Source organism: Urocitellus parryii, assembly GCF_045843805.1.
Source record: "Urocitellus parryii isolate mUroPar1 chromosome 10 unlocalized genomic scaffold, mUroPar1.hap1 SUPER_10_unloc_3, whole genome shotgun sequence".
Lineage (NCBI taxonomy): Eukaryota > Metazoa > Chordata > Mammalia > Rodentia > Sciuridae > Urocitellus > Urocitellus parryii.
In genome coordinates this window covers 392,742-464,830 of record NW_027551756.1, presented here as the reverse complement: position 1 = coordinate 464,830, position 72,089 = coordinate 392,742, and the positions used below count along the sequence as shown (strand labels likewise).

General features: G+C 36.4%; 1 protein-coding gene across 1 annotated transcript; it reads right to left on the bottom strand.

Moving 5' to 3' along the window:
- Window positions 1–19,978: 19,978 nt before the first annotated feature.
- Window positions 19,979–58,142, bottom strand: LOC144251244 (broad substrate specificity ATP-binding cassette transporter ABCG2-like). The gene is made up of 10 exons (XM_077794270.1): window positions 57,952–58,142; window positions 53,510–53,569; window positions 52,706–52,820; window positions 52,000–52,152; window positions 39,302–39,438; window positions 34,994–35,145; window positions 33,478–33,567; window positions 32,929–33,176; window positions 25,823–25,905; window positions 19,979–20,072 (listed from the first exon to the last, which is right to left on the bottom strand). The coding sequence occupies exons 1-10, from the start codon at window positions 58,140–58,142 to the stop codon at window positions 19,979–19,981; spliced, it is 1,323 nt and encodes a 440-aa protein (XP_077650396.1).
- Between the last annotated feature and the right edge of the window lie 13,947 nt (window positions 58,143–72,089).

Sequence of the window (72,089 nt, the reverse complement as noted above, 5' to 3'; positions counted from 1 at the left end):
TAATTGTGGAGCATTATGAGCAATAAAATCTAGATTCTGACTCACTTGGGGCAATACTTCTGCTGGGTAAAAATTGGGTAGAGAGGGTTAAATACACTTATGCAAAATATTAGGAACCAGGAGTGTTTGGGTTTGGGAATTTTTTCATGTGTTGAGATTATATATATAACATATAATATATATTATATCACAATATATAATACATATTTAGATACAATAAATATAATATATATTATAATACATTTATAATATATAATATATTATAACATATATTATATATTATACATAATATATAATAATATCTGATATATAATATATAAAATATAATATCTCATATCTGATAACACCAATAATTTCTAAACAAGCATCCTGAGAAGAGCCATGGCATTGAGTTGAACACGTGTAAACTACTTGTTACTTCTCTTCCAGTCACCTTTCTCAGGCCTTAAATCACCCTGCACCTTTATATATATATATATATATATATATATATATATATATATATATATATAATATCATATATTATATTATTTATAATATATAATTATTATAATATATATAACATAATATATAATATATATAGCATATAATATATAATATTATACCATATTATACATTATATAATCTCAACACCTGAAAGTATATATATGCATTTCTTTGGGATGGATCCAAGATATCTGAAAATTGTACAAATCACCTGAATATAAGTTTATACAATATTTTTTAGCAATTTTGGGCATTAAACAATGTTTCATGGTGTTGAATTTTCCACTTGTGGTGTCAAATTGACCTATTACTTTCAGATTTTCATATAATTTCAGATTTCAGATCTGGGGGGATGGTTAGGGAGGCTCAACCTGCATGAAGTTTGATGTACATATAGCAAGTCACATATTCAATTCAAACCCTTATTTCTAGGCAATTTTTGTCTACTTTCTCCATCAAAGATTGAGAGAGGTAGGTTTAAATTTCCAGGGAAATATTATTTTGCTAATTTTCCTCATATTACTAGTAGGAATTATTTTCTGTGTTGAAGCTCTACTATTGAATCCATAAGATTCATGATACTTAAATCATTTATTATCATACATATATTAACATTAAATAATGTTCATAAGGACCCATGTTCATTTTATACTCTCATTTATCAAATGAATATAGTATCACCTAACACATTTAAAAAATGTTTTTGTCCCTCATACATCTTTGCAAAGATTTGTTTTTTAAACATTATTTTGAGGGTTTTAAAAATGTTGTACAGAAGTCATTGTCATTTTCTACTATTTATTGGAATTTGTTCATCAATAAGAGTTTTTTCATTTACATTTTATGCTTTTGTTAAATTTCTCTTGTTTTTCCTCTCTTTTGCACACTCTCCTGTTATTTTCAATATTTTTTCTCTTTTTAGATTAGATATTATTTTGTTTAATCTTTCTAGTGACTAATTTATGTAATAGATATGATTCTAAATATCTTTATTTGTATTTAATATTTGTATTGCATTTTCTCAAGAATATTAAGAACAGAAGAATAACCATCAACTACTTTGAAATGATTAACCATGTTTAAAGGCAGCTTTTGGTAGTTTACCTACTATTTGGTTACTTGTGTTTTAATGTTTTGCTCTGGTTTCATTTATGGAAAATTGGAAATGAAGGGTTAGGACTTGAGCCAAATAGCAGAATGACTATGCTCACATGGATATATAAGTGTTTCCTGCACTCATTTCGGGTTGTCTGTTTCTTCTGAGCTGAGGCCTTCACAATTACATTCATGTGGGAGAGTGGGTGCCATCCAAGTGGCATATACCATCAAAGACTGACCAGAGAAGTGATGGAAATATGAAGTTTCAATTGCATATTAAGAGTGTGCAAATGTCTTTACATTTCTTTATTTGAGTTTTTCCAAGTCCTAGATTCTACTGTATTCATTTCCTACAAAAAATAATTTAAGCACAGGAGAGTTATTAGCTAGCCAATATATCAACATCCCCAATCATGAATCCTAGAGGCAGATATTCAGGCTGGAGAAAAGTTGAAAACCTTGTTCCTATCATCTGACTTCAAATCCAAGGGTCATTTAACTGCTACCAACACAGACTCATTGTGTTGCTGATTCATGACCAAATGTAGAACTGTCACTCAAGGATATTTGGGCTGCCCCAGGAAAAGGACCAGGTTCGTGTTTGATGAACTGTGTTAAAATAATCATTCTTCAGGGCTAGAAGACATTGTTTCCCAGTATGTCCAGTACATGGCATGTCATAATCAAAGCAATCCATTCCTACTCCTTTACTGAAGTAATGAAAGCTAAACAGATCCTCAGACCTTCAGGATCAAAATTCAGTACTGGATCTTAAGCACAATAGGAAAAATAAATAAAATATATATTTAATTGATGACTGTAATACTTATATTTAATTGTTAAATGAACAATATAATATTTAGAAATTAAAATTTTAAAATAAATCATCAATACTTGGGGGTGGTGTTAGTAATCAGGGATTGATCCAAGGGACATTCAACCACTGAGCCACATCCCTAGCTCTGTTTTGTATTATAGTTAGAGGCAGGGTCTCACTGAGTAGTTTCCTCCTCGCTTTTGCTGAGAGTGGCTTTGTACTCATGATCCTCCTGCCTCAGCCTCCTGAGCTTCTGGGATTATAGGTGTGTGCCATGGTGCCTGGCCAATATTTCTTTCTGAGAATAACAAGGTCAATGGTAAAATACCTCCAGGGTGCTCTCTATTAATCCATTCAGATTACAGTTTTATTTTATGTTAGTTGAAAGTAATCAACTTAATCACTTAGTTGGTATTTTGAGCCTTCACTTTGTTCTTATTCTTTCATGTCAGCTTTTTCCCCCTCCATAGGCTCTGGATCCATGAAAAGTCTCTACAGAGTGTTTCACACTGTCAGTGCCTCTCTCAGAGCTGGGCAGGAAGCATGCTCCCTATCATGTCAAGCATGATAGAAAGAACAGGAGATTTGACAAGAATAGGAATCCTCACTTGTTACAGTTTCTCCTTCCCTGGTCATCTCTGGAGCTTGTGTGGGTGCTTATGGCCCATGGCCCATGTGGGAGATGGAATCGGCATCATTCTGCATGGTTTGGGCTGGCAATGAAAAGACTGCAAGGACACAGAAATACTTTTTTTTCACAAAGTCTGGGGTTCTCGGGGGGCTCTACTGACCTCAAGGGTCCTCTTCCACGCGGAAGGCAAGAGAATGAGAGCACCTGGAAGCCCTCTATTTATCAGGGAAAAGACCTTGGATAGAATATTCCACCCATATTTGGTAGGGGATAATGTTTCAAAAGGGGGGGTGCTCAATCTCATTGGGCATTCCAGAGCTGAAGCATTTCCTTGCAGAGTGAAGGTAAGGCCACTTGCTTTGCACAATGCGTGGTCGTGGCCTTGTGATACCCGCCCAATACCCCCTTTACTCAAGGCTGGGGGTGGTGGCAGCTTAGCTCCTGCGTGGGATGGCCACCCACAGGTGCTACAACTTAGACTCCAGGTGTGGCCTCCCCTCCAGTACTAGAGGAGATAGTGTTGCCTAATAGCTGACCAGGGGCTTGTAAATATCTGAAATTATGGAGCTAGACATTCTATTTCTAGATTGGTAGGAAGATGCTACCATTAAGTAATTCACCTAACTTGACACCTATGAAATTGGAATTTGGCAAGAAAAATCCTCACCTCAGTTTCAGGAAAGCACTAAAGATTAGTGGCATCAGCATGAGTGTGAAATCTACATGTTACTGTTTCAGCCAATACACATTTACTGAGAACCTATGAACCATCAGGCTGTGTGCTGGAGCACCCCAGCGGCAAACTTCAGATTTGATCAGGAGTTGTCTACTGATTTAATGAAAGAGACACTTGGTTTATGGATATATATAAATATATCCATCCCTCTTCTCCACTAGATGATATTTATTTTCAGTGCATTGTTTGTGTCTCCTTTATCTTCTTTCTACCTCGTAAAATGTCTTTACATCCAAAAGAAACCTTAGAGTTTTTTTTTTTGTGTGTGTGTGTGTGAATTCTTCATTTAAGAAAATTGTACAATATTTTGGGCAGTATAAGTACCAGAAAGCTAAATGGAGGCCTGAAAAGGATGAAATCCTTTAGGAAAGAGGCCTTGAGAAGTCTGGTTTTGTGCTTACTGCAAGATTCCAAAAGTCTGAAGGTATTGGCTCTCATAAAATGACTTGCAGCTAACTTGGAATAAGCTGCAGGTGTAGATTTTTACCTTATAAAGGCAGGGGAAAAAAGAGATAGAGACTCTTTTGGACATATCTATGTATTTTTGTTGTTTTAGTTCTTCCTATCGAAGTTCAGGTTATTGGTTGAATTACCAGCAAGACTGATGTGGTTCATTCTTGGAAATTATATTGGTCAAGTTCATCTGATATATCACCAATTTTGGCTCCTTCCTGGAAAACGGTGATTTTTTTGCCTCTTTCTCTTTTACTGTAGTTGGAAGAGATATTGGACATCTACACTCCCAGAATATAACTTTTCAGGGTTTCTGAAATTGTCTGGATATGGTGATATTTGTGGTAGTTTGAAGAACAACAAATTTCCTACCCTATTATAAAATGTTAATTATAATCTTTTATTTCCTTAGCATTTTGTTTCCCAATATCCCCAGAAGAGAATCTGATGTTTTCTTTAAATTATGTTTGTGAGATAACACATATTTGCCAATTCCTGAGGTGAAACCTCTCATAATCGACAGGCATTTACAGTGATCTCTCAACTAACCTCAATCATCACAGAAAAAAAACTTGCTGATTCATAGTTGGCTTTGGCCTGCCATATGAGATATGAGAGAAATTATTTATTTGGGGATTTTGCTAGTGACATTTTTCTCCACCTTCTGAAAAAAAATTGTGTATCTCTGCACACTTGTCAGATTTGAAAAGAAAAAATATTTTGAAAATATGTGGAGTATCAGGATAAATTTCCTGCAGTTTAATATTTCCTTCAAATAGTCCACAAAAACAAAATTTTAGATATTTCCATGTTTAGATATTTCAATGTTCTCTGTATAAGGTACAAGAAATCAAGGCAGAGACTGCAATCAAGATCAGGCCCTCTTTCATGCTGTGCCTGCCATTGACTGCATTGTAGCTCTAGAACTTGTCCAGTTGGTTTTCTATTCCTCTGTACTACTTAATTAATTATGTTCCATCTCAATTACTTCCTTCCACAGGTCTCAGTGTAAAACTGAAACTTAGCAATAGCTCTGGAAATAATTTCCCCAAATAATTTTAATGGCAGAGTGCAGTGCACATAGATTATCAGTTATCTCAGAGCACAGTTATTTTTGTGACTCTTAAGGATATATACCCTGATTCTTGATCTATGTGGATTTAGTTTTATTTAAGTTATTGAGAATCTGATAAAAGTGCAAGTATTATATTTTCTAAGGGAATAGCATAATTATTTTCTTTTTATCAAATGATTTCAATATTGACCAAAGACTAGGCAGTATAATTCCACATTTTAAACTTGCATGTGTATTAGTGAAAAGTTTGATTGCATGTCCCAATGTGTGTATAAATTCTCATATGTATTGGAATAGTGGGCATATCTGTAAAAACATACACATTTAGAAGAGCAGAATATAGATAATTATAAATAGAATTCTAACTCTTTCTCACCACATCCCTACATGTTTTCATATTCTCTTCCCTTACTCCAGTGAGTTGCCTTGAACCCATTATGCACACACATGGGAAGATAGCTAATCTCACAGGAGTCATGACCAGATTCTTTAGCTTAGTAGTCGCAGCAGTATGAATTTTTTTTAAAGTTGCTGCATTTTGTTTTCTTTTTTTATTAACTCTTTACTCTGCAAAGGTAAGAAATCAGAGTGCTTTTGTGAAGAACAGGGAAGGGTGACTGCCAATCCACTTCTCCTTTAGAAGGCTTTCAGATCAAGTAGAATAAGAATTGTATTTTGCTCCCCCAAATGCATCCTACACTTCATAACACCATCAAACCTGTGAATACGGACAAGGCATTGAGTTTATCTGGCTCAAATTTTTAAGTTCACCTGAAACCTAAGCAAAGTAATTGCATTCTATACATTGCACCTTGACATCACTTTGAGATTCTGTCCTCTATTTTCCTGTTTTATTTCTCCAGTGCATGCTCTGAAGTCTACAGGATTGTGTCAATCATATGTTTGTCTTAAGCAGTAGTCTTTAAAACCTAGAAGAATTTCTTGGTTTAGTAAAATAAAATAGTCATTTTAAGACTCTTTTTTATTTGTATACTACAGGAGTAAAATATAAAACTTTTTTTTCCCAATTCTTAGAGAGATTTTCATTTATATCTGGTCAAACTAGTGGGTCTCATGTGACCATTCTTCTGGGCATGGGTAATTCTATTTCTGGTGCCAAAACTCTTCTACCATCTGACAATATAGGTTTCATTTACCACATGCAAAAGAGGCCTTTCCATTATGTAGCTAGGCTGGGAAACCACACACTCTAACTCAGGGGCAGATTTGAGTATCCCATGATAGTGGGTACTCAGGGAAGAAGAGGAAGCCAGAGTCAGAGAAGTTCTTGTGCAGGTGAGGGAGAGATGTTGCACTTGAAGATGTTAGAGGATCCTTTCTTCCAGAAGGAGGCCAGAGAAAAAAACTAGTCAGAACCTATGCTGGCACAGAAACTTCTTCTCAAGAGTTCCTCACTCACATGTTTCCCTCTGTTCTCAAGATATAATGTGCTTTTCCAAGTGGGTGATAGATTGGGGCATTTAATGTACAGTGATCATCATTTCTGGAATTGGTGGAAATTTTAATACTTCTGAGGAAGCTCCTAATCTGTTACCACCTCAGGTTCTTATTCTGCTGTGTAGACAGTGGCCACTGGCTACAGGTGGCTATTTACATTTAATTTTCAGTGAATTAAGTTTATATGCAATTAAATATTCAGTTCCTCAGTCCCATTAGGCACATTTTAAGTGTTCAATGTCTAATGTTGCTAGTGGCTACTATAATGGGAAATTGAAATATTAGAACAATTCCTTGATCACTGAAGTTTCTCTTGAACAGCTGTTCCAGAAGGTTCTTACCAAGCACTATGTGTTTTCCTGAATTGATGTTTATACCTAGAAAGCCTGAGGTTCATCATAAGGCATAGACTTCACCTTTTGTTGTTCATTCTGCTTACTCAGCAATATTTCTGTTCAGGAGAAACCATAACTAACATTTCAAACCTTTATCATGAAATAGTAAAAAAAATAACCAGGATATTGAATGAATAGCATCTAAGGGACATCAAGAGTAATGTTGAATTACATGAGCATTTACATTTTTCTTTTACTGTGAAAAAAAAAAACTTTTATAAGAGACCTTAAGCAAAATACTTGAGTTTTTTTTTTTTTTCCATCATAGGCCTAAGGTGGTTGTGCTTAATTTGGGTTGTTAATTCTTTCAATTCCCAAAACTTGACCCTCAGGTTCTTTGAGGCAGGGATCCTGACTGCACTTCTGATATCCCCCAGGTGCTCTTCCATAAGGCCTCTCCCCAGAGTTGTGCAGATGTCCTGCCCCCAGGGCTGTGAACTGTACAACCTGGGCAGAGGTTCTTGAGCCTTGTCTAGAGCAGTGCTCCAGGTGGCTTTCCATAAGGCACAGCAAGTCCCTCTTGGCTCTCAGCCCAGCCTAAATCTGGGGATAGAAGGCCAGCATTTGAGTCATGGTACAGATTCAAAACAGTGACATAACTACTGTTACATCCACACCATTGATGCAAACATGAATGACAGTTACTAATACACAAATAGCATTTCCTAAAAATTTGTTGTGGTTTTTGGCATAGCTTTTTTCTCTTTTATTTTGTCTTTTGAGACTATCACTAGTGGATGTAACTAAAAGGAAGACCATTTTCATGATATTTTAATCATTTTGGAAAATTGTTGCCACTTGAGCTTGCAGCTGTGTTCTGCCTCCTGCTTCCTCCCAGCAACAAGAACAGTGCCTGTCATGGGGTAGGGACTCAGCAAACCCTTCAGGAAAAAGAGAATAGAAGTTCTGGGTTCAGAAAACAACAACAAAATCAGTCCTTTCTCTCCTCTCTCCTAATCTTCCTGTGATTAACTTATAAAACACAAAATTGCCATTGTCACATTTTAACGTGTGGAGTGAAGTGGCATAAAGTATATGCACAGTGTTGGACCACCATCGCCAGTGTGCACTACCAGAGCTTTGTCATCATCCTAAGGTGGAACTCTGCCCATCAGCACTGACTTCCCATCTCCCCCTCACCTCAGGCCCTGGTAACATACTTTCTGCTTTCTATTTATGAATTTTACCACTCTGAGTGCTTCATATGAGTGCAGTGGTACAGTTTTGACCTTTTATGACCCACTATTTCCCATTGCATAATATTTTCAAGGTCTGCATGGTACGAGGTGCCCAAATCCCATTTCTTTTAGTGGCAGAATCATATTCCATTGTATTTATGCACCACATTGTGTTTATTCATTTATCTGTGGCTATCTTCTCTCTTTTATAGCTCTTCAAGTTTATCAATCCTAATGGGACTATGAGCCTACTGCCCACACTGTTTCTTGGTTTGACAAAAACTTCTTTGGCTTTGCCATTATGTTCTTTATCATTTTCTTAGCATAGGCTCAGTTGGCATACCTCTTCTTTGGTGATCTGGTTGATGATCTCAGTACTTTCCAAGAATGTATGAAAGTACACATAAAATTAAGAAGAAAATTATAATCAGATAAAATAAAGCAGTCATCCCAAGGACCAAAAAATCTTCACTGTTGCTCTGTGCACCATGACAGTGTTAAGAATATTCAAGATAATAGTCACCTTTCCCCAACATCTACTCAGTAATACAAAGTTGTTGATCCATTCTGAAATGTTGATGCCCTCAAGTAATGAGATATAGGGGAACAATCACAGAAAACCAACATGATTCCAAGGCCAAGCACGAGGTAGTGCCCATTGCATAGGAAAGGCTCTAAAAGGCCATTTGTGTATATTTTTGTTCTTGTTGAATATGTTGCCTTACATTTTGAACTTCAAGATATAAATAAAGTAATAAGTATTCATAATATTCTAGAAGAAATTTAGAAATGCACAGAAATTTTCAGTCTTCTCCCCAAAGTTTCCAAATATGTGGCAAAACAAAACTACAAAAAGAGCCAGTATCAGATTTCTGTTCCATTTACAAAAGGCTTAGTATTGGGAATATGAGAGATATACATAATGATTAAGTTGACAGGACTTGGTGCTTGGGGAGACCTAAATCATTGCTGTTTGGTAAAAGTCAATATGGAAATGATTCTTATTAAAACCCAGCACTTATAACATCTAGCTACATTTCCTTCACTTTGAGTGAGTGTGAGAATATTGGACTTTTGAACAGATACAATTCTGGCCATCCTTTAGAAAATATTTTCCTTTTATTTCTTTTAAGAGATATTGTCTTCAGGCCCAGGGTTACCATTGTAGAGATATAGAATTGCAAGAGGGATCTAGACACAATGTGATACCCAAAATTTGATCCCAGAACAATAAATGAACATTAGTTAAAAAAAAAGCGGGGGTTAATTTGTAACCATTATGCAATTTGAACACAAAAATGTCCCAGTGTTAATTTGTGACCTTTGACTGGTGGAGCTGGAAATATAAAAAGTTAAAATTAAATGAATCTTGGCCAAGAGCACATGGGAGATTTCCACACTCTCTTTGCAGCTTTTCTGTAAATATAAACTATTTAAATATTTAAAAGCTTTTTAAAAATGGAAGAGGGAATTAAGCATGTAGCTTTCCACAAAAAAATACAAACCCGAGATGCAGTGATGTTCTGATAATAGCAAAGGAGAGGAATATACTTAAATCATTTCAAAAGCAACCCATAGAGAGAGGGGGAGAAATCAGTGATTAGGAAGGTGCATGCAGGACTCTCCTGTCAGATCACATTCTACTTCTTGGCCTGGACTGGTGGCTGCACATGTGTCATCATTTTATGGTAACTCACTGAATTGTATTTTTTTTTGTTGTTGTTACATTGCCCTTCAATAAAAGAGAAGTTCTTAAACACAGTCATAGTACTGGTAAATAGTTCAGGTAAAGAATAAAATGAGTATACAGAAATAAATTAAATGTACAAGCATTGAATGGGATCTGGTGTAGGCAAAGATATACAAGTTATTAAACCACAAGCATAACATTTTCAGAGCTGAGAGATCATTATAAATGGCCAAATTCAGCCCTGACAAGTTCTTCATGGAGGCGGCTCTCCAGGTGCTCCTTCAGTGGGAAAGGCAGGACCTGACATCTGTGTCTTAGCAAAGCCCTCAGAGGTTCTAATGTAGCCAGATTATATACCACTGAGACATGCAAGGAGGCAAAGAGAAATTTCAGAGGCAGAATGTCCCAGAAAGGGCACAAGAGCCATAACCCCCGACCTTGGCCCTCAACTCCACCTGCAGCCCAAGACCCCAGCTAAGACTCCTGAACTCTTACAATTCCATTAGAGAATATCTGTAAGTTCCACCAATCTAAATTATCTTATTTAAGACATGATTTTTTATCATCATGGATATGTTTCACCCTAGAAATAGCATTATGTTTCCAAAGTAATTTAGTTTCATACTTCTAATACAACATTTACACAAGTTATTTATTTAATGGGATCATATTTAATGGTAGAGTCATAGAATATCAAAACTGGAGGGATACTAGCCTGCCTACTCATTTTGTACATGAGGAACTTAATGCCAGAGATAAGAGAAACTTGTCATGAGTTTCTAGAGATAAATTCTCCTTTTTCAGGTCAATAAATTAGCCTGGATTTCTTCCCAACACTTAATGTCTGAGGGAGATAAAGTAATATACACAAAGAAATACCATCAGATTTTGGCTTTGGTTTTTGGATATATAATTCAGTTTGTTGTTGTTTTGTGATCTTTCCTATTGAAGATGATTGTTGCTGATCAGCAGTGTGATGGAACTGAATAGAAGACAATAAAAAAAAATCATTAACTACTGAAGCCAATCCAGGTACTTTTTAAATGTGAAATTAATTCATAGTAAATGGAAGTAAAATTTAAGAATTTCTTTTAAGGTATAACATTCTTAGGTAGGCAATTATGAGAAAGATAATCATCAGAATGGACAGAGCTACATGATTCATCCACAAGCCCCAAGGTGAGATATCCATGTCCTGCATTAACAAGAATTCTTCACCAGAACATCTGAAATAAAACAGAAAATATAACTTTATTCCTGGCATCTGTGAAATTTTGGTCAATTTATTTGCTTTTCCTTAAAGAAACCTATGGATTAACAATATCTTCAAAATTATCCCTTTACATACAATAGCTATCAGTCATTGTTACTTGATGCTATGCTAAGTAACTTGCATATAATTTCTTACTTATCCCTAAAATGTTCCAAAGGGGTATAGATATCATATTCATTTAAGAGGAGGGGAAGAAGGCTTAATTAACTTAGCCAATATTACAATCATATTATAAACCAAATTTCTAGTGTAAGTAGAAACCAGATTCATTTGTTTCCAAGTATATAATGCTATCCTCTTCAAAAACCAGAAATAGGCCAGGTGCGATGGCACAAATCTGTAATCCCAGCAGATCCGAAGCTGAGTAAGGAGAATGGGGAGTTCAAAGCCAGCCTCAGCAACTTAGTAAGGCCCTAAGCAACTAAGTGATTCCCTGTCTCTAAATAAAGTATAAAAAGGGCTGGGCCTGTGGCTCAGTGGTTAGTTGCCTCTGGGTTCAATCCATGGTGCCAAAAAAAAAAAAAAAGCACAAATAATTATCAACAGATCTTTCACTGACTGCTGATGGGGACAACTTGCTCACCCACGAGATAGCCATCCTGAAAAAAAAAATTGGCTAAAAATTCTGAAACCAAAAGGGAGCAAGGGCTTGTAGGCAGAGTCAAGTCTGTCAGTTGTCAGTCAAACACTGTGATGAGCATCACAGATACTCTGCTACAGGATGTTACCTGCAGGCACAGAAAAAAGACTCAGACCTTAAGAACCAGCTGAAGCAGGCCAGGATGGAGCATTCCTGCCACATAGAAAAGTACCTGATACTAAAATACATGATGCAGCCACAGTTGTTGCCTGCTGCCATTTTTGTGCATGTTGGCATTTAGCAGTTCCTAAAATAGCCATGCCCTCTTTCTGCCTAGAGGAGAGATTCCTCCTTCCTCTTGTGAGGATAGCTCTTTGTGAATAGTTAGGCTGTGGTGGCTCCTGCTTATCTGTTCCCCTGTTTCCAACCACTGCATCCTGCCTAGCAGCCTGATGGTGACTCTGTGTTACAAAGACACCACACCCAAATGAAACCCCCAGGTGAAGGGGGCCCAGGAGAGAAAACTCTATTCATAGAGGTTTTACCTGTCAGTAATTCAAAATAGGAACTTGTCTGATTATTACAAATTATTCTATGTTATTTGAACATTCAAAAGGGATTAAGGACATCAGCATTCTCTCTTCTCTCATTAATAGGCACCTGGCCTATTAGCAGCAATAATAGAAAAGTAAAATATTAAAATATAAAACAAGGTCTTTTAATTTTTTAAACCCCTGCATTTCTGTTTTAAGGACATGATGCAGAAATAATATTTACTTCTCAATTGGCTGAAATATGTGTTTCTTTCACTGAAAAACATAGCCACTGTGAGAGAATATTCCATTTCAGAACACATACACACACAAATACACACACACACACACACACACACGCACACACACTCACACATGCACTATGTGGCCTTGATTTTATGTGTCTTCCAATGGCCTGAGCAAAAGGAAGGGCCAAAATCTTGGGGACAATGTTCACTCCATGTATACTATGGCTGCCCTGAAACTTCTTACTAACATGAGCTCAGCTGACATGTAGCACAGAACCCATACACTGAGAGATTAAAACCTTTGCTAAACTGTCAGAACAACCCATTTTCAACTTAAATGGTCTGAAAACTGAGAACTCAAAATTACTCAAAACTCAACTGTAAATTAAAAAGTCAACATGATCTTTTGAAAGGGCCCAAACATTTCTCCACAATAAGTACAATTTTCACTGTAGCAGAATATAGCATGTTCATATTGATTAATGCACAATGACTCAATTTATGAGGGGGAAAATATAGGCTCAGAATGTTTGTTGACCTTGAAAGTTTTCATACCAGCTATAAGCCCAGGGAACTTGCTGTATCTCATTACAGTATTATGTAAACCCCTGATGACACTGGACACAAACTTACATTACATAGTCAGGACACTTATTGCTGGTTGTTGTATTGAGTTCTGGACAGAAGTTTCCTCCCAAAAACTCATTATGTTGCAAAGCCTATGTGACACAAAGAATAAGACATGATGATTTTAAATTTCAAAAACTTTCCAAAGAATTATCACAATGAAATCCTCAAGCTTAATCTTTACTAGTCTTTTTTTATTTCTTCTTTTTAGTTTTATATATGACAGTAGAATGTATTTTAATATATTATAAATACATGGAGTATAACTTATTCTAATTAGCATCCTATTCTTGTGGTTGTACATGATGCAGAGTTACACTGGTCATGTACTCAAATACAAGGCTAGGGAAGTTAGGTCCAATTAATTCTATTGTCCTTCCTATCCCCTCTCCCTCTCTTCTCTTAGCTTCCCTTTGTCTAATCCAATGGACTACTATTCTTCCCCTCCCCACTCTCCCTTGTGGGTTAGCATCCACATATCAGACAGAACAGTCAGCTTTTGGCTTTGGGGGATTGGCTTATTGAGCTAAACATGATATTTAAAAGACAAACCAAGCTTCATATCCACAGTCTGTCATGGCAAAGTGATTAAAGTTATGAATCAAGAGGTCCAGAGTTGGGATGATGTTTTCAATTAGCCAAGAAGAAAGATCTCTTGTTAGATGACCCCATAGCCCCTTCCATCTTCTCTCCCTGTGACCTCTACAGCTTTATAAGTAAAATGATACGTTGTTGGTCATTGAAAACTGAAGACTTATTTTAATGACACTTCTCCTTTTCAATAAAAGCACTTACAATGAATGATAGGTGGTAGGATCTTGGTTGCACTGTATTAAGACACTGTTTTCTTTGGAGTTGGTTAGCTTACTAGAGCCAATAGGGCTGAGTGTTATATAACCTTTGTTCCTCTTATAATTTCCCTTTCAACATGATCTCCTATTCTAGTCTCCCATCTTCTCATTTCCTTGTTGAATGCAAACAATGTTTCACATCATTATTTCTGCTTTACTATGAGATTTATTCTCCCCACCCTTCCTCACCCTCAAACAACTGGATGATAGAAGGAAACCACAGATGATGCCCTGAACTTGTGCTAATGAAGGCTATTAGGAAATCCTCATTCACTGCTCCTGAAAGGACATTCCTGGGTGGGAGGTGTCCACAGGTCATAGCAGGGAAAGCTGGGTTTTATTTTCACTGTTCCCATCTTGGAGAAACACTCACAGGTGTAGTAAGGACAGCTTACCATAAAGCCATAATATGGAATGCTGAAGTACTGAAGCCAGGGGAACTGAGATCTTCTGGTTCCAAAATACAAAGACACACCTGAAAGAATCTGCACAGAACAAAACTATGAATTAGAAGAGTCCAGAGATTTCAGGAAAAATTGTTCAGAAGATGCCTTTTGAGATCTCTACAAACTTCTCCACATTACTGCTGGGAAGAACTCTTGAAATCCTTTGCACTTATTCTAAACATTAACCTTCCTTTACATGTGTAAACCTCTGCCTGGCAAAGGATGTTCATGGTTTTAAGGTAATAAAAATATACTAACATCTATATTATATATTCCATTTATTTGAAAGATCCTTATTGTCAATACTTTGTACTTAACTTCCTCAGTACCAGTACACAATGGAAGATTAAGAAGTATACTTTTCTCTTGGTATGCAAGGGAGATCAACTCCAGGACACATGCATACAGATACCCAAATCTGCAGATACTCAAGGCCCTTTATTTCACAATAGCATAGTATTTGTGTGTAATTCCAAGTAAATCCTTCATATTTAAATGTATATATATCCTTTGATTTTAAATTAGCTCCATATTTCTTACAATACCTAGTAGCATAGAAATGCTATGTATGTATTTTATACCATAGATATATAACTTATACATACTAAATAGCTTAGAGAATAATGAATAAAAAAGAAAAATTATGCAGACACAGTACTTGTTTTGTAAGTTTTGTTTGTAGTCAATTGCATCTTATAATCCATAAAGTATGTATTTGAAGGGCTGACTGTACTCAATATTCTAATTATATCTCTACCATGTGTTACCTCTAAAAATCTTAGAAATCTAGAAACATATACAGAACATTCCTGAGCAACACATATCCCTCTCTACTTCCATACATCAATAAGTGTTGTTATTTACAAAGTTTGCATGTTGTATCCATGATGTTAATAATAGTTTGGGCTTCAGAATTACAGGTTTCAGGTTACCCAAAGCCTAGAACTGATAAACAGCAGAATGCAGTGTAGCACAGCAGAATACATAGTGAATCTCTTCATTTAAAGCTATGAAAAAGCAGTATTGTAATGCTGACTCAGGAAGGAATGCTGGAGATGAACTAGAGGGACTGCTAAGGAATCCACATAATACTTGTCCTAATTTGTACAGGGTATGTTGGGATATGCATAGCAATGATAGTGTTTGTGTACCTGTGCATATCAGAATTGACCTAACAAGTGCCTGATACATAACATGGCAATCCTGAATGAAATGCAATTTCATGACTAGCTTTTAAAATTCTACATGGAAACCTTTAAGTAAAAAATCAATCAAGTATCAAATAAAACAAAACATCTTATTTTATTGAAGTACATTTTTGTTACTGTAGATGATATAAAAACAAGACATCACTTTTTAAATGATATTCATATTCATATTTATCTCCAAATTCAGAAACAGAAGAACTCAACTTTGGCAATAGTGTGTGCTAAACTATGCTGGAATGGTTAAACCCAAATGAACCCCAATATTATGACACAGTAGTGGAGGGAATTTGATAATTTGTTCAGTTTATCTGTTGATTCATCTAAGTGAGGGCAAGATTTAGGAGCATGATAGATTAAGCAACTTTTTAAAAGCATAAAACAGAAATATATTAATGTAAGAGATTCTCAGTAACCCACACAACAGGTGACCTAATACTATCGACTTTAGAATTTTCCAATAAATTTTAAAACGTTTTCAAAATGCAAGAGGCATCTGGCTAGACCCCCCTAATACACTTCTCAGGGAGCTTGACTTTCACCTTGGAGAGTAGTGAATCCAACCAAACCACCCCTGCTGCTTACACAGCTGGCAGTTCTCTAACACCAGCATGAAAGGCAGGCAGAGAGCTATGATTTTTTTGTGAGGGAATCAGCCAATTTTTCTGGGTTTTGAAGTCCCAGCCTATGAAGGTTTTATATGTCACCAAAAAGTCCCTTTCAAAAGCTCATTAGTAAGTACATGGGGCCAAAGTTAAGTAACTACATTAGAAACTGGCAAAAAAGACTGGATAAGAGGAAGAAGAAAAGTTGCACATTCTCTAATGTAAACTGTATTTCAATATATAACCTCCTTGAAGCATCAGAGGCCCACCCCACAATCCTCAAAGCTGGTTTTACATGATAGAAGGTGAAGGGACAAACAAGGGGAAAAATTCTGACCCAGAGAAGCACAGTTCATACTCACCAGCATAAATGTAAAATAAGTGTCCACAACATTTCCTTGTATAGAGACTTTGCTATAACCTGCTGCTAGAGCCAGGGTCATGGAAATGGATGAAAAACCAAAGATAAGGAGGGTAAAGGTCATGACAAAGAAAGTCTCCGTCCGTGGCTTTGATCCTTAAAGAAAAGAAGGGATAAGTCCAGCTGGTGTAGCTCCCTGTGTACTTGTCAATATTTATTATGAAAATATCAGTATAATATTAAGCAAACAGTAAAAGAACAAAAATAATCATCCTCTGTCCTAACACCCTGGGTCACCAATTTCATTATTTCCCTCCATATAACTGAGAGGGGGTATCACTAAGTCCTCATAGACAAATTGCCACATGACTGTGATTGCGAATAGGGCTGTTAAGTTCTTAAAGTAGTTTATAATTATCATGAGCTAATGCTTTGTGTCATATGATCTGAAGATTTGGGAACAACTGCAAAAACACTGATAGGAGTTCAGGGCTCCAGATTCCATGAATAATTCTTATCACATACATATATTTCTAAAATGGAAAGTTTAAGCTCCATCAATGATTCAAACTCTATAGTGGGTTGTTAAAGAAACTTTTGTTGTGTGTGAATGTATGTGTTTGTGTGTGTGTTTGTATGTGTGTATCAGTGAAAATTATGGAAACGATAACTCAATGAGTCTAGGGTAAACCCAGAGTATAATTCACAAATGATATTGTCCACTTCATCAAACAAGTAATTTCATTAAATCAATAAACCCCGAAGTCATCATCTTTATCTAATTAGAAAAGTAAACATGAAGAGAATATAAGTGTATAATGATTTCTTATCTCTATATATATGTCTCTACAGATATTAGAGGTAACACTTCCTATTGATATTTTATCTCTATATTGAAATATATACAGAGAGAGAAAAAAAAAAACGTAGAAAAAGGCAATAAATATCCTGGCTCCTCTAACACAGTTTCAAATAATTTTATAAATTTGGACCATATTTGTGTAAAACACACAGCATCTGTATACTTTTATAAATGGTGATAGGTAAATTACCATTTTATAAGTAGTTTTAATAGTTCAGTTGGGAAAAGTCTAGAAAAGAGTGTCCTCATTAACCAGCTATTTATAAAGTACTCAATAGACACATGCTTTCTTCCTTATAGATTGCTTTGCCATTTGGGGAACAAAATACATGTTTGCAAACAGAAGTTAACTTCTCCACATATCCAAAAGTAAAGACACATTCTCTTTTTCGTGTTACTTACCGGCCATAAAGTATAGTGTATAAATAAATACAAAACTTGTCAATATCATCTCAAGTAGTAAATCAAGCAAAAGACTTCCAAAGAAATAAGATGACACTCTGTAATACCCACTGATGGACTCATGTCTATAGAATAAAAATATACACCACACATGCCAGGTTAGTTTAAAAAGGCACAGCCAGGGGAGGGGAGGGGGGATAGTAGAGGATAGGAAAGGTAGCAGAATACAACAGTTACTAATAGGGCATTATGTAAAATTGTGGATGTGTAACCGATGTGATTCTGCAATCTGTATTTGGGGTAAAAATTGGGAGTTCATAACCCACTTGAATCTAATGTATGAAATATGATATGTCAAGAGCATTGTAATGTTGTGAACAACCAATAAAAAAAAAGAGAAAAAAAATAAAATAAAAAGGCACAGCCCAGATAAGATGCTCTTCAGACTCCTGCTGCCACCAGGTCTAACCCTGCAGCTGCCCACAAGCTCTGTGCTCATCCCCCCATGTCCTTCCCCATCGCAGGTGAATCCTCTCTGGGACATCAGCCCCATACTATGAACCTCTCTCATGGCAGCACCCTTCCTGCTTCCATCCCCTCTGGCCTCACATTACCCCTCCAGGAATACAGAGTCTGCATTTCCTCATTCTCCTCGGAGCCTCTGCTTTTCCTCTGAGGCTAGCTCACTGGAAAGGGCTAATATCAGTGGTAATAGAGGCTTGGTAAAAGAGGCTTTTCTGGCTTGGCTTGGCACTGGGTGTATGCCTGTAATCCCAGAGGCCCTCAAGGCTGATACAGAAGGATTGCAAGTTTAAAGCCACCCTCAGCAAAAGAGAGGTGCTAAGCAACTCAGTGAGACTCTGTCTCTAAATAAAACACAAAATGGGCATGGGGAGGTGGCTCAGTGATCAAAAGCCTTTGAATTCAATCCCCAGTACTCCTCCCCTCCAAAAAAGAAGCTTTTCTTCCTCCCACCAGTGAATATGAAGGTGAACTTGTTATACTCATGACAAAGAGAGTCTCCATCCATAGCTTTGATCCTTAAAGAAAAGAAGGGATGAGTACAGCTGGTGTATCTCCCTGTGTACTTGTAAATATTAATTGTGCCAATATCAGTATAATATTAAGCAAACAGTAAAAGAACAAAAGAATCATCTCTATCCAACATAGATGAAGATCCCAAAACCTCTTTTCAAATCAATTCTTATGTTGAAGCAAGAAAATGATCATGCCTTTCAACAAGATACCCTTGTCAGATACCAAACCTTAATCTTTGCTATTCCTAATGCCTCTCTTTCCAAATTCCAAACTCTTTCATCACTACCTTCATTCCTTCCCTCTGTGGTGATCCCACTCCTGGGCATGTAGGCACGGGCAAATCTCCTCCATCTTTGAAAACTACAATGAACAAAACCATCCTGCTTTTTCCTGTAAGGCTGCCCTCTGGATCTCTCCATTCTTTGATCCACTCAGGGCTGCGCTTGGCCACATACTCTTTGTAAACTTCATATCCCATCTCCAGTTTGATACTTAACACTTAAATATCTACCAAATCTCCTGAATTTTCCTAGAGAGGGACTTTATGACCTATTACTTTCTCAAAACCAAAGACAATTCTCAACCCTTTTATTCCTCACTTTCTCTGCAAAATGGGGACTTGCTGACCACACCCAAACCTTGATACTTTTTTTCCCTTAGTAGCAGACCTCATATGCTCTTGGTTTTCCACTCCATTGAAGACTGCTTTTCTCAAATAATATTGGTAAACTCTATCTACTTTAAAAGCTTTTGTTGTACAAGATAAATAGACACAATTTAAATATGACAATTTTAAACATAAGATATGGGAAAGAAATGAGAAGAAAATAAATTTTCCAGTTATCCCCATTATGAAATCCTTGGCCCAATTCTGGATGTGACCAGTTTGCCCACCAGGCTGCAATGCCCCTTCCATGAACAGAGTCCAACTCACACAAACCGCTTCTTCTGGATCGTGAAGAGATCCACTGCCAATGTTCTTCTGCGACACAGGTAGACCATCAGGAAGAAGAGCATCAGTGCTCTGTCAAGAGAAAATGGGAATAAAAGCAGCTCAGTCAAATCAGGGCTCTTAGGCTGGTTTCTTTCCTCAGAACTCCTTCCAGAAGTAATGTAAAATCAAAGACATTTTTTTAAAAAGTGGAACTTTTCCATTTAAATAGACAGGAAAGCATCACCCCATCAGGGCTCTCCCTGAGTGTCCTCAGTGGTGCCCTGGTTACTCCACACTATAGTACATATTGAAATTTCTGTGTGGACTGCTGTGCACTGACTTATATTCACTAAAATTCATATGATAAAGAAATAACCTCCAACGCAATACTACTGGGAGGTATATTTTTAAATTTTATTTATTTATTTATTTATTTATTTATTTATTTATTTATTTTGTAAAGAAATGACAGTGGAATGCATTACAATTCATATTATTACACATATAGACCATGATTTTCATACCTCTGGTTGTATATAAAGTATGTTCACACTAACCCGTATCTTCATACATGTACTTTGGATAATGATGTCCATCACATTCACCATCATTTCTAACCCTATTTCCCATCCCTTCTCCTCCCACCCCTCTGCCCTATCTAGAGTTTATCTATTCTTCCCATTCTCCCATCCCTACCCCACTATGAGTCAGTTACCTTATGTCAGAGAAAACATTTGGCACTTGTTTTTTGAGATTGGTAACTTAAGTAATGAGGTTTAGGCAAGGTCATGAGAGTGGAGCCCCCATGATGGGACCAGTGCCCTGGTAAGAGCAAGAAACCCCAGAAACTCTATGCCATGAGAGATGCAGGGTGACGGCGCCATCTATAGGCAGAGCGGGACCCTCACAGGAGCCACTGCTGGAAGAGAGCTCTGAACCCAAACTCCCAGACTCTACAACTGAAACAAAACAAAGTTTTGTCCTGTAAGTCCCCGAGTCTGGTGCATTGCTATGACAGCCTGTGTTAACACTTAGGTTATAAAATACTTTCACCTTGAATTTAACTCACAAAAATCCAGAGTATCATTCCTAATGTATGAAGAGAAACTTTAAGTTAGATAGAGCTTCAAAGGGTTAAGGTATTCAATTCAATTTGGTTTTGAAGTAAAGTAACAAAAGAGTAAAGGCATGTGGAAAGAAAATGCCAGAACTACACAAGACCACAAGAAATCCTGGACACCATCCTTGATTTGGAACAACCACCTTCCTATGGGGTTTCCAAAGTGATAAAAAAATCAAACTGATGTTTACTCATAATAAAAATCAATTAGATCACCTGTGTGAAGACTGTTAATATGTATATCAGTAAAATAATTGAGGGTTAGAAAGAAAAGTGTTCGGCTAGTTTATATTTCAAGTGAAATAAGGATTCCATGGGAGTTTGCCAACATCCTTAAAACATGGGCTTCCCTGCCTAATCAGACACCTAAACTGATATTACTATAAACATGTAAAGAGAGGATATATGTACATCATTTAAATTACTTAAAAACAAGAGAAAGTTTTTCAAATGTAAACACAAGTGAACAATTCCAACTGCCTTAAAGAGTTTATAGAAAACTTTTTATTCATGCACATGAGAATGTTTATTTGAAACCTATACATCATCACGTTTTCCCAGCCTATATCCATGTTATAAAAACAGCTATCCTCCCTACAAGCAGTAAGTACACTTTACTTCATTCATATGTGGGTGTGAATGTGTACTTTCAATTTAAATAAACACTCTACATCACCTCAAATCACCCACTTAAGTCCATCCTTTTCCACAACAGCCTCTCATCAACAGAAAATTATGGTGCAGCCTGGCTTCTCTAGAGAGATATTTATCGCACCTAAGAAATGAAGAACTAAGAATGCAGGCTGTTTTAAATATGAAAGTTCATCAATAATTAAAAGAATAGAAAATAGTCAGGTGCAAGAGACAAACGGCCAAATAAGTTTTAGTACATAGTAAACCTAATATCAAGCTGAAGGTCCATGGGGAAACAATGGAATAGAAGAAAAATTCAATTAAATTTTTTCTCACATTTAATGATACAGTAATATTCATAATTCTGAAAAAGGAAACAGTAAAATCCTTTCTAAGACAGAAGATGATTTACTTCATAATAAACAGGTTTTTATTATGAAAAATGTTTAATGCACTCAATGATTTTTAAGGTGGCAATTCATGTGCCATGTATAAATACAGATCAGATTTATTTTTATTTGTAAATTGACAAACTATACTCATACATTTGTGGGGCACAAAGTGAAGTTATCCTTCAAGAATTCAATGCTAGTTGGGTATGGTGGCTTATACCTGTATTCTCAGGCACTCAGGAGGCTGCATCAGGAGGATCACAAGTTTAGGGAGGCCCAAATCAACTTAATGAGACTCTGTCTCAAAAAATGAAAAAGACTGAGAAAAAAACATCCCTAGAGAGTAAAATGTCAAAGAATAATGAAATGAGTCTATTATGGAGATCCATTACTTTTAAAGTTCATATACTTTAATTTCCATCATTTTTATGGTGAGAACATTTGGAGTTTATGCTCAGCAATTTTGAATTCTACACTATTATGTACTGCATTCACCACCCTGTTCAATGTATCTCAATAGAAAGAAGATCCTATTCTTCCTGCCTTCCTGAGATTTGTACTTTTGCCCTTCACATACACCATTCTGGCATACACCATTCTACTCTGTCTTTAAAAGACTAAAAGTGTCAGAATTTACATATAAGCAAGAACATGTGGCTTTTGTCTTTCTCAGTCTGGATCGTTTTACTTAGCATAACGTTCTCAATTTCGTCTATGGTGTCACAAATGGTAAAATTCCTTTTCCTGTGGCTGAACAGCATTCCCTGGGGCATTCACCCATTTTCCTTATCTGTTTATTAGCTGTCAGACACTTAGATTGATGTCCAAATTGACTATTGTGCACAGGGCTACAATGAACACGGGAGTGAAGATCCCTCTTCAACTAATTGACTTCAAATATTTTGTGTGAACACCCTGAAGTGGGATTAATAGATCCATTTTTTTTTTTTTAAAATCATCATTTTCCTAATTTGTTTACCTGTCAAAACAACACATTAAGGCTATAAAGTCAAAGTGGCTCACGCTCTACACAGGATTCAAACCCAGTTCCTCAGTTACATAGGTAAGAGGAATTGCTAAGATACCACTTGATTCCAAGAACAGTCCTAAACCACTGGCCTTCACAGCAATGTCAAATGAAGGATGGATATTCCTGTCCAAAGAAAGTTCTAACCCCTGGTTCCAGAGAAGAAGCTGAGACTTCATTTTCTTACCCAAACAGTCATCACTAATCACCTGATCATCCAAAGCAGAGGTAAATGAACCATACACACAGAGGCTACTCTCACATAGTCCAAATATTCTAAAAAAGTAGGTAATGATAGTCAAAAATGCAAATTAAAATAATGTTAGTGTCCAATTTCTCCAGAAAACATCTGAAGAAACGACTACACTCATGAATTTCTCTGAAGTTTTTGACCTAAAGCTGTGATGGTCAGGTTTTCACTTCTTTCAAACTGCAGTTGATGACAGATTCCTCAACACAGTCTTCTTGCTGCACAGTATACATGTTTCATGGCCTCAAAACCCTGTGATTCTGCTGATCTTTGTTAAGAAATAGCATATACACAGGGTACAGACACTAACAGTTGTAAAAAAAAAAACAAAAAAAAAAAACCAAAAAACAAATCCAGAGATCTCTTCCTGAAGAAGGTAAAAAAGTGACTTAACTCTGGAAAACAAATGTAATAGTCATCTTTTTGTAAGAAAACACCATCTACTTCAACAAAAAGGAAAATTCACTTTAATAAATAAATTGAAATAAAGAATTTTTATGGTTATTTTTCATTCAAAAACAATTTGCCTGTATCCAGAGTTCACTTCAGGCTTTTGGTATGCATCTTGCTGCTCAAACACAGGAGGCTTTTTTAAAAACTGACATGTCTTCCTTTTCTTTTTCTTAGTCTTTTCCTTTCCTCCTTCCCTACCTGTGGGGATCAAGATTAACACTGTTTCTCCCCCAGGATAGTTGTCATGTCCTTCAATTCTTGGGTTCAATTCCCAGTACAAAAACAAAAACAAAACAAAACAACAAACAAAACACCATCTCATTATTTGGATCAGAATCAGCATCTGGGACAAAGATCAAGCTCCAAAGTTCTCAACAGTAAAATGGAGGTGAGACCACCCACTTCTCTGGCCCTTGGGAGTTAACATTAGCTATAGATGTCAAGCATGAAGCTCAGTGCCTAGTGAGAAGTGCTTCTGTATACATGAATTGTGATGAGAACCATGAATTCTGAAATGTTGAGAATCTATGTTTAGAACATGAGCAGCTGTTTAAAATGACACCTAGGAATAGAGTTTTAAGGGCACATTATGACTGAAACAAGAAAGGAGCACGACACTAACGTAAGTGCTTTCCATACAGAGTTAGGAACAACTGATTCCCATCCATACATCTTACACTCCCAAGTCATACAAACACCAAAATTGAGGAAACTCACAAACCACCAAAGAAAAGACAGCAAAAGTATATTTGAAAATCAAAAACATCTCAGCATAAAAGGCATTATGAACTGAGTGCAAAAAAAACTCCCACAAAATGGAATAAAATATTTGTAAATCATATATCTGAAAAATGAATGAATAATCCATAACTATAAAGAATTCCAATCATCATCAACAACAAAACACCCCAAAACCAAAGAATGCAACTTAAAAATTGGCAAAGGACTAAAAACAAACATCTCTCCAAAGATCATGTGGATCTCTGTTATTTGAAAACAAAGTAAGTTTTTGTGAGAATGAGAAGATATTGTAACTTTATTGCTGTTAAGAATGTAAAATGCAGTAGGAGAGGCTTTGGCAGGTATTCAAAAAATTACCACATGACCCAGCAATTCCACTGCTGGGTATCTGCCCCAAATGACTGTTGAAAGAAAGATTCAGACAAGTGTGTGCCCACCCATAGCAACATGACTATAAGAGCTCAAAGGTGTAAGCAACCCTGATTTTCAGCAATGGATGAGTGGATAAATACAATGTTGTTTCTACACATATATTATTTGGCTTTAAAAAAAGTATATAACCCATGCTTCAACTGGAAGAAACTTAAGGACTTTATGCTGAGGAAAATAAGGCAGTCATGAAAAGACAAGTATTGTATGACTTCACATTGATAAGTTTCCTAGAATGGCCACATTCAGAGACAGAAAGTTGCAGATGGTTGCAGAGCTGGCAATGATGAGTATGGGTAGTTACTCTAAGGTGGGTTGAAGATTCCACCTGAGAAGATAAAGAAAGGGTCTGCAGTTGGATGGTGTTGACAGGTGACAACATAAATGGACATTTTGGTACTAAACTGTGCACTTCAAAATGGTTAGGATATGTCCGTGACGTGTAATTTACACACGTACATACATATGTGAAACCGAAAATTAACTCTTCCATTCACGTTTCAATACACTATCTGATCCTACCCCATAATAAAACAGCAATGTTTGCCATGTATTGTCATAAATTCAAATTCTGAATAGATTTTCATTAGTTACATCAAAGTAAGAGCATTTTCACAAAATTGAGATTCAATGGGACTTCATAACCCACTTGAATCTAATGTATGAAATATGATATGTAAAGAGTTTTGTAATGTTTTGAACAACCAATAAAAAATAAAAATAAATAAATAAAAAAATAGAAATTATAAAATTCAAAAAAACAGAAAAATAAAATTGAGATTCAAATTTACTTACCTATTTCGAATTTCAGTGCAATCATCTCTCAGCAAAAGGATAATGGTGCCTGTGACCAGTCCCAAAAACAATGTGACAATTATCTTTTCAAAGAGAAAAATGAAAATTAGAAAGAAAAAATTTCAATTACACGTAAAACTTATTACCTAGTCAAATCTCTCCACTGAAATACACACTTTAAATGGATTGGCCAGAGTAACTGGGAATTATCAGACAGTGGTTATTATTAAAACATTTTCTAAATTAAATTGAGAATGTCAGGATTCTGTGTTCTGGGTACTGAGAGGACAAGACAGCAGATGACTAGACGAGATAAGAATCTTCCCAGTGTCTACCAATCTCTGTCCACAAATACCATACAGGGTAGTTGTGTGAGGAAGGCATATGAGGGAGATGTTTTGGGAACAAAATAAGAATGCTGACTTAAACTGAATTTTCAACTTTCATGCCAGTGAATGTGTACAGCTTTAAATTTCAAGAGATTCAAATTAAAACAAGATGACTTCACTCTAATTGTGAGAAATAAAGGAAATTTCAGGGCTGTGGATGTAGCTAAGCAATAGACTGCTTGCCTACCATGTGCCAGACCTGGGGTTTGATCCCCATCACTGCAAAGTAAAGAAATACATAAAATTTTAATGCCACATTCAAATTCTAAGAATGGAATTTTGAATGATAAGGAAGAAGTGGAATGCACCTAGCTAACATGTGGGGAATCACCACCAGCACAGGAAAAGTGCATTGTCACTGTCACCAAAGTACTTGGCCAGATGGGGTTACCCAAATCCTCCCATTACCATCTCCGCTCATATTTCTTGTCTTTCATTCCCAGCCCCTGAGACTTACAGATAACTTGACACACCTGAGCTGCCAATTCTTTGCCTTTCCTACCCATCTTCACCTACTCAGTCTATATACCTCCCAGAGAAAATGGAATAATATTACATTTCCTCTTAGAATAAAAACTCTCTTAAAGGTGCTTCAGTTGGCAAAAGATCAGGGTTACATTAGAACATATTTTATGTAAGGAATTCTTATAATTATGTGAGTTAAATATAATAATACAGGAGATAGGAATGTAAAGAAAACTAAATACCTACCAGTTATCTTGCAATAATATCTCAATATTACAACAGTATCAAGCCATGAACTAATTGGTAATGGATACTTGGCAAAAATGCAGGCAACATGCAAAGAAAAGAACAATGAATTGTAAAGAATAATTTGTGAAGACAGGACTCTGGAAAGATTAGTGAAATGTTTCACCTATGAAATGTCCTTTGCTAATAATACAGAAATTTGGGGTGGGCATAGGAATCCATTCCCCTGCTATATACCCCAAGACCCTCAGAATCTGTTCATTATTACAACTAATCAAATTTCCAAAATCTATGCTAATGGCTCTACCAACATGCAGCATGCGCATCTATGCAAGAGTCTATGCTTTCCCATTGTATAACTGTCAAGATATTCAGACTTCAAATTAGACACTCTGCATCCTTCATTTCTCTTGCATTCACACTTCATTTCTTTCACTGACTGAATATTATCATTTGGATATTCCTTAGTGATTTTTAGCCAGTTTTCAAATATATTGACAAAATGATGAATCCATGATCATTCCATGCTTTTAAGAAGTTCACATGTATTGTATCTTCTTGCATGAATAAAAACAAAGCCATTGAGTAAACTGAACATTTCACAACAGAGTAGATGAACCTAACTATGAGCTTTTTGTATATGTACAAATGGTCTCTGTTCAAAACAGATGAAGATGAGAAATTCCTCAACTATGTCATTCTCCCTTTTTCCAGAAGTATTTAAACAACACGTCTCAAGATATGGATTGATGGATATTTGTAGCTTGCACTAAAAAAATTAAAAATTGAATGCATAATATTTCGCAAGAAGAGTGAAGCCGGTGGTATTACTATTCCAGAACTTAAACTATACTACAGAACAATAGTAACAAAAACAGCATGGTATGGCACCAAAACAGACAGGTAGACCAATGGTACAGAATAGAGGACACAGAGACAAACCCACATAATTATAGCAATCTCATATTAGACAAAGGTGCCAAAAACATATATTGGAGAAAAGATAGCCTCTTCAATAAATGGTGCTGGGAAAACTGGAACTTCACATGTAACACAATGAAATTAAACCCCTATCTCTCACCATGCACAAAATTCAACTCAAAGTGGATCAAGGACCTAGGAATTAAACCAGAGATCTTGTGTCTATTGGAAGAAAAACCAGGCCACATCTTCATTATGTTGTATTAGGCCCCAACTTTCTTAATAAGACTCCTATAGAACAAGAATTAAAACCACTAATCAATAATTGGGATGGATTCAAGCTAAAAAGCTTCTTCTCAGCAAAAGAAACAATCAGTGAGGTGAATAGAGAACCTAAAGAATTGGAGCAAATCTTTACTACAAGCCCATCAGATAGAACACTAACTCTAGGATATATAAAGCACTCAAAAACCTTATCATCAAAAAAAAAAAACCAAAAACCAAATAATCCAATCAATAAATGAGCCAAGTACCTGAACAGACACTTCTCAAAAGAGGATATACAATCAATCAAAAAATATATGAAAAAATATTCATCATCACTAGCAATTAGAAAAATGCAAATCAAAACTATTTGCATAAGATTACTTATGCAAACTAAAGATTTCCACTCACTCCAGTCAGAATGGCAGCTATTAAGAATATAAACAACAGTAAGTCTTGGTGAGGATGTGGGGAAAAAGGCACACTTATACATTAGGACCGCAAATTTATACAGCTAATATGGAAAGCAGTATAGAGACTACTTGGAAAACTTGGAATGGAACCACCATTTGACACAGCTGTTCCACTCTTCCGTTTATACCCAAAGGACCTAGAAACAGCATACTACAGGGACATAGCCACATCAATGTTTATAGCACCACAATTCATAATAGCTAAATTGTGGAGCCAACCCAGATGCCCTTCAGTAGATGAATGGATAGGGAAACTTTGATATATATACACAGTGGAACATTATTCAGCACTAAAAGAGAATAAAATCATGGCGTTTGCAGGTAAATGGATGGATTCAGAGAATAGAATGCTAAGTGACGTAAATCAATCCCCAAAACCCAAAAGCTGAATGTATCCTTTGATATGAGGATGCTGTCTCATAATGGCAATGGCGCTCAGAGCATGGGAGGAATGGAGGAACTTTAGATAGGGGAAAGGGGCAGGGGAGGAAGGAAGGGGGTTTGGGGGTAGGAAAGATGGTGAAATGAGTTAGACATCATTACTATAAGTACATATATGAAGACACGAATGGTGTGAAAATATTTGGGTACAACCAGAGACTTTAAAAATTGTGTTCTATATGTGTAATATGAAATGAATTGCGTTCTGGTATCATATATAACAAATTGGAATAAATAATTTAATTAAAAAATTGAATGCATAGTCAAATATTTAGTATGCAAATATAGGCAATGAATCTCAGAGAGATTAAGGAGAATGTTGTCAAAGTAGACTTAAATGAACAATAAACCTTTTTTTTCAAATAATCCATTCATTCCTATACATTCCCAACATATCTGGTTAAATGTCAAGTCTGAATCATGTCAACAAATAACTAGTTTACAACAAAATACAAAAAATCAGGCAATAAATTAAGGAATGTCACCAGGAAAGCATTAGTTTTGATTTGAATTTTTCTAATTGCTAGAGATAATGAATATTTTTTTCATATATTTGTTGATTGATTGTATATCTTCTACATTTAAATAACTCCATTTCACAAAACTTACAAAAATAAAAATCATACAAGATTAAGGACTCAATGTCAGAGCCAGGCATGGTGGCACATGCCTGTACTCCTGGTGTATTAAGAGGCTAAGACAGGAGGATGGCAAATTTAAAGCCACCCTCAGAAATTTACCAAGGCCCTAAAACATATAGCATCACCCTGTCTTAAAAAAATGTGAAAAGGTGTGGGAATATATCTCAGTGGTATAGCCTCCCAGTGTTAAATCCTCAGTACCAAACAAAACAAAACAAAACCCCACTTATATCAAGGATCAGTAAACTATGGGCCAAAACCCAATAGTTTGGTTTTTCCATTTTTTTTTACTTGGGAGGTAAAAGGTCAAGAATAATATTTCTTTCAATAAGAATTTCAAAATCAGTGTCCTTAAATAAAGTTTATTGGAATGCTGCAATATTCATTTGCTCATATGTTAGCTGTGGCTGCTTTAATCATGAAATGGCAGAGTAGACTTTGTGAAACAAATGAAATATGTGGCCATGAATCTGAGCCTTTACCTAAAAGGGTTTGCCTGCTCCTGAGCTAACATTTCAACATTTAAAATCCTGAACAAGGTTCTTCCATTATGGTAGAGACTATTGCTTCCCTGAACATTGCTGGAATTGCTTTTGGAGAACCCAGTTCAATGATGAGACAAGTAGGCTGAATGTGCTATCTGGAGGCTCTGGGCCTGCTGTTTGACTCTTAAGGAAGCCAAGGCTCAAAACACTCATAATCCTGATGTAAAAACACCTGTGTTCTAATAACATCTTGCCCAAAATACCATATTTTTCTTGGATAAGACACTTAAAAATCAGTTTTAGAGACATGTAAGAAAAGCCTAATGAATAAATCACTTTGAAGAATCAACTTATTATACTGCATCTTCCTGTTGAACAATGGGCTACCAAAGTTCATGCATCTAATTGGCCTGACATTTTTCCAAATGATGTCAAATTGATGATCTAAGAATAAAATTTTGTCCTTGAACAATGGGACACAATGAAATGCCAAATCACATGGACTAAAGAAGTCTGAAATAATGAATATCATCACTGAAATGGGGATGCAGGCCCTCAGGTACACCTGGAGAGCAACAATACTTAAATATGAAAATGTGGTGCTTATGCTGAGAAGTCAGTTTATTAAGCCAACAACATGCCATATCTTAATACACAGAAATGCAATGATTGACAATGAAAATATCAATAAAATAATAACCATCTAAATTGATTTCCCTCCAAATGTTGGACAAATTAATTGAAGGAACAGTGTTTTGTGTGACATAGGGATTAAGATTAACTAATAAATAGGCCAGAGATATAGCCCAATAGCAGAGCACTGGCCTAGCATGTGTGAAGTTCTGAGTTCAATCCTCAGTATTGCAACAAACAAACAAGCAAACAAAACAAAATAAAATAAAAACCTGGAGGACTGAAAACACCTACCACACAGTAGATCAAAAGGAGAAAAGAACACCATCATATCTTATTTAAGGCAATTAACCCCACCATGAATATTCTTGTTGTATCTGGTTACTTCCTGTGCATAAACCACACATACTTTGAGTTATCTATTGCTTTGCCAATATTAAAATCTCTCAATGATGAGTTTCAATCCTAAGGAATAGCATTCTGCCTACAGTCTCCTCCCTCAGACAGTGGACAGAACAAACTACCTTCAGGAATATAAATGACACTGGGTTCCTTCAACACCTGATTTTATTGGCAAATCAATCCTCTTCTCCCTATTTTGAGCCTTCTCTCTTCTTCATTTCTATGATTTCTCTCTTTCCTTCTGCATAGTTCATCCTACCATCTGACATAGTCTGTATTTTCTTTATTCATCTATCATTTCCCTTCCCTCATATGGAAAAAGATCTACACAAGCAGAGATTTTTATTTTTACTTATTTCATTCACTAGTGTAGTAGAGTCTCCAAATGGAACACATGATATTTCAATGTATCTTTGGAATGAGTCAATAAATGACAATGACAATGGACAGCTCTCAGAAAATTCCATATGTGGTTGATATTATCTGTCTGAACATTTTTAACAAATAAAATTTTGACTAACATTATCCATTATAGTTATATCTACTACATTATATCTACACACGATAATTATATATATATATATATATATATATATATATATATATATATATCTCATCAACATTTTTGAGTTATATAGTACAAAAGCCACTTAAAGAGCTTTACATGAGTAAAAACTCAATTGCTTTTTACCTGTTGTGTTTCTCAACTTTTCACTGTGACAAAAATAAAAATTTAAAATACCAAGAAAGAACATGTTATGGTTGGACATTAGATGTCCCCCCAAAGCTCCTATGATAATACAGGAAAATTCACTGGTGAATGATTGAATTGTGTAATCTAATTTGTCTGTCCTAGTTTGAATGGACTGACTGGGCACTAACTGCATGCAGGTGGGCTGTGGCTGAAAGAGATGAGTCTCTGGGAGTAAAGCAGAGGGTGCCCTGAAAGCATTGTTCTTCCTGTAGCCCTGCTCCCTCTCTCTGCTTCTTGACCCCATCATGAGCTGGACAGCATTTTATGCTGAGCCCTTCCTCCATGATGTGCTGCCTCATCATGGGCCCAGAACAATGCAGTCACTTCTCTATGAATTGAAACTTCTGAAGCCATGATCCCCAAATAAATGTTTTTTTTTTTCCTCTAAGTTGTTTTTGTCAGGATCCTAGTCACAGCAACATGAAAACCAAGTAAGAGAGAAATTTTATTTTGACTCACAGTTTTAGACATGTCAGTTCAGATTCTGATGGTTTAAGAGTAAGGTGGGGCAGAACTTCAAGGCATGTGGGTGTGGAGGCTGATAGCTGCTTATCTCATGGCAGTCCAGAAACAGAACAAGGAAGGTGTCAGGGACAACATAACACTTCCAAGGCAGGCAACCTTGACCTACTTCCTCTCACTAGATCCTGATTGGTACAGCTTACATCACCTCCTATAATGTCATCAAATTATGAATCCATCAAAGGATTAGTCCATTGATTATGTCAAATGATACAGCCACTTCCAAAGAGCCCTACCTCTGAATATTGTTCCTTTGGAGACCAACCTTCAACCATGAGTTTTGGGGGACTATTCATATCAAAGATAATACACTAGATTGATTGGCTGTTTCTAAATTACAAACGGAGGGGGCGTGACAAATAAATGGAAGGATGGGTGGAAGAAAAAATAATCCTGCATAAGTCCATATTAGAAACAAATAGCTCTCAGATGGGTATTTCACAGCATAATTGGAAGAATTTGTCACTTACCTCATTTATACAGTGCTGGGGATTACCCGCAAAGCTTTGGAATGAACGCTTGGTGAGACTAATAAGCTGATGACCAAAGGAGGTGACATAAGGAATCTCCTTCCTGACCCAGCACCTCTTATTCTCATCCCTTTTGAATTCATGCAGTTCAGTTTTTATGTCTTTGTAGAAAGTGGACTTGGCAAAATTATTAGCTAATTCTTTTATCTGTGAATCATCTGTTTTTGAAGGCATTTCAGTCTTGTTAGCTTTGGAATGGAAGAGGATAACAGGTCACAGATTACTGCATAGAGTACTAACTCATTATAAACAAAATACTCCTGATTTCACAAGTTTTCTCTTGACCTTTTATTTGACTCCTATATTTTGAAGCTTGAGTACCAAAAGGAATTAGCATGTACATTCACAAATAAAAATGCCCACAGCACTCACTGACAATGTCTATATACTCATCACATTAATATGTAAATTCACAAGGTCATGTTTTCATGAATCACCTCTTTGCTAAACCTCGGGCAAAAAATGTGAAAATGTGAAAGGTTCACATACCTTCATGTTCTTCTGACTCTCTCTTTATTACACCATGAAAGAAGTCCAGGAATATTTCTGCAGGATTAGTGTAGGATTCACAGGGAAAACCTACAAAATAAGACACCCCAAGAACTCAAGCTGATAGTCTTGGAAGGTAAAGAAGACTTACATGCAGAGGATGCTGGAGGTGAGGGGTAGGGAAGGCAGACTGAACAAATTTTTCCTCATCTTCTTGCTCTCTTCTGCCCTCTCTAATTTATCCTTTCCTCTTCTTTATTCAATCACATAACATTTCAACAACTGTCTCTCTCAGGCAAAAAAAAAATAAACAAAACAAAAAAATGTATTTCAAACTATTCTTGGACTCTTCAGAACATTTTACATTAGGGCTTACCTTTCATAAAAATTCAAAATCCAAGCAGCTATCAATATGCTCTACTGTTTATTAGTACTTCTTCAAAAATCTAAATGTAGATCCTAGAACAGATATTAAGTTTCTGGTGAACTGTGCTCTCTGAGTTCACCTAGAGAATACTGGAATAGCAGTAGCTATGTTAGCAGATGTTGCTTTGCAACCTACTAAATTTGGAGTTCCAAATGACCATCTCTCAAGCTGCCATAATTCCAAATAAACATCAAATTCCCAGAGAAGCATTATGGAGAGAACATGACAAGCACAGCAAACCTGACCTCTCACCTCAACATCTAAATTTGGCCTGAGCTCTGACTCTTTAGTTCATATTCCCTGGATTCCCAACTCACATGTGTTTGATGTTTTTTTAAGTGACAGATATTTAATAAAAACAAATTAAGAAGAAATGCTTATTTACAACTTCAATTGGGGTCATGGATAAACATCTATAATCGTATTCACAAACCCTTGAAGTGAAGCAGATAGGTAAACCATTAAAGAAATCAGAGTACTCAGTCTGAAATAGAAAGAACCAGACAGACCAGAAATTTTGGCCCATTATATCAGTTTCAGGGCCAACCATTCAAGACTTAAATATTCAATTTAATGTTTCTAAGAAATATTTCCAGGAGCCCTGAAGAAGGCAGAGCAAGATTATGTGTCAGGGGAAACACTGCAATATCACAATCTGTTACATGTTTAAAAAGGCAATGGTTTGGAACTTTTCAAAAAAGTTCAACTGACAGAATACTAAGTGTGAGTCCAACATGTTAATTACTGAACTTTCAGGGAAAGGTCAACATAACTGAAAAGGAGAAAAAAGTCCCATGAAACACACACACACAAACACACACACACACACACACACACACACGCGCACACACACACACACCATGCATATTCAAATAAGACAGGAAAAGGGGAGAGACCTGAAAAACAAGCAAATGCTGCAAAATGAAAAAGAATTCTGGCATTGAACTGACCAAAGATGTTTTAGAGTGGAGGCATCCCAGTTAAGTCTATGCAAGATCAAAGAGCATTCCCATAGCACTCCTGGGGACTCCTCTGCTTTGCCAGGAGTCTATGAATGAAGGATCTAGGGCATAAAATGTTTAACCGCACCTGCAGACTCAAAGTACTCTAAAGTCCTTTGGGCAGGACCGTGATACATTAGTTCTCCTGAGGCCAGTATGGTGAGGCTGTCAAAGAGCTGGAAGATAGAATAGCGAGGCAGATGGATGGAGAAGATGATCGTGCGTCCCTGCTCAGAAATCCTAAGTGAAAAAGGAAAACAATAAATCATTAATTATCTGAACCTTGCTGGTACGGTGGTGCGCGACTATAATCCCAGTGGCTCAGGCGGCTGAGGCAGGAGGATCAAAGTTCAAAGCCAGCCACAGAAAAAGCAGGCACTATGCACTCAGGGAGACCCTGTCTCTAAATAAAATACAAGATAGGGCTGGGGTAATGGCTCAGTGGTCAAGTGTCCCTGAGTTCAATCCCCAGTATCCCCCATCCAAAATATCTGAACCTTGCAATATTTTGTAAAATAGTTATTTCTGCCAGTAGAGCTTTTTCTCTCAGTTCACCTTAGTTTTCTCTTACAAATTTCTCATCTCAACTCATTACATACATGGTAGTTGAGAATATTTAAATTCAATGCTTTTATTAAAAGACTAAAGAATCTTAAAGTTTATTGATTTAGCAGTCTAGAATTGACTAGAAATTGGTGAAAATGCAGTTTTCTAGATAGTTTTCCAAGACAGTGAATTCAGGGAAATTGGTATACAATCTCTGGTGGTTGGAATAGAGAGTCCATATTATTAACAAGTATCTTAGATTATCGTATACTCACTTTTGAAACTAGTTATCAATGAAGTATTAGAAGGATGGTCATATACAAATTTTCATTGATCATTTAAGTATCCTGGCTCTTTAGTAATTGGTTTTCATCCTACCTTAGTAATACATAAATACTGTTAAGCACTTTGAATGTTATTTAGCACTTAGCTATATGTTTTAGAGATAAATTGAATTTCCACAATGTTTTCACAAGGCTATTATAATATTAGTATTTTCTTCTTTTGAAATATAAAGTTTAAAGGCCAAGTAACTAACCAATGGCTTACGGTTACTAAGTGGCAAGGATGGAATCTGAGTCTGGTTTGATTTTATGGAAGAAACATTTCTCACCTACCTGTTATAGGAATTATTACTTATGGGTATAAGAAACAAAGGCAAAAAAAAACTTTCCCAAACTGTTTTGTAAATATTTTATGAGGAAAATTACTTCAATTTAAGAATTTGATAAGCACCTAGTATATCTAATATATCCAAAGATGATCTTCCTCAAAGAGAAAAAAGAGATAAGGTCTATAATTTCAATATGATTGGATTTGAAGAAGTTAATGGCTCCTTATAAACAAAAAAGGGAAAGTGATAACCCATTCTGGAGGTGATAAAAGTAGAATATCCAAATTCTCAACAATAGTGAGCTAAGAAAAGAGATACAAGTGAACAAAGTGTGAAGTGAACAAGTCTAAAATTCAAAAACTATAAGAAGCCTTTCTGTGTAACACAACAAGCAGTGTCTGTCTGTATGCTTGTGTTGCAGTTGTTTTGGGTGAAGAAGATAACTAATAGAGAGGACCAAACAGGACCATGTTGAACCCTTCCACAGGAAACTGGAAATTAAGTCAATTGACAATAAGAAGCTGAGAAAGGACTGGAAGATGGACATGGGATACCTGAGAGCTCTAATACTCAAAGCAGAGTCTGAGGACTAACTGAATCATTGTCAGTAATTCTTTAAAACTACTGTAGAGAACTTTGATTCCTTCCAGGAACCTAGAGAAACAGGATCTGCATTTCAACAAGTCCCAGGTGATGAGTATGCTCAGCAGTGCTCTGTGAAGGACTGACCAAAGCTCTGGGCATGAGGAAAGAGGACTGTGTGCTAAGAAGAGCAACCCACAAAGAAAAGGTCAGTGAATAAAAATATCCTACATATGTTCTGTAATGGGGCCTGAACTCCAGACCCGTGTCTTGGCATCTTATATGTGTAAATGACATCTTAAACTTAAGAAGTTTAAACCCATACATATCTTCAGTTCTTGTTGTTTCCTCTCTTGTAGCATAGACACTTGCTCAAAGAGTCATGGGCATCAGAGGAAGCAATGTTGTGACAGAAGGGAGACCATGAAAGTAGTGTGATTGGCAGCTTAAAACAATGGGGCAGAGGAGTTTCTAGAGGTGCTGGACAAAGGGAGAGACCATAGCTACCGGGAGACTGGCTTCCTTAAACAAATAAATTGCTGCATAAGAAAGTAAGTACATATTTTGAGATAATGAGAGTTGAATATCTCCATGTCTGAAGTCACTTACAAATGTGAAAATGGCAAAGACTAAAAGTAAGACAGAGGTGTCAGATTAGCATCAGAAATGTTGTTATGAGTTCCTGGGCTTTTCAATATATTCAATAACAGAAATAGCAATAAATATAGATATATCTCTACTCATGCATGTATTTTTAGGAAGCATCTATGTATACATATATGTGCACCACACTTAGACAATAAAGGCTGTGTAGGTTGCATGCCCAGGTGTATTTCACTGAGAACTCAGCATCCTTTCATGCCTGAGTCAGCTCATACAACATGCACTGGGATAAACCCTGCAGAGTGCCACACCATTAACTTTTCAGATTGAAAAAATACAGGAAAAATATATTTCTGTAGAGGATCCCAAAAAGGCAGGAAAAAGAGACAGTAGGGAGAACTGGGGAAATTTGAACAGCCCTGATTGGATACTGGCAAAGCAATATCTGTGGAGTGAACTGTGGAGTGCAGATGATGGCATGTCCTCCCTGATTGGAGGTTGTAGTAGCACATAATGGCAGAAAAGTCTACGTGGGAAACAGCAGAGAAGAAAGGAGGGGCTGCATATGGAATGAAAAGTAACAGAGGGGAATCCAGGTGAGAAGAGTAAGATTTCATCTGTATTGTTCTTAGATACTTTCTGTCAGTTTGAAATATGTTTATATTTTTAAAGATGATGTATAAATCTCAACTATTAAAAAATTTCCTATAAACATCCCTTCCCACCTTCCTTCCTTCCTTCTTTCCTTTCTTTCTTTCTTTTTTTTTGGGGGGGGGGGCAGGGATTGAGTACAGGTACACTCAACCACTGAGCCACATCCCCAGCCCTATTTTGTATTTTATTTAGAGACAAGATCTCACTGAGTGCTTGGAGTCTTGCTTTTGCTGATGCTGGATTTTAATGTATGATTCTCCTGCCTCAGCCTCCAGAGCCACTGGAGGGACCCCACCTGGCCATTTTTCTTTCTTGATAAAGGAAATCCCATTTATTTAGTTTCATTCTTCCACTTCTTCAAGCCCCAGATCTCAGCAGTCATTGTCTTAATCTTCCCATCCCAGGTGCAAATCCTGACTTGATCCTATTGGTTCCCTTGAAAACAGAAACCACCTTCTGCTCACCATGACCATTCTGGTTGAAGCTCAGCAGCTCCTTCACTGGGTCTTCTCTCATCCTTGCCTAACTGCACAGTCTTCCCCACAGCCATTGCTGTGCTCTAAAACTCTCAAAATATCACTATGTCCCCTAGTGAAAGGAGAAGCCATACTTCTTTGATAGTCTATGAGATCCATGAAATCTGCCATCAGCCCAACTTCACTTCACATCCTAAACACATTTCATTGGCTGAACTTTGTCTTCCCCAAACTCAGATGTTGAAGTCCTATTCCCCAGTGCCTCAGGATGTAACCACATTGGACATAGCACCATCAAGGAGGTCTTTAAATGAGATCATCAGGGTGTCCTCATATGACTATGTCCAGTTAGGAGGAGATTAGGACACAGACACACAAGGGAGAAGGTGTCATTTACAAACTAATGAAGAAATGACCAGAAGACACACTAGTTTCAACTTTCTGTCTCCAGAGATACAAGAAAATTTTTTGTTGTTGAGCCCCCAATCTGTAGCATTGTTGTGACAGTTCATCAGGCAACCTCCACTCCCCTTAGTCTCTGGGTCTGTCCTTCTGGCCTTGCTGATATTCCACACACATAAGACATGCTCTATCTCAGGGCCACTGGCTGCTTCTTCCAGCCAGAACACTCTTCTGATTTATAGCACATCTCACTCTCTCCCAACTCAGGCGTAACATGCTTGTGGTCTTCTCTGACCTTCCTGTTTAAAACGGCTCCCTGCCCTCACCATGACCTTACTTCCCTATGTGATTTTTTCATCATTCTTGATATACTTCTTGTTTATTGACTGTAATTTGCTAAAAAAGAAGGAACACTATTTTTTTTTTTTTTTAGCTTCTGAATCTCGTGCACCAGGAATACCAGTACCTGGAAGTGATCAGATAGTAAACAGATGAAATGTAATGTTGCCATAGCATTTACCTTTTTAGGAGTCTGATGACATCATTAGCTGTTCTCCCATCTAAGCCAGTTGTGGGCCTATCCAGGAACAAGATGAGAGGATCAAGGATCAGCTCCATTCCTATACTAGTACTTTTTCTTTCTCCTTTAGATTTTACCTAAAACACAAAATATTATCATTTTCACAAATTTTCATCATCACTATCTTTTGGTGAATTAACCACCAGCAGTTCTGCTAGAGACACTTTACCTAATTTTCCTCATTATTCTGAACAGCAAGTAAATGAGACATAGGAGAAGGGGGAGTTAGTTTTCACTCTAACTACATGTGGAAGCTGAGCCCCAGTGCAAAGTTCTCAAGTGATTGCACCTGATATGAAGCTCATTATTTTAATAGTCCTGTGAATTCCTCACCAAATAGTTTTAAGAGAGTAAGTTAAACACTAAAAAAAGAAAGAAAAGAAAAGCCTATAAAATGGGGAAATGACTACTAAGATAGGAGAAGAGCTGTTCTCAGTGGAGCATGCCTGCAATCACAGTACTTTGGGAGGCTGAGGCAGGAATTCATGAATACAAAGCCAGCCTGAGAAACTTAGTGAGGATCTGAGCAACTTAGTGAGGCCCTAAGCAACTTAGTGAGATCCTGTCTCTAAATAGAATATCAAAAAAGGGCTGGAGATATAGCTCAATGTTTAAGAACCCTTGGGTTCAATACCTAGTATCAAAGATAAACAAACAAACAAATAAAATAGAAGGAAATATAAGGACACTACCTATAATGATCTTTTACAGTGTTGTGACCACTTCCTACAGACACACCATCTCCACAAAGGATCCCAATTGGATTGAAAAAAAGAGAATCACCTTGGAGCAAGAAACATATACTACCCATCATACCATATCCACATCTTTTCAATTTCATAATTTTTCACAATAATTCTTTCTACAGTTTAAGGTACCTCAGAATTGCTCATTCATCTTTTCAGAAAATCCCAGAAGAGGGGATATTTCACAGGGAAACTGGCCCAATCTTTTCACCAGTATATGTGTGGAAAGGGAATAAAGAAGCTCTGGGGGAGGTAGGAAGTAGCAAACACATCTAGAATTTGGAGTCTCTAAACATATCATTATCGAATGCTTCTTATGGCCCTTGATTAGTTTCCATTAACAATTGTACTATAAAAGACATTTGGGTAACTAGTTCAAAGTATTATTTAAATGTCTAAATATACCACAATGAAATCTATTATTCTTTATAATAATTATAAACCAATAAATAAGGCCATTGGGAACAATTACTGAAATGTGAATGGATGTAAATATAGTCATAAAACAGTTGTTAATACAGAGACCTTGTCCATTTTTTCATTGATACTGATATTGGTAAGGTAAGGAAATGTGCTTATTTTCTTATGTTAGTAGGGGAGAAAAGGGGGAAAATGAGCAATCAAAGTGAATGATATTATTACTAATACAGTGGCATTAATACTTTAATTATTAGGTAATTGTTCATATCATTAATCAAACTATTTTTTACATTTCTGTTATGTTCAGATCATAAAGACTAAAAAATAAATTATTTCAATCAATGAGACTTTATGATTGTAAGAAGCCAACAACTTTGAACATTTCCCCTGGAAAACTAAGCAAACAACCAATGGAAGTGCCAGCTTGCAGCTAAATAAGAGAGTAAAAAAAGTGCTTTCCTAGAAAGACAAAATCAGTTTAAAAAATAGCAGCTCCAAAGTAAACCTGACTCAATCGCTCAGCAAACAAAAATGGTGAAAGGTGGCTCCTACACCACTGTAACTCAGGAGAGATCCACAGCCAAGGAAAGGTGTTCATCTGCTACAGGTCCAAACCCCTCTGAAATCCAAACCAAGATTCAGCATCTTTGTTCTTTACCTTGGCATGGTTTACTATAAAAAACTCTAACATCAACTTTGATAATTTACAGAATTCGTTAAAATGAATGAGAGTAGTGACCCCAACAGCCAACACTCTACCTTCAACCCATTTGAATGTATTTTATCTAATGGTTTAAAGTATTATTTGGTGTCAATCTTCCTATCTTTGTTTTCATTTCTCTGGTTTATACTTGTTATTTATATCCCTGATTCATTCTCTTGCATTATCTAATACTACCTTAAATACTCATCATCCATCTATTTTGCCTTTGTATCTGGGTGTGAATTATATTTTATATCTTTTTTCTCTCTCTTTATTTTTACAGCCTATCTTTTCTCAAATTCTTTTTGGCCTATCTTTCTCCCCTGCCCTTATTCCTCTTTTAAGGTCACAGTAATTGTACTAAATTTAATAACTATTAACTATTTTTTGAGCTGTTCCAGAACTTTATTACAGATTTACATGTATATATGGGGAACTGTGGGAAAAAAATAGCAAAAAGTTTTTATTTCTTATAAGGTTGAATAGTATGAAACTTGGCTCTGAAAAGATTATGGTAAATAGGATTCACTGGCATTTTAAAAAGTGGTGCTGATATTAGGATCAGCAGAGGTGACATACTGAAAAAGTAAATTAATATTTGGATATTATATCAATCCAGGGCTCTTAAGAGAAAGAAACTCACAAGTAGTCCCTCCATTAATAAAGAAGTGAAAACTATACCAATAGATGGGTAGTCATAGAAATGATATGAAAAAGCAAGCAAACAAATCAACCCCAAACCAATGATGCTTCAACAATCGGCTGCATGGACACTACCATGGAGGATATGTAGAAAAATAATTTAGGAATTTCATAGTTAAAATGTTCTATTACCTAAAAAGATGTAAAAAGCAAAATTGGAGGTAAAATACAGGAGGTGAAAGATTACTTCAGTAAAGATAAAGAAATTCTAAAAATGATATTCAAGAAATCTGGGATATTATTAAAACACCAAACTTAAGATTCATTGAGATAGATAAAGGATAAAGGGATTCATGATATTTTCAATGAATAATATTGGAAAAATATTCAAACCTTAAGAATGAGATAGAAATTCAAATAAAAGAGACAAAAGTACTCAAATTATACAAAAATTACAAGGCATCCATACCTAGAAACATTATTAAAAAATGCACAACCTATAGAATAAGGATAAAATTGTAAAAACTTCAAGGGAAAAAGGATTGGTCACATTTAAAACTAAACCAAGGAGCAAAGATGGCGCAGTAGAGGAGATACCGCTTCTGGTGGCTCTGCGCACGATTCAGTTCTCTGTACACCACCAGAAATGGTATGGTTTTTATGAAAATAATGACTATATTTTAAATAATGATTGAATCCAACATCTGTAGACATAGAGACTAACTATAAATGTATTAATAATGAAAACCTGTTAATAGATGATGGATTGTTGATATTGGAAACTGTTAACATTGTCTTTACCCACAAAGGAGAGATTTTGGAACTATACAAGTGCAATATAAATATATAGGGGAAAAACAATAACACAACACATTCACAGAGCTGGAAAGAAACATGAGCAGCATGAAAAGACAAAGAAAGAAAGGACCACAAACAATGCAAGACAATACAACATTAGAAGAGGTAACATCTAGAGCAGAAAGAAAGTCAGATAAAGATTTCAGGATATTCATGGTTCAGATGTTCTGGAGTCTCAGGAAAGACATCAGACAACAAATGCAGATAATGAAAGATCACTTCAACAATGAATTTCATAAACAAATCCAGGAGGCAAAAGATCACATCTACAGGAAGATAGAGGTTCTACAAAATAATCCTAGAAATGAAAGAAATGATAAACCAAATTGAAATTAAAAACTCAAATGAGAGTATCATCAGCAGAGTAAAACACTTAGAAGAAAGAACATCAGACAATGAAGACAAAGTATATCATCTCAAAAAGAACGTATACAGCACAGCGAGACTGATAAGAAGCAACAAGCAGAACATTCAAGAAATATGGGATAGAATAAAGAGACCGAATTTAACAGTTATTGGGATAGAGGAAGGTATTAAGGTCCAAACCAAAGGAATGAGCAATCTGTTCAATGAAATAATATTAGAAAACTTTCCAGAAATGAAGAAACAGAAATCCAAATTCTAGAAGCCTACAGGACACTGAATGTGCAAAATTATAAAAGATTCAAACCAAGACACATTATAATTAAAATGCCCAACATACAGAACAAGGAGAAAATTTTAAAAGCCACAAGAGAAAGGAAGCAGATTACATAGAGGGGAAACCAACTAGGTTAATGACTGATCTTTTCACACAGATCCTGAAAGCTAGAAGATCCTGGAACAACATATTTCAAAGGCTGAAAGATAACGGGTTTCAACCAAGAATCTTGTATCCAGCAAAATTAGGCTTCAGATATGAAGATGAAATAAAAACCTTCCACAATAAACGAAAGTTAAAAGAATTTGCAAATAGAAAACCAGTGCTTCAAAACATCCTTGGCAATACATTTCATGAAGAAGAAATGAAAAATAACAATAAAAACCAACAGTGGGTGGTAGAACACTAAAGGAAAAAAGTAATCAAAGAGGAAAATCAAGTCAAGTTAAATAACAACAACAACAAAAAACCACAAATATGGCTGGAAATCCAAACCATATCTCATAGTAATCCTAAATATTAATGGCTTAAACTCACCATTCAAAAGACATAGGCTACTAGATTGGGTTAAAAAAATATCCAACAATATGCTGCCTATAGGAGACTCATTTGATAGAAAAAGTCATACACAGACTGAAGGTGAAAGTTTGGGAAAAATCATACCACTCACGTGGACCTTGTAAGCAAGTAGGGGAATTCATACTCATATCAAATAAAGTAGACTTCAAGCCAAAGTTAATCAAAAGGGATAAATAAGGACACTAAATATTGCTCAAGGGAACCATACAACAACAAGACATAACAATTATTAATATATATGCCCCAAACAATGGTGCAGCTATGTTCATCAAACAAACACTTCCCAAGTTCAAGAGTCAAATAGTCCACAACACAATAATCATGGGTGACATTAACACACCTCTCTCACCACAAGATAGAGCTGAAATCAAAACAAAAGAAACAATTGAAAAAATTGACAAAACTAAAAGTTGGTTCTTTGAACAAATAAATAAGATTGACAGACCCCTAGCCATGCTAATGAAGAGAAGACAGAGAACCCAAATTACTAGCATATGTGATGAAAAAGGCAATATCACAACAGACACTACAGAAATACAGAAGATAATTAGAAATTATTTTTAAACCTTATAGTTTAATAAAATAGAATATAGTGAAGGCATTGATAAATTCCTAAAGTCGTATGACCTCCCCAGTTTGAGTCAGGAGGATATACACAACTTAAACAGACCAATATCAAGTGAGGAAATAGAAAAAGACATCAAAATATTACAAAACAAGAAAAGCCCAGAACTGAACACATATACAGTCAAGTTTTACAAGATCTTTAAAAAAGAACTAATACCAATTTTCTACAATCTATTTCAGGAAATAGAAAAAAAGATTGTACTTCAAAATTCATTCTACAAGGTCAATATCACCCTGATTCCAAAACCAGACAAAGACACTTCAAAAAAAGGAAACTTGAGACTAACATCTCTAATGAATACACATGCAAAAATCCTCAATAAAATTCTGGCAAATCAGATACAAAAACATATCAAAAATATCATGCACCATGATCAAGTGGGACTCATCCCCAGGCTGCAAGGTTGGTTCAACATATGGAAATCAATAAATGTAATTCATCACATCAATAGACTTAAAGATAAGAACCATATGATCATCTTGATAGATTCAGAAAAAGCATTTGACAAAATACAGCACCACTTTATGTTCAAAACACTAGAAAAACTAGGGATAACAGGAACTTATCTCAACATTGTAAAGGCTGTCTATGCTAAGACTCAGGCCAACATCATTCTAAACCGAGAAAACTGAAGTTATTCCCTCTAAAATCTGGAACAAGACAAGGATGCCCTCTATCTCCACTTCTATTCAACATAGTTCTTGAAACACTGGCCAGAGAAATTAGACAGACAAAAGAAATTAAAGGAATAACTGTAGGAAAGAAGAACTTAAAGTAGCACTATTTGCTCTATACATAGAAGACCCAAACAATTCCATCAGGAAACTTCTAGAAGTAGTAAATGAACTCAGCAAAGTGGCAGGATATAAAATCAACACCCATAAATCAAAGGCATTTCTGTATATCAGTGAAAAATCCTCTGAAAAGGAAATGAGGAAAACTACCCCATTCACAATATCTCAAAAATAAATACCTCAATAAAATATCTCAATAAAATACTTGGGAATCAACTTAACAAAAAAGGTGAAAGATCTATACAATAAAACTACAGAACCCTAAAGAGAAAAATAGAAGAAGACCTTAGAAGATAGAAAGAGCTACCTTGCTCATGGATAGGCAGAATTAATATTATTAAAATGAACGTACTACCAAAAGCACTATAAAGGTTCAATGCAATTCTGATCAAAATCCTGATGGCATTCCTCCTAGATGTAGAAAAACAATCATGAAATTCATCTGGAAAATAAGAGACCCAGAATAGATAAAGCAATTCTAAGCAGAAAGAGTGAAACAGGTGGTATTGCTATACCAGACCTTAAACTATACTGCAGACAATAGTAACAAAAACAGCATGGTACTGACACCAAAACAGAGTGGTAGGCCAATGGTACAGAATAGAGGACACAGAAACTAACCCACAAAATTACAATTATCTTATATTGGACAAAGGTGACAAAAGTACGCACTGGAGAAAGGATAGCATCTTTAACAAATGGTGCTGGGAAAACTAGAAATCCATATGCAACAAATGAGGTTGAATCCCTATCTCTCACCATGCACAAAAGTTAACTCAAAAGGGATCAAGGACCTAGGAATTAAACCAGAGACTCTGTGTGTAATAGAAAAAAAAGTAGGCTGTAATCTTCATCACGTGGGGCTGGGCCCCAACTTCCTTAATAAGATGCCTATAGCACAAGAATTAAAACCAAGAATCAACAAATGGGATGGATTCAAATTAAAAATATTTTTTCTCAGCAAAAGAAATAATCTGTGAGGTGAACAGTGAGCCTACATTCTGGGAACAAATTTTTACCCCTCACACATCAAACAGAGCTCTAATCTCTAGGGTATATAAAAAGCTCAAAAAGATACGCACCCAAAAAAAAAAAAAACAAAAAACAAAAACAAAAACAAATAATCCAATCAATAAATGTGCCAGGTACCTGAACAGACACTTCTCAGAAGATGATATACAATCAATCAACAAATATTCTAAAAAATGCCATTATCTCTAGCAATCAGAGAAATGCAAATCAAAACTACTGTAAGATACCATCTCACTCCAATAAGAATGGCAGTCATTATGAAGACAAACAACAACAAGTGTTGGCGAGGATGCAGGGGAAAAGTTACACTCATACACTACTGGTGGGATTGCAAATTAGTGCAGCCATTTTGAAAAGCAGTATGGAGATTCCTTAGAAAGCTGGAAATGGAACCACCAATTGACCCAGTTATTCCCCTTTTGGGACTATACCCAAAGGATCTAAAAACAGCATACTACAGGGACACAGCCATATCAATGTTTATAGCAGCACAATTCACAATAGCTAAACTGTGGGACCAATCTAGGTGTCCTTCAGTGGATAAATGGATTAAAAAATGTGGCATTTATACATAATGGATTATTACTCAGCACTAAAAAAGAATAAGATTGTGGCATTTGCAGAGAAATGGATGGCATTAGAGAAGATTATACTGAGTGAAGTTAGCCAATCCCCAAAAAATAAATGTCAAATGTTTTTTTCTGAGATAAGGAGGATGACTCAAAGTGGGTTAGGGAGGGAGAGCATAGGAGGAAGATTACTTCTACACAGGGAATAGGGGTAGGAGGGAAAGGGAGAGAGAAGGGGAATAACAAGGGTGGTGGAAAGAGACAGTCATCATTATACAAAATACAGGTATGAAGATGTGAAAAAAAAACTAAACCAAAACAGATTTCAATTGATTTCTCAAGCTAGACCCTAAAAGCTAGAAGTACTTGGTATAATGTATAAACTTCTAAAAGAAAATGGATGTAAACAAAGAATTTCTACACCCAGCATAATTAGGCTTCAAAATTGAAAAATTAAAAAAATTTCATAAAAAAGAAAACCAAAATAATTCATAACTAATAAGAATGCACTACAAGACATACACAATGAAAGTTTACATGAAGAAATGATAAATGAAAATGAAAAGCACCATAGGAATGAAGTGCTCAAGAAGAATAGTCAATTAAAGAGGAATCAAGTCTTCTTTAAACATTAGAAATAATTGAAATGTTTAGAAATATAAACCATCTCCTAATAACAACATTGAATGTAAATAGTCTAAAATCATCAATCAAAAGACATAGGATTAAAGGCCAGAATAAAGAACAACATCCAACTGTATGTTGTCTGCAAAGGACTCACCTCACAGGCAAAGACATTCTTAGACTCAAGGTGAAAGGAGGGGAAAAGATATACCATTAAAGTTGGACTAATGAACAGTCAAGTGTAACTACTGTCATATTAGATAAAGTACATTTCAAGCCAAAATTAATCAGAAGAGAGAAAGAAAGGCACTTCATATTGTTAAAGGAAATTATATAGCAACAAGATAATGATGGCAAAGATTAATGCCTCAACCAACAGAGTACCTATGTACATGAAACAAAAACCCTTATCAATATTAAGAATAAAATAGACCACAATATATTGATACTGGGTGACTTTAAATTTTCTCCCTCAACACTGGATAGATCAACCAAACCAAAACTAAGTAAAGATTCTACAGAACAAAAAGTTAAATTAATTCATAGACCTAAGAGACATTTATAGAATACTTCATTCATCAATGCCTAAATTCACTTTCCTCTTGATAGCACATGGAACATTTTCTGAAACAAACCATATTTTCAGTCACAAAACAAATAACTGCAAATATCGGAAAACAGAGATAATATCTTGAATTTTATCATAACATACAGGAATGAAATTAGAAATCAACAATAAGATTTTTAAAAGCACTGTACAGATTTAATGCAATTTCAATTAAAATCTCAATGGCATTCCTCATATAAATAGAAAAGGCAGTCATGAAATTCATCTGGAAAAATAAGAGACCCAGAATAGCTAAAGCAATCCTGGCAGGAACAGTGAAACCAGTGGCATCACTATACCAGACCTTAAACTATACTACAGAGCAATAGTAACAAAAACAGCATGGTATTGGCACCAAAACAGACTGGTAGACCAATGGTACAGAATAGAGGACACAGAGACTAACCCACAAAATTACAATTATCTTATATTAGACAAAGGCACTCAAAACATGCATTGGAGAAAAATAGCCTCTTCAACAAATAGTGCTTGGAAAACTGGAAATCCATAACAAAATGAAATTAAACCCCTATCTCTCACCATGCAAAAAACTTAACTCAAAGTGGATCAAGGACATAGGAGTTAAACCAGAGACTCTGCTCCTAATATAAGAAAAATTAGGTACTAATCTCCATCATGTGGGATTAGGCCCCAACTTCCTTAATAAGACTTCTATAGTGCAAGAATTAAAACCAAGAATCAATAAATGAAATGGAATCAAACTAAAAAGTTTCTTCTCAGAAAAAGAAACAATTTGTGAGGTGAACAGAGAGCCTACATCCTGGCAGCAAATATTTATCCCTCACACATCAGATAGAGCACTAATCTCTAGGGTATATAAAGAACTCAAAAAACTAAGCACCAAAAACAAAACAAAACAAAACAAAACAAAACAAAAACAAAACAAATAACCCCATCAACAAATGGGTCAAGAACCTGAACAGACACTACTCAGAAGAGGATATACAACCAATCCAGTCAACAAATATATGAAAAAAATGCTCATCATCGTTAGCAATTTGAGAAATGTAAATTAAAGCTACTCTAATATTTATCTCACTCCAGTTAGAATGGCAGCTTTTATGAAGACAAACAATAATAAGTGTTGGTGAGGATGTAGAGAAAAAGGTACACTCATACACTGCTGGTGGGACTGCAAATTGGTGCAGCCAATATGAAAAGCAATATAGAGATTCCTTGGATAATTGGGAATGGAACCACCATTTGACCCAGCTATCTCTATCCTCGGTCTATACCCAAAGGACTTAAAAACAGCATACTACAGGGACAAAGCCACATCAATGTTTAGAGCAGCATAATTCACAATAGCTAAACTGTGGAACCAACCTAGATGCCCTTCTGTAGATGAGTGGATAAAAAAATGTGGCATTTATACACAATGGAATATTACTCACCAATAAAAGAGAATAACATCATTGCATTTTCAGGTAAATGAATGGAGTTGGAGGAGATAATTTTGCTAAGTGAAGTTAGCCAATCCCAAAAAACTAAAAGCTGAATGTTTTTTCTGATATAATGAGGCTTATTCACTGTGGGGTAGGGAGGGGAGCATGGGAGGAATAGATGAACTCTAGATAGGGCAGAGGGGTAGGAAAGAAAGGGAGGGGTGTGAGGGAAAGGGAGAGGGCTTGGGGTTAGAAATGATGGTGGAATGTGATGGACATTATTATCCAAAGTACTTGTATAAAGACATGAATTGGTGTGAATATGCTTTGTATACAACCAGAGATATGAAAAATTGTGCTCTATATGTATAATATGAATTATAAGGTATTCTACTGTAATATATAAATTTAAAAAATAATAATAAAAAATTAAAAAGTGAATGAAAATTTAAATTATATAAAGATAAAAAAACAGAAATCACTCTAACACCAGCAGATTAAATAATACTCTTCTGAAGGTGAATGGATAGCAGAAGAAATAAAGGGAGAAATAAAAAAAAATTAAAAATAAATGAGAATATTGATAGAACATATCAAAATCTCTGGGACAGTATGAAGACAGCTCTAAGAGGAAAGTTTGTAACATTGAGCTAGTGCAACAAGTAAGTAATCTAAAATTACATCTCAAGGCCCTAAGAAACAAGAACAAACCAACACCAAAATCAATGAAAGATAGGAAATAATCAACATCAGAACAGAAACCAATGAAATTGAGAATGAAAAGTAGATCCAAAGATCAATGAAAAAAAAGTGGGTTTTTTGAAAGGTAAACAAAATAGATAAACTCTTAGCCAAACTAACTAAAAGAAAGAGATAAAAAAACTTAAACAAAATTTAAGATGAAAAACGAAATATCACTACAATAAATTAGAAAGACTATCTTATTCACAATAGCCTAAAAAAAACCCTTATAATAAATCTAACAAAGGAAGTGAAGCATCACCTACAATGAAAATAATAGAAAACTAAAAAAAAAAAAAAATTGAAGTAGACTTCAGAAGATGAAAAGACATCTCTTGTTCTTGGACAGACAGAATTAATATTGTCAAAATGGCCACTCTACCTAAAGCACTGTACAGATTCACTGCTAGTGAGAAAAGCAGGAGGCATCACAATATTGAACCTCAAATTATACTACAGAGCTATAGAAAGAAAAACAGCATGGTACTGGCATCAATGCAGATATGAAATCTAATGGAATGGAGTACAAGACACAGAGACAAAGTCCCATAAATACAGTTACCTCAAACTAGAAAAAAGATGCCAAAATCATGTTGAAAAAAAGACAGCTTCTCCAACAAATAGTGCTGGGATGACTGGAAATCCATATGGAGTAGTATGACATTTAGGTTCTATCTCTCAGACTGCACAAAGCTCAACTTAGTGGATCAAGGACCTAGAAATTAGAAACGCTGCATCTGCTAGAAGACAATATTGGCCCAACACTCCAACATGATGGCACAGAAAACCACTTTCTTAACAAGATTCCTAAAACACAAGAAATATAATTAAAAACATCAATGAATGAGATGGCATCAAACACAAAAATTTTGGCACAGCAAAGAAAAGAACTAAGTGTGAAGAGAAAGCTTCAGAATCGGAGAAAATATTTCCTACCTGCTTCTCACAAAGGGCATGAATTTCCAGAAAATACAAGTAACTCAAAAACTATAACACCAATTGAAAAAAATGAACCAATCAGAAAATGGGCAAAAGAATTAAACAGACACTTCTCAAATGAAGAAAGACAAACAGAAAACAAGTACATGAAAAAATATTCAATATCAGTAGCACTTAGGGAAATATATATTAAAACTACTTGGAGATTTCATCTCACTCTAGTCAGAAAGGTGACATTCAAGAATACAAATAATAATAATTGTTGGTGAGAATGTGGAGGGAAAGGTATGCTCATACATTGTTGGTGGGATGAGACTGCAAATTTGTGCAAACACTATGGAGTATGGAGATTCCCCAAAAGCCTGAAATGAAACCCCCATATAAACCAGCTATCCCACTCTTTGGTATATATCCAGGAAAATTTAAATCAGCATACTACAGTGATGCACAGCAGTGTTTATAGTAGCAAAATTCACAACAGCCAAGCTAGATAAGCAAACTAAGTACCCATCAACAGGACAAGACAGAGTTAAGATTGTTTCTTCACATAATTTCCCTCTTCTTAGTATGTAAATAATCACTTTTCTCATCACCACAGAAAACCACCAATTTTGACAACACAAACTTTGGGAAACTTCTGATTAAGGTCACATTGCCCACGTGGGAGCCCCTCCTTCCTGGTTATGATTCTATCAGGTTTCTTACATTACCTTGGAATCTGCCACTTCCTCCAGATCTAATTCTTTAATGACCTTGTTGATCCTCTCATTTTTTTCCTGTTTTGACATAGTTGTTGGAAGCCGAAGAGCCGCTGAGAACCATATATTTTCTCTCACTGACAGGGTGTCCGTCACAACATCATCCTGAAGGCAAATGCGATTTTCTTGAGAAACAGTGCGTCTTTTCTAAGACTATCAATTCAGTGTATGTCATTTAATATATGAAAATAACAAACCCAAAGGAAAGTTCTAGCTACTGTGAACATTCAACTCTAAGGATTTCTGTAACTTTACACACACAGCCTCAGAGCCCAAGGGAAGCATTTTCACTCCCTATTTGCATACCCAGGTGGACCACACAAAATTATGCCTTCTAGACACTTCACTTACAAATCTTTCAATGAGGAATTGCTAAAGTCATACTTTAGGAGAAGAAGAGAGGTGAATGAAGGGCAAAAAGGACAACAATAGATCCTTTTGGAAATGATAGGAGAGTTAGAATTGATACCACTGCCTAAAAGTTAATATTGCAGGTTCTTTCTATCTCTCCTTGTGACTCCTCCCTCAATTTTCATAAATGTGGAGTAAATAAAGTTGGTTCTGAGCATGTTCAATTGGAAGCACACTAAACTATAAGCCAAGGCTCTTGCCTTACAGGAACAGGGGAAATCTAAAAGGTAAAATCACTAATACTTACCTGTACCACATAACCTGTATTATGTGGGAAATTCGAATCTTCAGGTACTCCATGTACCCAGACATCTCCAGATAAACCACTTGGATCTTTCCTTGCAGCTAAGATATCTAACAACCTATAAAAGGACACATATATTGTAAGATTTTTCCTTCCTACAAAGGCTACAACTCTCACATACTCAGAATCCAAATTTTGTTCATGTTAAAAATGAACTAATCAAAAAATTCTATGGTTTAACATATGGTCTGTACACACACATACACACACTCTCTCTACCTCTCTCTCTCTCTCTCTCTCTCTCTCTCTATCACACACACACACACACACACACACACACACACACACATACAGAAATTCTTACCTTCCTTTTCATCATGTACTATACAAAATCCCAAACACATTAAAGCAAGAGATCATTGGCTTATCCAGTATAGAGTCCCAATGACCCTTACCTTGATGATCCCAACCCAGGTAGTAGGATCTTTTTTATCTCAGATGCATGTGCTCATTGAGAACTTCAGCTCCTTCTCTCCATTTTAATAGTATTCCCTTATCTTCCTTCCTCATTTGCTGATAACAAGGACAGCTGCTATGACTTATCACCTTATCATGTTGTGTTATTCATACTGAATTTTAAAAAGACTTTCTGGTCCTATGATTAAAACCACAAGCTAGTCTAAAAGCAAGTGATATACACTACTTAGGATCAGACCAGGAATGTCCATCAAATGCCTATGATTTTTCAAAGAACATTAAAACAGCAGCACCAAAAGGGCTTTGAATTATACTTTCTATTGTACTCACAATGTTTTGCCTCCACCTGAGGGTCCCATGATAGCATTAAGGCCAGGTTTCATGATCCCACTGTAAACACAAAAATATACTGATTTAGCATTTCTGTTTTTAAAGTGTTCTATAGTTTTAGAGGCTGCATTGAATACATTTAGTTGATGAAATTCCAGATAGATAACAAGCACTGAAACTTAAAGAAAATAAGTCATTCTTAATAGAAGTCTAGCATACATAGGATATCATCCAATAGTCAGGAATTAAGAAAAATCCCTCACATTCCCAAAATATCTTGAAACCATTAATGCTGTTTGGGAAATGACATATTTCCATTTATGTTCACAGATCACAAAATGAATAGTAAATTCTTGTCAATTATCTGTATTATTCTTATGCCTCTTACAACAACTTCTGAATAATGTTTGATGATCAGTCTCTTCAAATCCCCTCACGTGCTTCTCAGTCAAGTCAGACACAATGAATGAACCACTGATTTGGAGACTTATAAGCAGTAGTGTTCTCACTTTTAGAATCTCATCAGAACAAAAATTATTGTGTCTTCAGTAGAAATTCAAGAGTGGAATAAAGCACTCCAGAATATAAGAAACCATTTTCTCTCAGAAAATGGATGCAACTATGATTCATAGTGTATGCCTGAGGGCAGTGAAAAATCAGTGCAGAAGGGGTAATTATGGCACTATTGACTGTGCTAAGGCCCAAGAAGTCAAATAGGCTCAATGCTGTCCTAAATGTAAGAGGTGAAACTACTAAGAAGAATGAAATAGAGGAAGAGAACTAAGGGCAGGGCTACTGGAGGGGCAAAGGAGTGCACACAGCATTCTGGCTTTATACATTCAGAACTCTGGTGTCTATGCCAGTCTCTCTTTAGAATTGCTAGGCACATCAAGATGTGTTCTACTGTGGAATCAGTATCTATTCCAAGTGTAGGATCCAAGCCAACAGCTATATGTCCTCATATACTGATACCCTATGAGTGTACAGCTGTTATAAAATATGAAAGTCCCCACACTACTGCCCCACACCAATCACATCCAGAATGATCTCACCTTTCTTGGCCTGTAGCACCTGATCTACCACAAAGAAACTAGGGTTGCTAGTGGCTGGGGTGAAATGTACCTTTCACTTTGTTCATTGACTGAAGAAACTCTAAATCACTGGACTAGTATAATGAGAGTGTGGTAAAGCAAGAGCCAGCTGTGACTCAGAAAATTCTTAATTCATTTGATATCCTTCCTCCCCCAGTGTAAAGACTCACAAATGACTTGGTAGGTCTGGGGGTATAGGTCAGTGCTAGTATGGGTGTTTAGCATTCATGAAATCTTGGGTTCAATCATTAGCCATCCCCCAAATGCAAAATGTTTGGTTAAATTCTCAAAGCTCATTTCTCTACAGTTCTTAATACATCTCCCTTATTAATATCTACCTAGCAAGTGCTTCTAAAATGACCAGGAAACATTATTCCCTAAGTCTTCATTACTTGAAAAACTTCCCAAGTTTAACATACTTTCTCAAGGAATGATCAAGCCATTCTGAATGATTCGATCAGGAACAAAATGTGAATGTTAAGGCAAAGAATTTCACAGATCCTGCTATTTGGCTTTCTCTGGCACTAAACCCCAGTGTTACAGAAAACAGCAGTACTGTAGAATTGCAAATCCAACCGTTCCTATGTGGAGCAGTGACTGTTCCGCAATTCATCAGGCAATACAATTATGACGTGTCTACTGTGTGTGTACAACATACTCTTCTAGGAGATGGGATACAGATGAGAACAAATCAAGTAGATAAACAAATGGAAAAACAAATTCCTAGCGCCCTGGAGTTCACATTCTAGCCCAGGGATCAGCCCCCTATAGCTGGTGACTTATTTTCTATTTTCACAAACACTGTGATTTGACAGAGTCTTGCTCATTGGTTTAAGTAGAGTCTAGAGCTACTTTCATTCCACCAAGACAGTTATGTCCATCAACTATGGTCCACTATTTCCTGGTTTCCCCACCCTCCATCCACCATTCTCTGACCCCCTCAGAAGCCATTCCCCCTTAATTTTCCACTTTATAGCATGTGTCTGCAGAGGCCCTCTTTTTTCATACTGTAAAATCTTCACGACCAGCCTGTGTCTTACTGTAACCACTTCTCCCTCCTTCCTTTCCCTATTACCCACCGCACACTGAATCTCGAGTACTGAGTACAAAAGATGAAAGTCTCCTGAAGGATTTCTGTTGGTTCTATTGCACATTAGTAGATAATGGTACAACCTTTGGTCTTGTTCTCTTTATGGGCAAAGGATCTAAATGTCATTCTTGGGGCATGGTCAACCTCCTCCCCCAATACACACACTTATCAAAAATTCAATCTCCTTACACCTGGCCCTCAATGCAGGGTGAGGAGCTTTTGTTCTGTCTTTGAATACTTCTGTCAATCACCACAAGAATGAGGGAAAATGCTCTAGTTTTCTGATTCATCCATCAGACTAAAAGAGGATTTATCTCTGTCACCAGCATTTTGTACAACACCAGACACCTACTAGAAACCCATATTTTTTGAATAAGTAAATCTCCACTTTAGTGTATTGAATCCCTAGTTGATTAGCGGGAAAGGATAAGTGAGGTAAATGAACCCCTATGCAATGTATGCATCATATATATATTCAACATGCACATATTCAAAGCATGGTACTTTCTACCTCTTTCATCACAAAATATGTAAGGACAACAATTTCTTAATTATTGTGTATTTTACAAAAGACTTGTCAGCTTTTCATAAGTCAAATCTATGTAATCATGTAGCAAAAAATCAAAGCCTTCCATCCACCATTCCTTTCCTCATTCTCCTAGTCAGGATTTCTTAACCAACAGAAGAGAGAAAAGAAGTAGGCAAGGCAGCAGGTTTTGTTGCATGGACAGAATTCCAATCCACACAGAAGCTCTGGCCTCAGCCCAGTAGCCCTCAGTTCCTTGCTATTCCTCTTCCACCTGTGCCTCAACATTTCTATGCTATCTTGTCACTTTTTTATTTCTAATGGGAGTTGGCTAGCATTAACAGAAAAGTAGAGAGTTGCTTGAAAAATATCAAGGAAATACAACAAACACCAAATTCTGTATAGATCTTCAGCCAAACTGAGTCAAAAGATTCTTTTATAACCACTCTCCAGCCTTGGAGAACCAGGAGAAGCTGCTTGCTTTTTCTAGGAATGATTATTTCCCTTATAACACAAACAGAACTCATAGGTCATAGTATCTGAGCAAAGCCAAATTACATTGTGACAACATCAAAAGGAAAAAGAGGCTCACAAAATATCAGAAAACCACTGACACTCCTAATGCCCAGCATCTGTGAACTCGTGGAGGTACCTCTTAGTGATAGGTTCTAAAGTAACACTCATCTCCCTTCCACTCTAGATCCCACTTCAACATCGCACTTTGAATTCTGATTTTGTTGCTGGATGAAAAGAATAAAAACAAAATCACAATTTTTCGATATTTTAAAAATTAGATAACTTCAATTAAATTGTAGGGATCTTATATTTAAATATGTTCTACCTGTTTTTATTAGAGTGAGTAATGAGTAAATTGTTATAAACTGTGAACAACTATAAATAGACCATTCATTTAAAACAGGTCTATTTGAAAATAAAAATACTTTCACAATGTACTATCATTTCAACCTCTTTACTTCTAGAACATAAAAAGGACATATACTGCAAAGGTACCCAAAACTAAAACTTGTCTGTTTCAGAAAACATGTTTCAGTAGTGAAATTGAAAAACATTCTGTTTTAGAGTTTGGAAAGATCAATTATATACCTACAACCAAAAAGCAATAAAGTAGCCAGTGTGGTGGCACATGCCTGTAATCCCATCAGTCCAGGAGGATGTAACAGGAGGATCATGAGTTCAAGGTTAGCCTCAGCAACTTAGTAAGGCCCTAAGCAAGACAGGGAGAACTGTCTCTAAATAAATCATAATAAAAGGCTGAGTAGGAGATGTGGCATAGTGGTTAAGTGCCATACATTCAATGCTGGTATGAAAAGAAAGAAAGAAAGAAAGAAAGAAAGAAAGAAAGAAAGAAAGAAAGAAAGAAAGAAAGAAAGAAAGAAAGAAAGAAAGAAAGAAAGACACCACCAGGCCTTTTCCGCCATGTGGCTTACATAAGGGAAACTAAATTGCACATTAATTGTTCATTTTCTCAAAGACTGATGTACATGGTACAATCACTTTAATGAATGGATTTTAGTTCAGTTCCTTTCAAAGCTAAACATACACTCAACAAGTGATCCAATCATTTCAGTCCCAATTTAGCCAAAAAGAAAAAAAGCTCAATATGTCTAATTAGATATTTGAATGCAAATATTCATAGCAGTTTATTGGTAATAGCCAAAATCTGAAGTTCACTGTAGGTCAATAAAGTGATCCTTTCAAAGGTTTATGCACATACTTGATATCTGATAGTTTCTTTTTCTCAGTTGTTTTTCGATTAAATAGAAAGCCTCTCTTCTCTTTTACATGATAACAGATGTTGTGAAAACTTAGCACAGGCCCTTTCTGGTCCCTGGAGCTTGTCCCAGGGAGGACATCAGAGTTTCTTTGGAACATGTAGTTTAAAATCGGGTCATTGTTGGAAGACATTTGGAGAGTTCTGTTTTTCTGTAGAGGGAAAAGCAATAGTAAGTTGACAATCCAGGTAAATAAAATTTTTAAACACGAGATAACAAAACATGAACACATTTAAACCAACCTTTTTTTAAATTGTGCTGCAGTGAGTAGTTTCCTTTCCAAAGAACAGCCCACATCACTGTGATAAGAACAACTTGAAAACCTATAATGAGAGAAGGATACAAATTAAAAAACCTGCACTCCAATTAGATGTCATATTTCCAAATTAAGGGGTCCTAAAAAGGGACAACCAAACAGAGGATTTCTAAATGTTGTTTATGAACTTCTTCCAAGCCATCCCAGAGTCCTGCCTCTCCCAACCAATGACCAATCAGGCAAATAAAAAGAGTACAATATATAATAATAGTTGACAATATAGCCCTTTGAAACTAGAGAAGAACTCATGTAAATTTAAGAGAGATTGTACTGAGAAACTCCTGTGAATTTAAATAAGAGAAGTAGGTAACAAGTCTTGGGGGAGGGGTGTCTGTGGGAGTCAGGGGGGCAACACTGGCAGATGAGAAGTCCTTACCCTTTGTCTCCTCTCTGCATCAAGCTGACCCCACCCTACTGACACCCCATTTAGACCTTCTGTGAGAGGGTAGATAAACTTGGCACCTCTCAGTGGTGCTTTGTACAACTTTATAAAACTCACCTCCAGTGGCTTCAGTCAAAGATCACAGACTTGTTACCTTCTAGAAAAGTAAATATATAATGACATAAATTGATGTGAACATACTTTATATACAGAGATACGAAAAATTGTGTTCTATATGTGAAATAAGGATTGTATGCATTCCACTGTTATCGTGGATTTAAAAAAAGTAATTAAATCAATTTAAAATTTTTTTTAAAAAAAGAAACTTCAGTTTCACCCTCTGGATAAATTGAAGTGGATTACCTAATGCTAGCTGGACCTAAGAACTAAATTCCAGCAAGACCGTGCTCTAAATAGCAGCAAGGCCTTTCCAGTCACAAACAAAAGATATTAAGGTAGCGATCAATAAATATAGGAATATTGGTTCAGCAGGGTCTCTGGTGAAGTACACAGTTGATTTTCTTGTGAAAACAAACTTATTCATAGACACCAGGATGGGAACAGAAGTTTGGATAGCAATTTTTCTCTGTATTTATCAACCTTTTCTCTCTTAAACAATTGCTACACTACTGACTTTAAATAAGATGACATTGAATATTTTCTCTATATAAATCAACTAAATGTATGACTTAAATGAGGTATTCACTCTTCTCAGCTTCCTAGTGAATAGGGAGAATGAGTACTCATCAGTATGGATTCTGTGGGATCATGATGCATGAATAGCTTTGAATATATATATTAATATTAATGCCAATATATATTGATAACCACAGAAGTGTACTTTAAGTAGCAGAGATATGTGGTATGAGAATAAAATTATACAAGACATTATTTAAAAGGAAAAAAGTTATGAGGACCAAATCAATTAGACAATCAACTTTTGGTTCACATTCTGATGTGAACTTAGCATTGATTATTTTAAAGAACATATGAGGTTCTCATAGGTCTATAGAACCTATAGATACAGGTAAGGAGACCATTTGGGCTCTTTAATTTTCATTAAAACATTTCAATCCTAACTACCTACCCCACAATATATGGTTCATTCTTAACACTGTGTAAACCTTCCTCCCTGGTAATGTCTTCAACTGCTACCAAACTCATATCAAAAAGTGTCAGCACGATGTCTGAGGTGACAGATAAACAATTACCCTCATCTGATCATTGCACACTGTAGATGTATAAGGAAATGTTGCACCAAACACTTACCTATGTTAAATTAGTGTGGGTCCATTGAAAAACATATACATATATTTTTAAAACGAAGGACAATATATTTACATGTTATTTAAAGAACATGAGGGTGACCTATGCCTCTATAAAATGTAGGTTTATCCCCAATTAAGCTCCAGCCATCAACAGTAGCATATGAGACTACAGGCTCTCGGTGTCCAAGTGTGTCTTGTTACAGCTAAAACAATCTTCCTTAGGAAGTACACGTAGACCATGCACTACTGCATGCATATGGGCAGCACTGAGGGTGCTCTCCATTGCCATTCCTCAGTCTCTTCTGCACCCTCATGTGACACACACATAATACATATTCCTCAAAAATAACAGCCATGAAAATAGACACATGGACCAATGGTACAGAATAGGAGACTCATAGACAAAATCGTTTAGGAATACTCATCTGATCATCTTTGACAAAGACGCCAAAAACACACATGGGAGAAAGGACAGCCTGTTGAAAAATGGTGCTTGGCAAACAGGTTATTCATTTAGAGAAGAATGAACATAGAATGAAAATACAGAAGAATGAACATGGAAGCATGAAAATGTATCAACAATTCCTGTTGTTATATACAACTAAAATGCACCAAAAACATAGGAAATAAAATAAAACAAAAAGTTTAAAATTAAAAAAACAAAAACAAACAAAAAAAAAAACAGGTAAAGCTTCTGTGAAGAACCAGCTGGAGAGGGAATTATTGATCATTGTCTTTCTACTATGGCCTCCAGGATACAATTTTGTTTTAAAGTGCAAAGGCCTTTCAGTTCATCTGTATCCATTCCAACATGCTCCCTCTGTCAATGTTCCACTCTAGTTGGAATTTTATTTCATTTTTCTTATGCTCACTTCAAATGCTTCATGGATGCCTAATGATAATAAATGCAGAAATGGGTTTGCAGGCTCCTGTGTGTATTTTAATACACCTTAAGAAAAATAATGTGTTCCCTAAGAGAACTCCTGAATAATGCCCAAGGCCCTGGAACAAATAAGCCCAATAAACATTTGTTATTATGAATCAGTATTATTTTCTGAAACTGGAGTGAGCATTTACAATTCATATATATATATATATATATATATATATATATAATATATATATTTATAATTTTTATTATTACATATTATACATATATAATATATAATATTATATATTAATATATAATTAATACAATATGTTAGCATATATTAACATTGTATATTAATATACATTATATATTAATATATATTTATAATTCATATATAATACATGAATATATAATATGCTCTCTTCTTATACAAGCACTTTTTAAAAGCTGATTTATAATCTAGTTTTGAGTCTGAATTTTGTGGACTATTTGAATGTTTTCAATATTATTTTAATAAGTGTTGTAAATAGTTGGTTAATTTTTAAATTTAACTATCAAAACCAAAATGCCCACAGAAAAACTCTAAAAAAGAGCTCCAAAACTCTAGAAAACTACCCAAACTTGTGAGCAAACAGTGTTCTGGGAATAAGAAAAATAATTATTTGTCCAATCCTTTAAAAATATTAATGCAAACAAATATTTGCTCCACCAGCAGTAATTCTCATGTTCAGTAAGTTTTCATCCATCAATATTAACTTTCATTATCTTCACATATTTAGGGTCAGGCAAGAGTTTTATCTTAATTGACCTGTGCAGGACTCACACCAGACCTGGAATCAGTTGCACATCAACATAGTTTTCTGAGAAAACATTCTGAATGGACAGTTTTTATTTCCTACACTCAAATTAAACTGCCAAGGGTACAAAGTCAGTCATCTCATTTGAGCAGTGTGCTCTTTTCCAACAAAATGTGCACCCAATACCCACCCACCTTTCCTGTTATACAAACTTGCCCACTTAATAGTAATTCAAGTGACCAAGGGCTCCAGTCTCAGGACGCGTGTGCTCCGAGGCAGAGCATAAAATTGGAGATATAAAGCACAGATATGGAAGTTGAAAGGAGTCAGCATGAACTTCCACACAAGCTCTGTAACAACAGCTTCCACAAGGCCACCAAGCTTCTGGGCTGGTGTGACAATCCTGATACACTTTTCCCTACCTCTTTCTTCCTGCCCCTCCTTCCTCAGTGGAGGACTGAATGCCTCCCCTTCCCTTTAGCTCTCTAGCGACAAGATCTGCAGGGAGCCAGGACACTGCCTGCAGCCTCCACAGAGCCCTTCCCAGGATGGAGACAACCCCATGGTGCTAGATGCCCTGAGGTGGAGCACTCACCACAGGTAGGTGCCTGCGAAGGTGCTAGCAGCACAGCTCAGGGCTATGGGCAGCAAGCTGGACTAGGAGAGAGCCTGAATGAGACTTCTCTATGTAAGGCTCAGGCTGCAGGGCCAGAATGCCAAGAGCTTCCCAGACTCTGGAGTCAGGCTAGCCCAGAACAGGGTGGGGACAAGAAGGCAAAAGGCGTGGTGCAGCCTGACAGACTTTGATAACCTCCTGTGCTCAGGGCACGCAATGTCCAGGACCACCACCTTCCCGTGGAGTCATGTCACAGAGAACATTTTCTCTGACCACAAAGGGACAAAACAAAACCCCAGCCTCTGGTGCTTTTTCTAAATGAACAGAAGCAACTTATGTCTGGTATCAGTGGGGACTTCCTGGGCTGATGGACACCTCTTGTGGCTCTGCTGCTATCCTTGGCCCTGAGCGCTGGAGACTCTGACACCTAGGCTTTTCCTCTCACACTTCACCCATCCCAAGGGCAATAGGCAATTTCTGGTCAATGAGTTTGGGACAAATTAGATGGTTGCCCCAAGGCCAAATACATCAGGAAATGAATCTAAGGGGGTGGAGGATTAGAATGAAAGTATTCCTGTAGCAGATTTCAATGTCTTCACCCTGCTGAAATAATTACTTCTCTGCAAGAGTTTGAGACTGTGGAAACCCCAGAAGACAGTGTTGTTCAGGAGAAGGGCTGGTGGCCAGACTCTGTGAGTGAGCACTGCCATTCCAGAATTTACCCTGGCCTCTACCCTCAGAAAGTAGTACCTGTATGGAGAAATCCTTCTATCTGCATTTTACAAAGAAAACCACACAGGTATTATGTAGTTGACTCTGAAAATTATTGTTAATATTTTGTCACATTCAGGAATATTCAGGCATGAATAGAAGAAAAGAAAATGGACAGTACATTAATTTTTAGAATATTGAAGATACTGTATTGTAAACTTAAAGAGCATCAAGTATATGTTATTCTTTTAGCATTTATTCTGTCAATAATAATAAAGACACTGGGAAGGCTCATATACAAATGCATTTTATGAGATGGAAGCCTCGGCCCTCGCTCGGCGCTTGCTCAGCGCAAATGGAAGATGGCGCAGAACAGAGGCTTTGCTTATGGACCGAGCTCTGGACAAAGCACAGGGTCTCCCCGGCACCCCCCACCTCAGCAAACACCCTATGTGAGTAACATATGGAATCCATCTTGGAAAACCTTACTCACCATCTATCGGTGCACGTGGCTACAAGCGCCTTTCAGCAGCTGATCAGGTACCCAGTTTCCAACTCCCCCACCCCCAGTTGTGATAACTCAAAATTTTTCCAATAAGCTTTTGGGGGGCATAGGTATTAATACAGAACAGCAACGGTACAGGCACCTGGTTTCCAACTCAGAGACTAAGAGTAGGGAGGCTCCAGGTAGAAACTCAAGCCCTCCCACACTGGTTACCTCCACCACCCTGAATGCAGAGACTCAAGCCAGGAATAGACAACTCCACCTACTGGAAGAAAAGAAAACAGAGTTCTGAGACTTTTTTTTTTTCTTCTTTCCTGGCTCTTCTCATCCAATCTCCTCTACCCTTCCCCCTCTGGTCCTCACATATGTGAATCCAAGAACTTTGCATGAAATTGGACTTTAAGAACTGAATCACCAGAATAATATAATATAGAGGAATTGCATAGGCCCCACCTCACCCCACCCCTTTATTATTTTTCTTTTCTTTCTCCCTCTCTTTCTTTCCTTGTTATTTTTTCTCTTTTCTTCTTTTTTTCCTTCTTTTTTCTTCCTCTCTCTATCTCACTTTCAACCTCATAACTTTTACTATTTATATGTAGGGTAATTTTCTAAATACAGATAAGGAGTTTGAATTTATACATTCTTCCATAAATTACCCCTGTCTATTCATTAGAGTTCTCCTCACCATGCACAAAAGTTAACTCAAAATGGATCAAGGTTCTAGGAATCAAACCAGAGACTCTGTGTCTAATAGTAGAAAAAGTAGGCCCTAATGTCCATCTGTGGGGTTAGGCCCCAAGTTCCTTAATAAGACGCCTAGCACAAGAATTAAAACCAAGAACCAACAAATGGGATGAATTCAAACTAAAAAGTTTTTTCTCAGCAAGAGAAATAATATGTGAAGTGAAAAGGGAGCCTACATTCTGGGAACAAATTTTTACCTCTCACACATTAGATAGAGCTCTAATCTCGAGGATACACAAAGAACTGAAAAAGTTAAACAACAAAAAAACAAATAACCCAATCAACAAATTGGCCAAGGACCTGAACAGACTTCTCAGAAGAAGACATAGAATCAATCAACAAATACATAAAAAATGCTCACCATCACTAGCAATCAGAGAAATGCAAATTAAAACTACTCTAAGATACCATCTCATTCTAATAAGAATGGCAGCCATTATGAAGTCAAACAACAACAAGTACTGGCTAGGATGTCGGGAAAAAGGTACACTCATACTTTGCTGGTGGGACTGCAAATTCGTGCACCCAATTTGGAAAGCAGTATGGAGATTCCTTGGAAAACTTGGAATGGAACCACCATTTGACCCAGCTATTCCTCTTCTCAGACTGTACTCAAAAGACCTAAAAACAGTACACTACAGGGACACAACCACATCAATGTTTATAGCAGTACAATTCACAATGGCTAGACTGAGGAGCCAAACTAGATGTCCTTCAATGGATGAATGGATTAAAAAATGTGGCATTCATGCACAATGGAATATTACTCAGCACTAAAAAATGATAAGATCATGGCATTTGCAGGGAAATGGATGGCATTGGAGCAGATTATGCTAAGTGAAGATAGCCAATCCCTCCAAAAAAAATGCTGAATATCTTCTCTGATATAAGCAAGGTGACTCAAAATGGAGTAGGGAGGAAGAGCATGAGAAAAAAAAATTACCTCTAGATAGGGAAGAATGATGAGAGAGAAAGGGAGAGAGAATGGGAATTGCATGGAAGAGGGAAGGAGACTCCCTTTGTCATACAGAATACAGGTATGACAATGTGAGGGGGAAAAAAGAAGAAGTGGGTCACATTAGATTGGTTAGAGAGAAGTGATGGGAGGGGAGTGGAGGGGAAGGCAGGAATGGAAGGACAGCAGAATAAAATAGATATTACTATTGCTGAGGGTATATACGTGATTGCATAACCAATGTGATTCTGCAACCTGTACACTCAGAAAAATGAGAAATTATATCCCATCTGATTCAAATGTATGATATGTCAAGATCATTGTACTGTCATGTGTAACTAATTAAAAGAAATTTAAAGAAGTAAATACATTTTATTCAGATTTCATTTTAAACCAAAATTATGATACATTGTTGATGATCAGATCTTAGCCAATATTGTGGTATCAACATTTTCTGAAAGTAGTTCAAAGAAAGTATCTATAAAAAAGAGAAAGAAAATGTGATATTGATATAAAGTATAAATAAAAAACAGGATGATAAGTTTATATAGTATTTTGGGATTATATAAATAAAAGGAATTAGAATGCTGGGGATGAAGCTCAATGATAGAGGGCTTGAAGCCTGAAAGTATCCCCTAGACACATGTAAAGAGATTAATAAATAAATCCAAACATATACCCAAATTCTCTGTGTAAAAAATAGTTGGTTGAAAATAAAATTCTAGTGTAATTTTTTTACAGTTGACTTAATGCAAATATACAATTTTTATAATGAGAAAATCATTGTTTTTAAAGGTGAGATCAATTGATAAAATGAACATATAAAGAGACACTATTCTTAGAATCACACCTTCACTCAAAACAGGGCCAAACAAGAGAATCAAAAAGTTTTCACTTTATTTTTCATCTAATTCATAAAATAGGTTTCTTTTAATTAAATTTTTGTGGGCCAGTTATTCCACACCTCAGTGTAGTGGCCTGCTCAGAGCCACAAGCTCCTGCCTTGTGTGTTAAGGAACTAGGTGAAAGAACTTCTGCTTCCAGAAATTCTTATACCACCCTATAATCATCTCTGTGCTGTCTTTTGTGGTTTGGATCCTTCGTGTCCCAGGAAAAGCTCACGTATTAATCCAGGAGTGTTCAGAGGTGAAGTCATTAGATCGTGAGAGAAATAATATTGTTCGTAGATTAATCGTTTTGAAGGAATAATAATTTGAATAGACTGTTGGGTGACAATAGTAGGCAGGAGGGACATGGCCAGAAAAAGTAGTTCATTATGTAAGTGTCCTTGGCTGTCCTCCTCTCCTGTTTCAGGAATAATGAAGGATTGTTACAAAGCTTGTCAAAATTATATTCTTTCATCTCCTTCTCTCCTCTCCTCTCTTCCTCTCCCACTGGGCCCTTGTATTCCAAGAGCTCGCCAACTTTCCTCCACCATGTCTTTCCTTTCTGCCTCACATAGAACTCTAGGAAAAAGAGTTAGCTAACTATGAACTGAATATCTGAAACTGTGAGCCCAATATAAACTTTTACTCCTCTAAGTATATCTTATCAGGTATTTTGGTCATTGTTATAGCAAGCTACCACACCTTGGTTGGAAAAACTGCACCTGTATGTGGAAATCTCAAGTTTTGGACTCTCCAAAGGCAGCTCTATTAGCTCAGGATGGCAGGGATAAAGTTGTTTAATAAGTGGATATAATCATGAATGGGTTCTTTAGCAATAGTGGGAAACACAGTGGCTGGGTGTGAGTCTATCCTGAATTCAGGGTGATATTAAGATTGCTTAGTAATATAGTTTGAATGTTGTCTCGTTGGCCCAGGTAAGTCAATGCTGCCCTTTTTTGCTGCAAAGGGAGTAGGTACAATGAAAACCTGGCTGGAGTTCAACTTCTGATTCTTGGAGCAAATCACAGTGGGTGCTACAACACTCGGACATATGGGCATCCTTTGTGATTATATCCAGGTTTTTGAAAGATAGGCAACAGTCATCTTCTATCCCCTAAATTTCTTATTTAGAAATTACTCAGATAGTTTATCATATTCAGCATAAGAGAACTTTAGGACTTCAAGCTACATGAGAAATACATTTATAAACATTTATCTCATTTCTATTTACCTAGTCTATCTTTGACAGTTATACCTGCATTACTGAGACATCAGACAAGCATTTTAAGTTTTTTCTTTGTCAAAGAAAACCCTTATAAGTTAACTTGATGTTCTTGATACACATGATGCACAGGAGTGATAATGCAATATGAATTTACCAGTTTATTAAAGGACATATCAATCCAAATTATATTTATGACAAAATGGAAGAAGCCAAGGTAACCTTATTTCATTCAAATAAATTTTAAGATATTCCTTTGCAGTCTTATGAAGTCTATGGACCAAATTTTTTAGGTACAGCAGATCTTATAGCAACCTGATTTTTTAAAAAGACTGTGACCTTTCTTCTTCTTCCTCTTCCTCTTCCTCCTCCTCCTCCTCCTCATTTTCCTCCTTCTTCTCCCCCTTTTCCTCTTGACTCTTCTCTTCATTTATTTCCTCTTCCTCCATCTTCTTTTTCATTTTTCTCATTTTTAAATCAATATACAAATTAACTCTTAGCTGTTTGCATTCATGTAGGACTGTGAAATAAGCCTGCAAGTGGCCTTGAAGAACAGTTATCCTTAGAAAAAGAAGAAAATCAGCAGAATAAAAAATAGAAAGCTAACATGTACAAAGTGACTCTATAATTGCAGTTTAGGATTCATTTTAAAGGTATTCTCAAAAATATTTTTAATTAGGCATGCTCAAATAAACAAAATATTAAATTAGGCATGTAGAACACAAAAGCAAATTCACCAGAAAAGGCCACAAGATGTTACTGTGAGTCAGTTGTGTTAAAAAGTGCAGGAGAAACCCTGGCAAAAGAGCAGAGTGACCTTAAGAATGCCTGATAAAACTATTCCTTGGAATTAAGAGGACAGTTTGTCTTTACAGGTTTAAGTTAAAATCTTCCAAATGCTGTCTCCATGGCCTATTTTGAGGCTAATACTATCTTTATTTGAAGGGTGAAGATCAGACAGAATTAAGTATCAAATATTTTTTTTTTCCTTTTCATGGATTCATAGCTACAAGTGACCCAGTTGGAAAATGCCAACACATGGGCAACATGTGGAGATGTAATTATTATTTCCCATTGTTTCAGAATTGTATCAAAACATGTCAAAATTATATTCTTTCTTTACTTACACTGCAGTTAGAACCAGATCTAAGGACACTTGAAATGAAGGCCAAACCAGGTTATCACCAGATTTCTGCCATCAAATGTGGGCCATTTCCAACCAGAACCAGACCAAATGAGAGAGAAACCAAAGGGAGCATCTGTAGACAGAGAATCTTTAATTCCCTCTGATCGGGAACCACATTCCCCCAATGAAGGTCAATCCAGAGCTTCCTTTCAGATGTCAAATCTTGTCTGTCCATATCCAACCCCCTCACAAGAAAAGCCAAATGAGAGGGAAAGAGAAATACAAATCTGATCACTGAACCAAAGGGACTCACAGGCCAGGACATCTTCAACCCAGAGAGCAAAATGAAACTATGTATTGAAGGTCCACAGTGCTGAACCAGGGAAAGTCCCAGGGATGGTCTATAGGACAAGTGACTTGGACACTTTTTAACTTGCCCAAAGGTCTCTTTAGCAGCAAGGGGATGATAAGCCATAGTAAATATTCTTCTGGATGTTATTTTCGGCTGTCTCATCAAATTGCTACCAAATAAAGTCCATTTTGCACACGAAGTAGTATGCCAGTCATGGCAAGGACAAGTTTTGTAAAAGAGAAAAAGCATATTCATAAATTGACTCAGCACAAGGAGAGACCCTCCTGAGACTAAAGATTATAGGTTTTTCTGGGATAAAGGTACAGGGTGATTGAAGGCATGAGGAAAGTTGACTGGAGGTGAAGTAAGCAGTGGTCTGCACATGTGCAATCCAATGTCATAGCTATTCTCAGGATGCTTGTTCAGAATACATTGGTGTTAGCAGGTGTAAGAATGGAATTTCTGGCCCTCTGATGTAAAAAATCTCAACATTCAACACCTGTGCAGGTCCAGGTGAAGTCATTGGCTTCAACAAAAATGGGCTTTGAATCCCTGGGAAACAACCTAGGCAAATGATTTCACCATGCCCCACATGTCCCTGGGTTTACCTATATCCAAGATAGTGGGAATCTAATAGTGTATTGCTCAGATCCATGATTCCTAAAATTACTGATTTTTATATTCAGTTAATAAGAAAAGCAAGTAAAGCTGGAATATTTATTTAGATTTATACCTCTGTTTCACAGGAATTGGGACTGAATACCAAAGTTGGAGGAGAGGCTATGTGCACAGTGTTCACTCCCTTGGTTCTTTTCACTACTACTGGGGGCCTCTAAGAACTTGGGCAAAGTCTTCTATAGTGGTTCTAGCAGTGATGAGCAAGTAAAGGAATGGAAACAGCTAAAACACTCATCCTCCTGCTTTCACTAATAGTAGAAAGAGATAAAATGTGCATGGCGTCTGTCTTGGAGCTCAGAGAAAATATTAATTTGGTGTGAATTAGCCCAGAATGTGCATGCCAAAGGACAAGACATAGTGAAGTCTCTTAGAAGGCAGAATCCACAGGTGAAAGGGGAAGTAGATAAAAAAGAGGGCCAAAGAGATGGATAACAGGCAGGGAAAAGACTGAATGGGGAATGAAATTAAATTCCATGCATGTATGATTGTGACAAAATGAACCCAACTACTATGTATAACTATAACGTTCTCATACAAAAAAGAACAAGATTAAAAAATGATAGGACTAAAAAGATTGTGTTTATTAATCCAGATCTGTATAACAATAATATTATTGTTGATATTTTGTATTTTTCTGACCTACAGACAGATTTTTCCAAAACCCTCTGTCATTTAACATTGGATAAAATGAAGTCTTCTGACAGTGAATCAAAGTATCACTTTCCCTCTGAATTGGGACCATTGAGATAAAAGAATGGCACAAGGTTCCCATAGCATGAGACAAAACATGCTTGGCAAATAATCCTCAATGTCTTCAGAGGACATATTCTGAAAACCACTGTAGTTTTCAGACGCTGGTTGAAATACTACTTGCTTTTGTGCTAATTTCTTAAAATATAAAAGTAATGCTTTGCTGTATTGTTTGTTGTTGTCTTAGCATGATCCTTTCTTGCCCTATGTATGCCTTGTCCAGTTACCTGCCATCTGCCACTGTGGGCCACTGGACTGCTCCAATGCTGAATGCCCTTAACTGTCCATGCCCCACCTGATAGAGAACAAAGACTTTGTGTTAATTCCCCCAACTCTGCCCTCTTTCATCCAGAAGCAGCTTGGAGATTCTGTGGCCCAGAAATGGAATGTAGAAATTGACAGTGTGAAAACGTAACAGTAGTCCACTTTATGCTTTGAATATATCCATTGTTGCTCTGCCACTGAAACTTATTTTTAAAATCAACATGTTTCTCTTCCTCTCTCCCTGTTCTTCCCTATACTCTCCCTCTCCCTAATCACAGGGGAAACTGCATTACTTTTCTTTCCCATCCTAGACAGAGTTATCTATCCTTGAGTACACACCCACCATAGAAAGGAAATAACCCAGACCCTGAGGATGGTACCAAAAGATCTCAGACGTGACTATCTCCAAAATTAACAAATGAATTACAACTTCAACAGAAAACTTGTGGAATGCAGCCTTTGAATCTTCTCTTTAAAAGCTTCAGTGGATGAATGGATTAAAAATGTGGCATTTATACACAATTGAATATTACTCATCACTAAAAAAAGAACAAGATCATGGCATTTGCAGGGAAATTTATGGCATTAGAGCAGAGTATGCAAAGTGAAGTTAGCCAATCCCAATAAAACAAATGCTGAATGTCTTCTCTGATATAAGGGGGGTGACTCAACATGGGGTAGGGAGGGAGAGCATAGGAAGAAGATTACCTATAGATAGGGAAGAAGGGTGGGAAGGAAAGGGAGGGAAAAGGGGAATAGCATGGATGGTGGAAGGAGACCCTCTGTAAGGGTCCGGCGAAACGTTGGAGGAAGAGACCACAAGAGACTGGCTTCATGCAATAAGCAGGAGGGAGTTTTATTGAGAAATTCCAATTCAGCGCACTGAGGCTCAAGGCTCACTCAGGAAGGGAGAGTGGCCCAGAGCCCAGAGCAGAGGTCAAGCAGAGCTTAAGTACACTTTTTGGGGAGGGCAGGGGGGCTTTGCATACATCAGAACAAATCATCATGAGGCACGGGGAAATTGAACAACAACTCTGAGACATGATTAGTACATTCATTGGCGGAAACAGGCTGGACGGGGGTGATTGGTCACTTCTAAGTGGGGTACACATTTAAACTGATTGGTTTTAGGGCCTCAAGGACTACGTGACATACTACACAGAGTCCCAGGTTATTAGACAACCAGTGGAAACAGTGGAAATATTTACTGGGCAGTTCCAGTATTGTCCTAACAGCTACAGGGATTACAGGTTCTGGGGGTAGCAGGGGAATTTTAACAATACCTAGTCTTTCACTTTTTAACTCAGGCCCTGCAGTTTAGAAACTTTACAATGCCGGTCTTTTATACTTTAACCCAGGCTTTGCAGCTTGGAATCAGCTTAGAAATTTTACCTTTACACCTCATCATTATACAAAATACATGTATGAAGATGTGAATTTGGTGTCAACATATCTTATATACAGAGATATAATAAATTTTGGTATAAAGGTGTATTAAGCATTGTAATGCAAAATAATAATAATAATAAGAGGGCTCATGTAAAAAAACCTCCACTGTTCTTGCTGTAGGGCAGTACCAGAGCCTCTGGTACAGGAGTCCCCTGTGTTTCTCCTTTGCTAGCAAAGCAATAAACCT

What these genes read in the sequence shown, in the direction of transcription:
- LOC144251244 (XM_077794270.1), bottom strand. Translation starts at nt 58,142, where the DNA reads ATGTCTTCCAACAATGACCCGATTTTAAACTACATGTTCCAAAGAAAC. An exon ending in AAGAAACTATCAGATATCAA is followed by an intron (nt 53,570 to 57,951) that starts GTATGTGCATAA and finishes TTGTGTTTACAG; the next exon opens with TGGGATCATGAAACCTGGCC. An exon ending in AGAGTACTTTGAGTCTGCAG is followed by an intron (nt 33,568 to 34,993) that starts GTGCGGTTAAAC and finishes CTTATTTTGTAG; the next exon opens with GTTTTCCCTGTGAATCCTAC.